We start from the raw sequence: 72,089 nt of genomic DNA, 5'->3' as shown, positions 1-72,089 counted from the left end.
CTCCTTTGTCTCCTCTTTATTTTCTTTCCAATACTCAAAGCGTTGTGTCGATGGGAGATTTGGTCATGCATTAATTTCAAGATAACATAAAGGGTGTAATTTTTGTATATTAAATATTTTTGTAGAATGTTCTTTATGTTTGCAACCACTGGAAACGGAGCAGAAGGCTTTCTGCCACGATTATTAATAACATTTTTGGTTGCTGGCATTCCAGTGATTGTATTTTCTTTAAAATGCAAGCCCGAAAGTGAGAACCTATTCACAACACAGCAGAGATGTACTACCAATGTGAAGAGTCACATAGACACCAACCACCTTTCTAGATCTTATATTTTTGTTGTGAAAGGGGCATTATGTAATCAACCTTAGCCATGAAGCTCTACAATGCAAAGAGATTATACCATAAAAAAGGGAGGTGTGTCCCTCAGTACAGCCACTTATCAGCAAACAGAGACTGCCAGCCAAAACACACATGACTGGGCCAAAGTCCTGTGAATAATGAATGGGCTTGATCACTTTGTAGGCAGACATGGACAAACTGCGAAATGAATAAGGGCAAGGTTGCAGCCTTTAAAGCCCCACTGCACTACTTGTAGCGACTTGCGCCCTCTATATAGCAAACAATCCTTAAACGGTGCCCATTGGTCCCCCATAGTCATCTTTTTCTTATGTTAATTGAGAGCTGATCTGATGAGATAACCACCTGCCAGTGACCATGAGGTAGGTCCAATCCCTCCTGGCCAAACTACTGCAAATAAGCTTTCTAGACAGGTCCTACAATGCACATTACCTTCTAGAAGGAGTCAATATGGTTGACCACTATAGACAGGTGGCCATAAAAGAGAGGTGGCCACTAAGGCAGGTTCAACTTTGCTTCATTTCACATTTCCCTACTCTCTAAATAAAATTGAGTGATCACAGACATCATTCCTCTGGAGAGTGAAAATGTAGTGAAAATAGAGTGAACATTTACTCTTTCCTTCTAAGAGAGCACTCTAAAGTCAATCAATATTCACTCCTAAACAAGTGATCACTGCTGTCACTCCCAAGAATGTGAAAATAGAGTGAAAATTCACTCTCTTTTTTTGGCGAGTATTGTAATGATCTGTAACTACTAGTACTTCACTATTTTCCCTTCCAGTCAGCCAAAATAAAACCTCCCCTCCTTTTGACTGGCGGATTAAAACCAGTCAATGGTGACATCCACTACCAGACTGAATGAGCTTTTCTTGTATATTGATTGTAGTTTGAGGGGCCAGGGTTTGGGGTTTATTATCAACTCCGGAACAAAAGAAAGAAGGTGGGAATGGTGTACAAGGACAGACAGAAGACATCACTATTGTTCCAAGTAGTCTGGAGGGTTCCAGACTCACTTTTTTTCCTCATTCTCAAGGGTCTAGATTGTGTATGGGTATGTACACAACTGTAATGGCCCTCTGTACAAACGTCTAAATATGTGGAATGAGGCTCAGCCTTTTTGAAGTTATGATATGTGTAGGCTCTAAAACTCCTGCCATACCATTTCTACATGTACCATTACATAGCTTCATAGGCTTACGTTTTTTTTATGTTCATCAAAAAAGACGAGCAATGCTCTAAATAAGATGTTAATTCGCTTTTCTATGGCATTACTCAAGAAAGCAGGGCATCACTCAAGAAAGCAGAGATTCACATCAATTCTTATTATACCTATTCATTCATCTGTCCAATCTTGACAAGCTCGCTGTCCTTCCACGAAACCAGATGACGAATACAGTCAGAACGACAAGTAGGCCTGCGTGTTGATACTGTACATACATGTATTCACGTCAGACTAGCCATTTCAACTCGAAGGACAGTCTTACCCCCATCCCAGTCGAATAACGTTGGCTTTGCTATTGATACAAGGGGGGGGGGGGGTGTTGCATCACAGGGAGAGAGGAATTCCAGCCTTTGGACAAAAGCCTAGACTTCACAGGAGAGTGGGTCTCAGCCCCTCTGTGAGATCAACTTTCTCCCTCAGACCATCATGCTCAGACAATTGGAAGGACAGAATGAGGTGGTAGACCCGCACAAAGGAAAGGATAAGACAGTTACATGTTCGATGTATACACAGACTCACGAGGATTTCACCTTCTGTGCCCCAGGCCACCCAAGCCTCCAGTCACAAAGCAAGTCTTAGGTCTGAATGGCTAATGACCCTACCTTCAGGGTAAATTATTCACAAATTTAACAAAAAAGGCACAGTTCTTTGTTGTTCTTCAAATGCCCTCAAAATTGAAATACGGATGAGAAGTAGCAAAAAAATTCAACAAAAACGTTTACGTAGTCCTGTAAACCCATTTTGGTGTGCAGTGCATTGCAATTTCAACAAGACCGAGTTGAATTCTTATCATTTTGATGATTTCAAAACGACAATATCCAACAATTTTTATATACTACATGTACATATAATCAACCTTGCTTCTAGGCAGTTTCTTTCCCATTCTGATCACACGACCAGAACTACACTTTTAGGAATTTTTAAGTTACATGGTTTGGGATTTTAGGGCAGTTGTTATGAATTGATAGATTGGTAATCAAGAGGATAAGATGTCATGGATGTACAATTTAATTCATTTCTGTTGGCACACTTACTGTGAACTCAAAACTATAAACCACTGCGGCATGCAGGTAGTGTGAGTATCATTGGTGCCGATACCGGTTAATACTACTTAAGCATCTCCTCTTACTACATATTTCTTGTTTCATTATAAGCCACACCTACAGAGCACACCTACACAAAATCATTTCTATTATATATCTCTTATGCCCTATCTGTCATGTATTAGGGTACAGATTTCCGGAATTCTTCTTTCAACAGTACAAAATAATCACATAAAAAACTTCGGGAATCCAATTAGCATTTTAAGAGGTATTTAGAAAAGAAAGGGTTCAATATGTATGGACTTGGCAATATCATGGACTACTCCCTCTTTTATTTTGGAGTGCCAAATGAAGATTATTCCTCACTTTATGAGGGCTCAAAAAATGAAATCATGCAAGTAATCATTAAATTTGGCTGACCACACCCAGTATGATATGATATTAATATGAAGCATGCATAAAGTCAAAGATTTTTTTTTCCCATCTCTTTTTCTTCCCCCATCTCCATCTCTCTCTCTCTCCTCATCTCTCTATCCCTGTCCGATGAACAGACACCGAGAGCTATTTTGATCGTCGCGACAACCGGCGAGACAGGCCACTCGACAAGATCCCCGATGGCACCCGCATGAGGATAATGCGTCTCGCGCCAGCAGAGCTTCATCAACCGCATCAGTCGTAAGGACAAGATGAAAGAGAGAGAGGAAGAGAGAGGGGGAGAGGGTGAGAGAGAGGGGGTGAGAGAGAGAGGGAGAGAGAGAAGGGGAGTGAGAGAGAGAGGAGGGAGGGAAGGAGAGGGATAGGATGAGATAGAATGAGAAAGGGGTAAAGAGCATGAGAGATGGATGCGAAAGGGAGGGAGAGGGATGGAAAGAGGTGGAGCAAAATACGTAAAGCGTAGAGGGAGCAAAAGAGGGAGAGAGAAAAAGAGAGAAAAGGAGAGAGAGAAGATAGGGAGAGAGGTAGAAGGAGGGACAGAGAGGAGGAAGGAGGGACAGAGAGGGAAGGGATATATAGATAGAGAGAGAGAGAGATGGGGAGGATGCCGAAAAAGGATGATTATGAAATATGAAAGGTACAGGAGAGTAGAGGAAGGTAACTCATCCTCCTAGGCCAGTGCACCCTCGACCACAAAACACGTTCCTCCACAACCGCAGCATCGGAGCATCGGGACAGAAATAAAGAGAAGAGGAATCATAATAGACTGGGAAATATGAGTGATATATTACGTTGGGTAGGAGGCCACTGCAGAGGGGTAATCAAGCGCAGAGAAGAGCGCTCTATTAGGAAAGGAAGCGTGCCAGAGAGCAGCGGCATGAGATGAAAAGGAGCCCCCATTAAAAACGACCACAGAAAAAATTGATTAGATGAGGGAGCTGTGCTATGCTCTATCTCTCTCTTTCTCTCTCGCTGTCTGTACCTCTACATCGGTCATTTACTATCCCCTCCCCCTTGCTCTCTTTCTCCCACCCTCCCTCTCTTGTTTATCTGGCTGCATAATTCTTGAATATTAGATAATGATGAATTTGCTAATGTTGCTGAGGGATGGTGAGACATGCATGCCCCAGTAATAATCAGTCTAACATGTACGTGTATGGCACAGAGAGGTGAGCTTTGCCTGTATTCGTCTGTCCTGTAGGAGGGTTTGCTACAGAAAATCAAAATAAACTGATTATACACTCGCCCAGAAATGTGACAAAGTACATTTTTGGGGGGTATTTTTGGCTAGTAAGAAGGCACTTTATTCTCTCAAACATTTGACAATGTCAGGCACGCATGGTGCACTTTCTTTACATTTCTTTACATTTTTTTGAACAAAGTATTCAACCTGCACTTTCCATCATTAACAAAAAAGGAGAGCCACGAAGGGCCTTGCTAAGTACACTTTGGCTAATATTTCGTAGCTGAACTCGTGACCTTACCGAGCTAAGAAATCATCGGATCCTGGTGCGAAACAAACTTTGGGAGAGCGCCTGCATTAATACATCCTATCACGTCACAGGAATCGAGCCCTCGTCGGCATCGGAGCGTTCACGGGTGATCCACTAGTCGATTAGCTCCCCGACAAGCTTATCATAAGGCACAGGTGTGCTTTGGTAGGCTTAAAGGGTTTCCCCCCTCTCCCCTGACTCATCTATAAGATTGATCTTTATATTTCAGCCAAATTTAGACGTGGTGTCGGGGACGCTCGATTTCGGTGTATGTTGGTACGGTCGACAATCAACTAATCTTCGGAGACCTATCAAATCTAAACGTATCTACATGTAGGAGACCTGATAGCCGAGTGCTACAGCAGTGTGTCTATAAACCAGGAGGTCCCAGATCAAAACCTGATAAACTGCACTAGAGCCCTTTAGTGTTTCTCCTTTTAGTAAAGCATTGATCCTAAAGTACTAAGTCCCTTGGACAAGCCTTAAAGCAGTTAGTGTGTTAAATGACCATTCAGAAGCATAAAATGGTTTTGTTCAGTCCCTCAGAAAAAGAAATCACCAAATATATAAAATGGTGATTAAAAAGAGATAGCCTTCTTTAGTGAAGCAAGATGAATATCAATATCAATATCAATTGAATATTCCTAGACACTTGCATGTAATTTGTCTGCCAAGAGACAGAAGAATGTTTATATAGAGGTAAAATAATTCTGACTCTCAACAGATGATATAGGTCTATTGATCAATAAACTATTAGAAAGGGACTTTTTGTGTACGCCAAATCAGGTTATCGTAGCTCAGGGTCTCATTAGATCCCAACTCTTGAATCTATAACAACAACAAAAACCCAAACAAACAAACATGAATGAGGGGCAGACATCATTCATGTCATACTTGAGCCAACAGCGTCTTAAAAAGGGAAAATGGCTGTTGGCTCACGTTAACTTACGTCACCGACCTGCCAATCTGCGCATCCCGTCAATACCTCCCTCTTGAGATGACGGGGAGATTAGTGCCTGTAATCTAGAGACTAAGGAACTCCAGAATTAGACGTTTCCTTGGTCCCAGCGCGCAAACCTTCCAAGACAAATTGCCAAGAAAGGAGAGGTGCGTACCGGCCTTTGGGGAGCCGTTCACTTACGTGCAGTATACAATTTCAAGCTTATGCAAACCGTCTTACAAAATAAGACAAAATTATATGCTTAAAAGACTTGCTTACATTTCTCAACAAGATAACTAATTTGTTGAGTGTCAGAAAAGCATTAACTCTGTGTTTAAGAAGTGTAATATTATAGGAGTTTATGCCTTTCTGGCTACAGTATGAGTAGACAATATTTTTGAGGTATTTCAATGACCATAAATTCTAATAAATAATTTTTTGTAAACTTCTAATACATAACATGTTTTCATATATTATTGTCAAAGTGATACAATTTGAAGAAAAACAACAGCCTTCAACTTTTCAATTCCGCTCCCTGCTTCATTTGAACCTTGCACCTTCTTAATGACTCTCTGTGTCACTCAAAATGTTGATTCATTGACTTTTCCTTTCTCTGTCTCTTCCCATCTATCCTTTCTCTCACAAGCATCGTCTATGATACCATGCATGTATATATATATAACCGATCATATATGGCAAGTTAACACACTCAAATCCACAGGAAGTTCTTCATATTGCTAATTACCAGTGTCTCACGTCTGACAATATTTGACCCCGTGCATCGAAAAAGTGGAAACTGAAACAGAATCCCCCCTTCCCCCTAGACGGTTCTCGAGAGGGCAAGCTAAAAATACTTCTTTGACTAATTTTCGTTGGATTGGACCCTTTCAGCAAGCTATCAAGTTTTTTTTTACGCAGGTTAGGGATTGTAAAATGGATGATCCAAGGAAATAGTGAATAAGTAGAGCCTGCATGCATTCTACATGTAGGCGAAAGGGTAAGCGGGACTTCTTTTGGTAATTGTTTCATAAAAATGGTTAATAGGTATCAGGGTTCTTCATGAAACTCTTTCTAAATTAACCATTTTTTCCCCCTGTTCATCAATTACTGTCTTGTGTGCAAGTGATTTCAATGACACACACACAACAATTTAAAAGTAGGAAGCTGGCATTCTATTTTAGCCACGCATATTCTATCTCCCAGTTTGTTGCAGATCTAGGCAAGCGGTGCACGCCAGGTGCTGCCGCGCTAATACCCAACCATAACACGAGTACTACACACATACACACACAGATACGGCGAGAAGGCGACGATGGAGAAAGACAGATAGACACAGCCTGACCAGAAAAAAAAAAAAGGGAAGGAAAAAAAATAACTGACCTAGATACGTCAGACCCCAGACAAGAGGTTTAGGAAGAAAGACAGCGGGAGAGGACGAAAAACTGGGTTACTCATGGCCGCTCCAGATTAGAATGCATATACGAGCGAGAGAGAGTACAAGCGACAGAGAGGGAGAAAGAAACGGAGCTGGACAGAGAGGGAGAGAGAATGAGGCCAAAACAGAGGGGCGCTTCAGCCTGACCAGTACATGTCATGCGGATATTGGCATTTTGACTGATTGGATTTGCATATTACGCTGTATGCTCTTCCTGATCGTAATATCTCTGTCTGTTTCCCTTGTCTGTTTCCGTCTCTATGTTTTATTGGTCTGGTGTTTCACTTTGCAAAATGGCCCGGTTAGGGAAATCCATTTTGGAGTTGATAAATCTTCATGTAGCCTTCGATTGCTATCGCCTGGCGGCGGCTTTCCTCCACTTCATGCATGTAATGCCGTTGATTTCCCATTTGCTTATTATACATTTATTACACGTTTCATTCAATTTGTCTGCAGACTCCATACAGCAATCACATTGCAGCTTTTGAGGCTTTTTCAAAGTACTGCTTTCTCTATTGCATCACATTCCATCGTTGTGGTTCATCGACCATTCCTGATCTTTTTGTCTCTTAGATCCACTCTCATTTCCCATTCAACCCCTCTCTCGTTGTTGCTATCTCTCACCCCTCGCTTTCCCCTCCATCCCTCCCTTTTCCCTTTACTCTTTTCTTATCCCTGTCTCTTCTTTATTTATCCGTCTGTGTCCCCCCCCCCCCCCCTCTCTCTCTCTCTTTCTTCAACACACCTAACCTCAAGTTTCCAATCCCAATTAAATGGAAAAAAGTTCCTAAAATTGCATATTAGGCCTTAACTAAAAATCAGTTTGCCTGCTTAATTCACCCCAACCCAACCCATCCTCCGGAACCATTCCTGATTCCCAATTCAACTTCCTCCATATCTTACATCATTTTATCCCTGAACTCCATTTTCAACCCTCCCTCTCCTTTCTTTCACAATTTTCTTGTTAACCAGCTTTAATTTAGCCCTCCCTATCCCACCCTTTCCTCCCATTTGCATAACGCCTTTTCATAAAGCATCGCGTGTCGGCGAGCCTGAAAGAGGGGAAAGTGCGCAGACAAGGGAGGCACGTTCTTTTGTGATTTGGAATGGGATTACATTTTCCCTATGCGGTCAACCACCCCTTTTCTCCTTTCCTTTCTCTCCTTCTCCCCCCCCCCCCCCCATTCTTTCCCCCGCTCTCTCTCTCTCTCTCTCCGCAACAATTCATTTCTGTCCTTATCCCCTTTTCTCCTGTCATGTCTGTGCCTCACTCAATTATAAATTTATCTTCATCAAAAGAGCTTCATTCAAAAGAAAGGATGAGAGAGTGAAAAAGAGCAAGATTTTCCTACTCGTTCTTTCAATTTCCTTTCTCTTTTCAGCAAAGTGACCTTACTCTGACTTGCTCCTTTTCAATGAATTCACACTACTTATCCACTCGCTGTCGTTGCCTCCCCGTGTTACACCGATGCTCAAATTCACACTTCTTGTCCATTATTCCTCCACCGACATTCACTGTTGTGAAGACCCTGCTTCCAATCCCTCTTTATACTAATCCTTTCTTCTGTTTCATTCTCTCCCTCTCTTTCTGTCCCTCTCACAGGCCTCTATCCTTCTATTTTACCCTCACACTTCTCATAGTCTGAGCTACTTAAGGTGTAGGTGAAGTCTCCTAAACCTAATCTGACAAAAAGGCCCCTAACTGGTCTGGAAATCCCTTATTAATTTTTTTCTTTTTGTATAACAGTAAATTCTTCATACCACTGCACTTCATCAGCTAAATGATTCAAGTCACTTCTCATTAGTGCACCGAGTGTATGAATTTCTACATCACACAAATCCTTCTGATGTTTCCGATATACCAAGCCACTTCGTTGCTCCTAATGAGACCTTTCATACTTAGACTGTAAACAGTCGGGTCAAAGGTCGTTCATAAGGGAACTGGAGCAGAATCATCGGCGATTCAAAGGATGTGCGTGATAATTACCTCAAAATGTCTGACAAAACTGGGTTACACTAAAAGAGACTGGATAATTGCATATTGTCCGGCTTTTATTTCATCTGCCGACAATTTTCTTCCCCTCTCTCTCTCTCTTTTGCGCTTGGTATTAATCAATATGTAACGTTTGTAATTGTCTGCAAAAAATAATGGGAAATTGGACTACGGGTATATTAGAATGGTTCAAAGTGGGTTAGACAAATAAGATAGAGCGAACAAATGGTCAGCTCATTAATTTTTGAACAAATATGTGTGTTTTCATGGTAAAGAATCGACTCTAAATATAGAATAGCAGGTTTTCAATTCTATATCACCAACAACAAACCCCCCCCCCCTCCCTCCCCGCCATAAAAATACATGTATTCATTCGATATGCATTCACAACTTACTACTAGTTCAATTTGATGGGGGAACGTGTAGAAATCAAAATTCATATAATAAATCCAATTCAATTTTCAGTTTTCAATATCTAAATAATGATATCCTATATAGAGTGCTAACCATTTCTGAATCAAAAGCTTCAATATGCTTTATGCATTTATACCTTTCCATTTTTTATTTAGATTGTATTGTGAAGAACAAATATCCAATTTATGTTCACTACTAGAGTCCTAAATATAATCTTCATATACCCCTCGAATCATTACATTCTAAATTCTTTTCATCCTGCATTCCTCGACTGGAAAAGCTTTGCATCCCTGAACGCAGCCCCTTCCATATATCGATAGCCCGCGGGTTCTTCTATGCAATATCACATTATGTAGCAAGATTGTACTTGCTAGATGGTGCCATTTCATAAGAAGGTCTTATGAGTCACACGCTTTTGGTACACTCTACGACGACATCAAAGAAATTAAATATCCCCCAAACGGCGGGAATCGCAGCTGTATGAACTTCCAAATGGGGATGTATTTCAACTCATTACTATGTGATTATGATATGATAATTTTCTTTTCTTCAATAAAGTGTTTCAAGACCCTTATTTCTTATTTTAACCACAAACATTAATTTCTCAAAAATTGATCAATCACATAATTTCTATCCACTAATCACTATCCAACATGCTCTGCATCTGCAAAAAGCTTTAGAAGTTTATACTGAGAATATTTGTCCCATTCATCAGTTATATCCAGCAAATTTTCACTTGCTATCTATCAATTTTCGTCGTTAATTTCTCCGTCGCAAAAGTACGGCAGAAAAACAAACAAATGCCAGATGCCAAACGCCTCCAGAGAGATTTATTCATATTTTCTAATTCTCACAGATCTTCTCTAAGAGCAGCCTATCCATCAACGTGACAGTCAATTACTGCACGCAAGCAACATGAATGCCACAATGAATTGCCCTCCCCCCCCCCCCCTCCCCTGAAACTGAACATTCTAGAACCGTCTACATGTATCATGTACCATTTTTCTTCAGGGGTATCTCCGGTTAAAGTGACAATTTGGACAAGTTATGAAGATTTTGCAATAAAGGAGAAGATTTTCAGCCAGATGGCAGAATATTATTCAGTTATTGCATTTCCTTACTTTGGAGGTTCCATAAGGAGCAGCAAAATCCTCTGGATTTGAATTAGTCAAGTTTGTCCAATTTGCAGATTTTCATAAAGCTGAAACTGCAGGACATTTTGTGTGTTTGAACTTTGGAGTCAGTTGGGCGTTGTCTCGTAAACTTTCAAACAGACTTAACATCATTCTGGCTTTATCATTTCTCTTTTCTCTTTTCTCTTTTCTCTTTCTTAAATTTTTGTAGTAGTATTTCTTTCATGAATCTTTAATTTGCTTCATCATATATTTTTCAGCAAACCCATTAAATTCACCTACCCACACCCTTCAAATGAAGTTAAACCTTCCCCAGCAACATCCACCCTCATTCATACATCATTCATGGGCCAAGCACACTTGGGTCATTCCATCCTTACATAGGGGTTAACATTTTGCACTTACCTGTGAGGGTGAAGAAAATGAATGATTGACAGCCAGGGAGGAGGGATGATTGGAGACGAGCCAGGAGACAACATCATCAAGGTGACGAGATAAAAGGAAGAAAGAGAAGAAAAAAAGAGAAAACATATTAGTCAATTATCAAGAAGTATTGGAGGGGGGAAATTTGATCAGAAGCAGTAATCATTGTGTTGTGCAGACTCTTTTCCTGCAAGGACATTTTTCTTAAATCGACACTATACAAGAAAGTGAGAGTTGTTTTTCACACCTGAATTTGCTTTTTCCAAGTTCCATGTCTTAGATTTGTTGACCTTCTTCAATAATTTTTTGTTGTTTTGCCTTTTGTTTTGGCAAACCACTACAGAACCTCGTGAATTCTTCCTCAATCTTCTTTCTTCAATACGTTCTCTCACTCTCGTTCTATCTATCCCTTTTCTAGTGATGCCTTTGATGCAAGCCTATTTAATTTATCATTAAATGGCCCATCTTCTGTGAACTAGAGGCTTTTTATGGTAGCATCATTTTTTATCTCTCCCTTTCACACTTTCTCACTTTCTCACTCATGCTTGTGTGCATGCTCTCTCTCTCTCTCTCTCTCTCTCTCTCTCTCTCTCTCTTTCTCCTCTTCTCTCTCTTTCTCTCTCTTTCTCTCGCCATCCATCTCCACTCTCCTAAAATCGCTCCTTAACATTACATACGGTTTAATAAGAATCCGCTGCTGTGCGCTACCCATCATAACTCGATTACCCCAAGAGCCCACATGCTGTAGATTCCTGCATCCTACATGTTAAATCACTAAGTGAACCTAAAATTGAAAATTTGAAATCATAAATTGCATTAGACTTCATTAAATTCCATTAGGCTGGGGAGTATGTCTGCTATATCGTCTGTTACATCATCTACTTGGAGCCAGAAGGGCATTATCTCATATCATTTCACGCATATTAAATGCCCTTCTAGCTCCAACAGATATTCCAACTACATGTTTTTCAATGTTTCACCAAGTCACAATTCTTTCTGTATCCTATAGCAGATAATACAGTCAAACCTGCTTTATCGTGACCACCTGTATATAAAGACTATCTATCTATAAAGGGCTACATTTTCATTTTCCTTGAATATGGTTTTTCATTGAAACCTGTACTAAAGGAGCCTGTACATACATGTAAAGACCACCTGCCAATAAAGACCACTTTTCATGTTTCACTTGAGCAGTCTTTACAAACAGGTTTCACTGTATTTAGATATCATCTGCTGAGAGCAAAAAGGTTGTTATATACTGTAACTTAAGTTAACACCTTTCTGGCTCTTACTACATAATATGACCTCCCAGTCAATAACCCCTAATGCAAGATAAATGTAAACAGATAAATTGACTTATTGACTTGATATACCATAACTTCCTTCTTTCAACTGACAGGCAATAAACTACACTTAATATCTGGCCAATGACGGCACAGATCGAGTTATAAAGTCAAACAAAACTTGTAATTAAGGAAGGAAATGTTCATAGGAAGCACGACACGTGCCAGGAACAGTTGATACACCTATCCCCGTTTCACGTTTAGTTCCTCAACATTTAATGAATCTCATCCCCAAACCTTCTTCAGGTAATTAATGGCTTGTCAACACCTTATCCCCGTCCACTGTCCCAGCTCATTGTCTGAGCATCGGTACGAGATTAACACCGCAAGGACTAATTAATAACTGCTCATCCGTAGTGTCACATCGATCTAATAACATTACAAGCCATACCATCATTTCGAAAGTAGAAGGGCGTTTGTGCGTGTTTTTATAAAGAGTTAATGCCCTTCTCGCTCTTAGCGAAAGTTACGTAGAAGATTGCTGCATACTTATTACTTGATTTCTGAGGTTTTATTTGGCGAGAAATATTGAAGTAGTTCTTCAGACCGCAGCGTCAGCTCACTGTATTCTCAAGCTTCTAAGCCTTCCACAGCAATTGTTTGATAGGCCTACTACTCTGGCAACTGAAATATTTACTAGGCTTGAATGTATTCTATCTATCAAGTTTATCTCATTTTACCCACCTACCCCAAACACCCACCCCCCCCCCCCCCCCCCCCCACTAGCAGCAGACACATGTTTCTGTTTTTAGAGGTCTATTTTGCACACCTCGACTAATTGGTACATTTGATATTTCCTCCAGGCTTTGAACAGATTCAGCGCAGCCCAAGCGCTAATTAAGAAGCGACACCTACCTGCAAATTTGATTGTAGCATCTGTTCATGATACATGTATTTTTCATTTCCTATCTCCAAAGAGCTAATTGCATTTACTTCTTGTTCCAAGGTATTGTCATATTTGGTTGAAAAGTAAAATAAATTGATCAAAAAAGAAAAAAATAGAGAAATGAAAAAAAAATTACCAGCAGAGAAGTTACATGGTAATTAAGGTGAAGGTGCTCCATATGTTTTCAAGTATTGCAATTAATTGGCTTTTCATGATGTGGCTAACCAGTAAATAAAATTAAAAATATATATATTCGTGGATGTATGTTTTTTCGCAAGTACCTTTATTTCTCTACCCAGCTTGTGAGGACAAGTACCACAAAGATAAATGATCAGTTTGGACAAAAACAAAGCCGATCAAATTGTCCGGTCAGAGCCAGAAGGTCATTATTAACTCTGTGTTAACGAATATGAATTAATGACCTTCTTGCTTCAAACAGAAATTCATGTTCAATTCAAGAAGGTCTTGCAATGAATGAACCACGATGTAAAAATGGCAGGGCTGTTGTGTCATCAAACAGTAGCTCATCATTAAGCGTTAGCAAGCAGGCTGTCAAATTTTACGTTTGATGCAGGTCATATATTATCATCCGCAGAACCCAACAACGCTGCATTAATTTCCTAGTCTCCATGCTTCTCGCACGATATGTGGACAAAGAAAATCAATAAATAGACACATCTCCTACTCTCTCTCTCTCTCTTCCCCCTCTCTTCTTTCTTAGCTTGATGTCCCGAAACTTCGGAAATTATGCATTTTCCTCCTTCCGTTGGAGAAGGGATGGAGGGTCGTCGTGGCAACCGACATGTTGATAAACAACAGATATTGAATGTCTACCGAGGGTGTCTTGATTAAAATGAAATTAACGCAAATGGGAGCAGACTATGTGATTCCTGCCTAGACGAGGCAGCGGCCTCGCGGGACTGCGCCCTCCGCATGAAGGGGAAAAAACGAAAGCCGCTTTAATCATCCCTTCATTCCCTTTGCAGAAATGCTTTCTTGAATGATTTTTTGTTGTTAATGGAGAGGAACCTGAGGGAAACAGCTCCCAGACATTGATGTTGTCTTTTGGTTGTGTCCTATTATCAGATTTCACCCCATTCTTCTTCGTCTTTTGTCTCGCTGTCTGGAACGCTAATTGGACAATAAAATACAGCTGTTAAAACGAAAGAGATGCATCAGATTTAGTCGATTCTTTCTGTCCATCAAACGACAAAACAATGTTCCCCTCTGCAGAACTGGCACAACAAACTTCTGTAACATATTCACAAGGGGGCTTGGATTTAAACAGTAAATGCTATTATTACTACTCTCTTTAGTCGGTGCAAGCATATGGACCTTATATTGGATTTTGGATAAGCTCTCTAAAATGTCAAATGTACAATGTGCCATATTTGTTGATAGGGAATAGATTAGACATTGCATCATCCAGCCTAGCATGCATTATAAAAGATTGTTTCATAAGCCATGACACTTTATCACGCGAGTTGCCAATTTGACAGCGATTCATGATCAACGACGTCAAGATAATCTCTTACGATGGGAAAACAGAACATAACAAATGCATTTAAATCCATCCAAATGACAACTGTCCGTCATGCCTGACATTTATGTGTTTATGTCGAACTGTAAAACTGTTACAAAGGCAACAGCATATGAGACGTATAGCTCAAATGCATCAGAATAATAGAATCTGTGAAGAAATGAAGGAGGTTCCGTAGTCGCAAATAGTAATACTATCTATCTATCTATCTATCAGGCTATAGTTCATCCAGACGTTGGACAAAGCCCTCCTCATAACATTTCCATTCTCTTCTGTCTCTAGCTATCCTAGTCCAAGCTATCCTAGCCCAAACATGCAAATCCTACATTCTGATAACAGCATGGCATTGCCCCTGCCAACAAGAATATATACCCAGCCAGCACCCAAAAGGTCTTCTAGCATGTAAACCAAGGCAGAGGGTCAAATAAAAACAAACACAAAAATATTAGCGGAAGCCCTAATAAACATCACCATGACAACACCATGGTAGCGGCAGCCTCTAACCACCTACCCCCTTCGTCTGCCCATATTTGGCGAGGAGGGCTGGAGAGAGATGGCAAGAAAGTTTGATTTCGTGACTGAATGTAAATTAGTTGATATATTGATTTCTGCCCTTCCTTGTTTTTTTACATACTGTATGCCTACGCGGGATCCTTTTATGACAGAGTTAGTGTATTGAGAATGACGAAGATATTAAACATTTTCAAGATATTTTTGTATAGTTAAATGTGTACTTTAGGATATCATGATCATGTACTGGTGATGAAACTGGTAAAATGTAAAGTATCTCTCAATTTGATCAAAACAGCTTCATAAATTAAAAGAAAAAAATGCTCTGGAGAAAATATGCTTAGTAGACTACATGTACTGTACTTTGTACCATTATATGAATTATCAACTGACTGAACAGATACTGTTAATGCTTTTATCATCAATGACCTTCTTTTCAGCTTATCGGTATATATTTTTAGTTTTTTTCCATAATTGAATTTTAATCAGCGATTTAAATCAATTTTCAATCAGTGAACTATCAGCATTGATTTTTTTTTCTTTCATCCAAAGCCTGTTGCATTTGTTTGAGTATGGGATCAAGACTACTGTAGAGCCCTAAGGACAGTGGACCGACCGACCGACTGGCCGGGGCTGTTGCGTGTGACGGTTTGGCCAGGGGGCTTTCCTGTAGGAACTCCTGTGTAAATTGACGACTGCGTCCCAGCGGGTGGGAAAGCCTGTATGAATCAGTAACTTCCACAGCCAAATTAACTAGGCAGTTCATATCGGCCTCCATTCGCAATACATTTAAGGTGTCCGTCCGAAAGGGGTCAAAAAAGGCAATCAGTATCTATATCTATTTTTTTATAATGGTTTTCTGCAAGTCATTTAATATCAACATATTTTCCTGAGAATTTCTTATCCTCAAAATAATGAATCAGATTGTATATTGTCCATTTTGGACCAAAAGGATGTTGACTCCTATACTTCAATACAGTGAAGACCTTTATGGCTCAAAAGAGATTTTATATATATATATATATATATATATATATATATATATTGGATCGAAATGAGTACTCTGTGTTATAATTGTGTGTAAATTTAGATACCAGTGCCACACTATTCTTTGATATACACCTACATTTGTACATGCATGTAGCTTCTTATATGATAATCAATACTATGTAATGTGAGCAAGGGGGATGAAGTTCCAACCACGTGAATATAACTAAGCGCTACAGTTACAAACTGAATATGGTCAAGCACATATTTCCTTGTTTTCCACTAAACATAGCCCTAAATGATAATCATTGCATCACATTTCATAGAAAAATAGGTGAGAGTTGAACAACCAGTGACGTCAAGGCATTCGAAGGCAGTCACTTCAATACTCTTCTACGCCAATGCGTTTTTATCTTTCCCATGAAAAGATTTCCTTGAAAAGACCCTTTCCTTTCTGGCTCAATGGAAAATTATTTCCAGCTCGCCAGATAGCCTGGCAGGGGGCCTTGAGATTTACATGGACAAGGAGTAAAACAGAAGCATGTTCATATAAGTTGGAATCAATATGAATCTCGTATATTTAGAAACATCATTATCCAGTGTAAAATTAGAAAAAATATTTTTCCGTTTTGCAGGAGCTCCTTTAGGATTAGGTGTTGTATAATTGCAATATTCTCAAAGTGATATTTAAGTATTTGTTAATTTTTTACCACAGCTCTCAGTACTAGAGCTCTTTATGAACTTTCCAGAGTTAATTTGCTCACTGCTCTCATGTATTTTTTTCCCTGGAACCATTGTATAGTGAAAGGATCATATAGACTAGAAACCAACATCATTCATATAATGAAACGTCATACATGTATATTAATATACCACTTTTGAAGAGCAGGGTAAATTAGACAAGGACGAGAAAAAGAAAAAAAAAATTATTTTTATTAATGTAATGAGGAAAATGCAGAGGGTTAGCGAGAAGCAGGACATGACGAAATCGCTGAAAGGGGTGAATGAGCAGAGAATCCACACTTTTACCCATTTGCATTTCAGAGACTTTTGGCATTTTGCCAATAAGATGTATAAATATGTAAATGAGTATGCAAAAGGATTAAGGGTGATATATCACATTTTTGTAGCTCGAGATAAGCCTACAGCAGCATAACAAATCCGTTAAAAAACTATGAAATATTAGCTTTCCACCCACTTTTACCTGATGAATTTCATACTATGACAAAATATAATATAATGAGTAAATTTCGCAACAACATGATGATTTTTTTTCTTTCCTCAAGTCTTGCCATGCAATCGCCTCATTAAAACCTGATTGCATTGGGTTACTACCGCGATATACTGTACATAACATAGAGGCTGTTCACACCGGCAGAGATAGCGCGCGCTAGACCGCGCTTTCTCTGCGTTTGGAAGGTACAACGTCGTTTCGGTCCGCCCTACAGCGAGCCACGGCGAGCCAAAACGGCGTGCCACTGGAGCACCTCTTGGGGGTGGTCCACGAGAGAGAGCGCGGTCTAGCGCGGGCTAGAAAAAAGGGGGTGCTACGATAGACCGCGCTATCTCATTGCGGTGTGAACAGCCTCATACTCGTCAGTCCACGGCTACATGTAAAATCTCAATCAAGCTAATGAGAGTCGATTGGAGTAGGAGTTCGGACGGCTATGGGGATGTCGTTAAATATTCATTGTAATGCATTTGGAATGATGCATGGTGCCATCAGGGAGGTGAGACTTTATTACAAGCCCTGGTGCCATAGCCAGCTGCCCTCAAAGAATGCAGACACTATGAAGCAGACCGTAAAGCATGAGGGAGAAAAGGCTTTGATCAAAACCACAATTGAAAAATCGTTCCCGGTTCTTCCCAACAAACAGATTCCAACCCATAACAACTGGCATGAATGGAAACAGAAAGGGAGGGGAAAAAAGCGGAAGGAAAAAAATGGGGAGATACTGACAAAGTGGGTAATGCGTCTGGTGTCTAGTCGGAACCAATTTCAATTTCAACGTTCCCATTCACGCAGACTGCGGGACGATCGGTTTGCGTTGGTTTGCGGTCCGGTGGAGCGTGAAACCAAGGGTATTTGTGATGAAGCGAGAAACATAATCCCACGTAAACCTGTACCCAATGTTTCTGTGATGACTGATCATTGAAAAGCCAAGGCATGCGCGGAGGGCAGGATTCTATGGCGTCAAGTTTCAGGGATTTTCTACCTCGTCGTTATATCATGGACCTACTGCGGTAATATCATGTTCTAATATTTCGAGACCAGATCAAACCAGATTTCCAGCCAAATAACTACATTTATGATTGGTTTCATGTTGGGCTTTTGTCATAACAAGAAAAAGAGAGATTTTGCTCGTACAATGTGTACATCACAAAGTCAGAGATTAAAGAAAACATTCTTGAATGCAAGAAGAAACCTCCCGAAAATAAAAACGAAATGAAGAGAATTAATATATTCAGAAAGCTTAAGTTAATATGTAATCTGAAATATTTTTTCAAAGAGTAATAAAAACTAATAATTTAATCCAAAGAGGATAGTAGAAATCAAATCAAAGAGTAATTTGCAATTATCATTTAACACAAAAATCTATGCCTCTCCTCATACTGCATGATCTGCTCACTGGGATTCATTCATCAGTGAGACTACGCTAACTATTTGTACAACAAGGACACCCTGAATTTGTAATATTGTCGGCGCAACACGCCATCACCGAATTAAGCGCAGAGCGACGTGACAGATTACAAACCAACTGGATAAGCCATTTCAATGAATTCCAATCAACATCTAATCCTTTTCAACCCTCACTTATAATCCCCGCCTGGAATTAAAAACCACTGTACGCCTGTCCTCATCAGACCAAAGTTGCAAAATAACCCACTATTTACAGACTCAGGATATTTTCCCAAAATTTGAAATTGCGCCTTCACCGGATTGATACGCTCATCAGAAGCTAGATGAAGAGGCTATTTTGGAAACGAGACCAAGATTTTCTTGGGATATTTTCTCGACTAAATAACCCGCTGATTAGCTGGTTAATTTGCTATCGGGTTAGTTAAAATAGCGAGTTATTCTGCAACTTTGGTCTGATTGAGACAGGCCTACTGTGAAGTTATTCTCTCCTCCCTGGATTAGCATGGTTGTGGCTGAGCCCAAAACCATGCACACCATTACCTAATCCATCCTCATGCTCGGAAATATAATCATCCACTCATCCATCATCCCCGGAAAATCATCCATTTTTATTTCCCCCTCATCTTTTGAGGACTCTGTAATATTAATAATGCTTCGCCAGAGGGTCCCGCGCATAATCTCCTATCACTGCACTGCAGTGTATAGTGATCAGTGGGATATGATATAATTTATATGCATAAACATGCAAAGCTCGATCCAGTGATAGTTATTTTCCTATGCTATAACCCTGCTAGCAATGTAGTGCAGTAAATCCAATCCAAGTACAGTACTTCGCCCAATAAAAGTTAAGTGTAACAAAGAAAACAAAACAATACTTCTTTGAGGGGGGTATTTTTTAAACTAATGTTCTCTTGGTTTGGAATGATCAATTTTCACTTGTTTTGTATTCATCAATAACAAGAGAGATTGAGATTTTAATAATAGATACTTTTATAATAGATCTTTGCTGAGATTTAAAACAATATGTTTGGGGAATGATTCCATCTTTTTTAGTATGTTGGCAATAGATGACAGGCTCCATGTCGTTGCTGGATTAAAAAAACGTCTCAATATATCTGGATGTTTACATGGATCAGACTAATCAGCACCTTGACGTTTCGAGACACATGTTGCGGTGATGGTGAAACAGAGGACCGAAGCAGAGAAAGATGTCACAAGATCTCAGTGGAGAAGACAAATTCGCTTGGACAGGGAGGCGGGAGAGTGCGGGAGAGTGGGGGAGAGTGGGGATGTTCGTCTAATCCAAGCCAGAAATCTACACACAAGGAGTTTCATAGTCACTGAAACCTGATCGGAAGAAGAGGAACTGTCAACGTCGATTAGCTTGCTGACACTCACGAGAAGCTCATTGCTATAATTTCTTGATGGTCGACGACGAGGAGGTTTGGGCCGGGCGGAATGAGAAGGGGTGCCTCTTCCATATGTCTAGTCGACTGTCTCGAGGTCTTAATTGTTTCTAACACGAAACACAAGTGCTATTGTCCAAGGGAAAGTGAGTCAGCTCAAAGCATAACCCACATACCCAAAATACTCTCACTGTTACTGTTCTGACGTGCTGAATTTTACATGTAAGAAGATGAAACAGAATGCAGAATCCTATATTTTGAAACTTATCTTTCTATGAAAGCTCATTATGGATGGACAGATAGTTAGATGTGACATAACAGATAGATATAATGTACAAGCCTGTTAACCTTTAGAAGGCCATCAGTGATGGCAAAAGAGCCAGATGGTTATCTCAATCACATGAACGTATTGAAAGAATAATAGCAGAAATGTGCACAGCGCGGATTGGAAGGTGTGATGAGAAACAGCATTGGATCCCGGGAAAACATCAGAGGAAACAGAAGGAATTCATGGGCAGGTCACCTTGGAGGACGGACTGACGGACGGAGGAAACAAAGTGCAGCATTCAGACCCTGTTGCCAGGACAACGGCAGGAAGGCGATGCTTTCTCAGTGATGAAGTCACCCTTGGTGACGCACCTGGCCTGGTTTCGCGGGGAGACGAGATTCTATCTGTCTAATGAGCGGCGCTCGCTGGACGTACAGGAAGATGGGAATGGCCAGAGAAAACACGGGGTCCTTGAGAATGAGACAAGATAAATGCACTCAACACACCTCAGAGATACCAGTCTTGTTCTCACTGCATTATCGTTCGAGATAAAGACCACGATCCAAGCTGATGTTTCCTCGCGATGGTGTCTAGAGTGGACACTCCTTTTATCACAATATTCATCTCCATCTCTGGTAACCATCGATATCTAATCACTTAAAAGGGAAAAGATAAAAGACAGAAATTAATATTATTGTACACGACAAGCTGGAGAGCTATCCGCAACTTTATCACAATCCACTGACAAAACTGTCAATTTGAGATTCTCATAGGCTTAATGATCTCGTATTTCCAACATTCATAACTTTCTTATTATTTGTCAGATTTATTTCAAACTTTGGCCATTCCATTTTTCCATGGATCTCCCTTTAACCATATGTAATAGGAGCATTCACACTGCACTTACTCTGGAACTATGTGAGTGTGAACAGACTTTTGAATGTCAAAACAGGAAGACTTGAATAACGCGGCTGAGAGCTCGTCCGAGGGATTTACTGAGAAATGGTTAAAATCATGGTTGTCATCTGTCATAACATGACATGCCAGCAGACATTAGGAACCAGTTAACCTATATAATACCGACAGAAGAAAGGCATTAAATTGCAGGCAATTACACATTATTTTCATCAACAGTTTTAATGAAGATCAGCGTGTAATCCTATCTGTCGGTGCATTGATGTGTGAGGATAAAGTGTCCAGAAAATAACATATTCATGAAACTGAACAAACATATTTCAAATATTACAGAAGTTATGAATATCATAAGCGACAATAAATTTTGTCAACAACTGCACTGTGTCATTATTTGAGGCTTAAAATTCTGATGTGCTGACATTAGCAGTGTGTGAGTTAACGAAATGCAGACAACAAAGAGCAAACTCCATGTTAGTCCCATCTGAAAAAATATAAACCGCAACGGAAAACACATGTAACCTACTTTGGGATTACAACAGAATGTTCTTTGGTGAACTTTCTTCATCTCCTATATAAAAATCGCAGCAATCATGGTCGAAATAGATTGCAATTTCATGAGTTTTCGCGATGCATACATGGACATTTCTACACACACTACAAAAAAAGTTTCTTGTTGAGAATATGTATGTTATAATGAAGATTTAAAGCTTCCTACTTCACCCACTGCTCAAATTAATCTGTGGACATCCGAGTACCTCGACTCAAAGGTTACACTGACTCTGCCACAGTCCCACGCCTTCCCTTCTACGTCAAAACAAGCCTCCTGTGCACAACTAAACCATTCTGAGCTTTAGCAACGCCCACATTCCCAGGAATGTTTTTCGCACTGTATGTTTTCCGCATCGCCTTGGAAACCGTGAACTTTCTGGTTTTATTACAGAAAAATGTGGAGTTTTACGCAATGGTTGCCATAGAGATGCATGTGTGAGATGTTTGGGTTCGAATTATTTCCCTGTCAAGGTGGATCATGGGAAAGATGGTGGAAAGGTCGCGGGTCAAATCTTTTGACCTTGAACTTTCCACTGAGACAGGAGGACTCCTGGAAGGAAGTTTCCGCAGGGAACAGTCAACAACCTGGGTCTCCATTATAGTTGGGAATGTTCAAAGAGCGGTAACACATCTCATGATCAATTTCAAGCAAAATTTGCAAAGTGTCAGCATGGGTATGTCTGCAATCTTCAATGTTGTTTGCAATCTCCAATGTTGTTTACAATCTTCAATGTTGTTTACAACTGATCCAGGGCATGAATTGTTCCACAACCAAGGATGTGTCATGACTTCAAATAAGAAACAGAAGGAATGAAACCTCTAGATCTATTTGTAGCATGGTATTTGTAATGTATTTGATTTTCTAGAAATCCACTGGAAATTAGGGATTTATTTGTAATCCTTCAAAGCATACATTACTTTATACATGATGACAAAACGTGAGACATTGTGGTAGTATCGCAATTTAATGAAATTCGATCGTTTCCATTGTTTCACATACATGTACACACATACATGTAGTCTGTGATCAACTACAGTATACATGTTGGATGTACATTGTTTTGCATATCTCTCTCCCATGTTTAAGGATTTTCTAATCTTGGGACTAACTGGAGATATTACCAGCATCTTCATATTTCAATTGTTTTTTGTTTTTCCACATCCCGACAGGAAACGAAATAAATTGAAAGGAAAATCTCAAGTTACTATGGAAATACAGTCTTCATCACATGATCACCAATATTAAACAATGGAAGATTTTTGTCCTTACTGTTGCCATACGGCACAAGGAAAAAAATGGCTGGCAGAATGTAATATTTCATGGATGTTATGGCATGTTAGAGACAAATATTTGTTCAATATTGTGACCTCGCCATAAAGGGAATCTTGATTTGCTTTGAAGGGTTCCACGCAAGCACGTAACGAGGAAGATAAAGAGGAAGATCGATGGTACCTGCACAAGTAACAGACCTCATTGTACCTAAAGCAAAATGCAAAATTTTAGTCAGATTGCATAATGTAGAAACTGCCTACTGTACATACTACACTGTACATGTACATTCTTTTCAGCATAATTCCAGTCTCATTCCAAAAACACGGCGAGGGCCGACGGCGGCGGTTTTGTGTTCCCTCGCTTTGATTGATGTGTTGCCTTTCCCTGTACTTAATGGAATAATCACTCTTATCCGTCATGTCTTGTCTGCGCAATTAGGCTATTGCCCAACTCCCCAAGTCCCACTGCGTTTCACATGAATTATGAAACACAGCGGCTGACTATTTAGAATTATTTTGCTCCTTCCAATATTGTTATAGGCCGACAAATGAAGCGTTTTCAACTAATAGCACGCAAGAGATCTGAAAATATTGACAGTGGATTGTAATCATTCTTGTTTGTACTGTTTATTAATATGCTATATCATTTTGAATCCCAAACATATACCTTTTCATGAAGCTTCAATTGGGGATGCGGGTTGAAAATCGAACCTTTCATAAATTCTTATCCAGATTTAAAATAAAAAGAACCAACACATGACACATGTAGTACCTAGTAATAAACTTGGTGCTATTTCAAGATGTGCAGAGCGCATAATTTATGGACACAACACAATATGTAGTCTTGTGCTTACAAGTCTATGTGGTGTACAAAGATTCCATTATTTTTCCTCTTCTAGTTCTATGCAAGATGTATTCCATCCAGCAGACAGGAAACGGACTATCCCGGGAGAAATTCAAAGAAAGTATTGATCTTGGTAGCCGTGGCAGGAGACAGCAGGATTGCTGCAGAGTCAAGGGATGAATTTTATATTTTCTCTGCCCATCACTGACTAACAATGCCCATGTCTTAGATTCAACCTTGAAGTTGAGGGATGTGGTGTAGTCTTGAGTGCGCATACTCTTTTTGGTTTGGGTATTTATGGAACTGAGAAAGGGACAGAACCAGAACTGGGGTTTGTCGATATGAAATGAAGTGAAGTGAATATGGGCCAAACTGCATACTTGTACAAAACATGAAATGTGCAGAAAGAAAAAGACCTGTAACATCTAGTTGTCTATAAGTTGTAGGCCTCCTTTTCTCAGAATGCACAAGTTTCAAGACTACATGTACACATGTATATGTTCCTACATTTACATGTACTTACATTTACATAAACCCCTTGATGATTTAAAGTGGGTCTTATCCTGTGCCCACCCCCCCCCCCCGCCTCTTTCCTACAAAGCAGCACTAGTATATTATCGAAATCTTTTTTTTTATCAGATGTAATCGAAAAACAGTTTTATCGATTTGAAAGGGAATGAAAATAAATGCTTCCTGGCTGCAGAAACCTTGACTCTTGAAATAATATAATACATACTAAATATCAATCGGGGGATCACCATTAACAATGGTTGCTCTATTAATTCTATTTATGCTCCATTACCAAGAAAAGAGCAAGGACAGGAGTCATAATTACAGATTTTGAAATAGTGATTACCGATTGCACAATAAAAACAAGTGCATACAGTATGCATACATGGTCCGTCCAGCTAGGGAAATGCAATTTGTTTTTCTTTTTCTTTCTTCTTCTTTTTTTATCATTGGCGACTCAGAAGATATATAGGAAAGCAGAGTGAAAACAGAGAGGCACCTAGAATTGAGAGAAAAAGAAATGACATGCAAAAGAGCGAAAGAGAAGAGAGAAAGAATATGGTGAAAAGAAAGAGAATGAAAAGAAGAGAGGTAGAGTCATTAGGGTAAAAATTACACGAGCAGACAGGCAGAAAAGTAGATGGAGGAAAAATTGAAAGAAAATGACATGTAAAAGAGCGAAAGAGAAGAGAGAGAGACGAGAGGGAATGGATACAAGAAAGAGAGAGAGAGAGAGAGAGAGAGAGAGAGTCAGTCAGTAGACTTAACGATACAAGAGGAGACAGGAAGAAAAGTAGATGAGAGGAAAGATTGAAAGAGATAACAAAGAACAATCAATTTGGAGAGGTAGTAAAAAGGCAAGTGATCAAAAAACTGGTCATTAATATATATCTATAGCAAGCAACTGACCTTGGTGAATTATTAAACATTCACATCATACTCATGAAAAGATTGCCATAGAGGCGACGATGAATAATAGAGCCTGTACACTTTGGCTACAGGTAAACAGGTCAGACTATCATACATGCATGTAGGCCTATTGTAGCACGACGTGTGTAGTATATACATGTAGGCCTATACATCACTGCGATTTCATTAGATATGACTGTATAGACCATGTACTCTACATGGAGTAGGCCTATATACACTGCATTGTACATTCAACATTACATGTACATCCGCACTGCATTATAACATAATGAGTACCAATTTATCAAAACATTTACGATTAATTGGTACTCAGTATTATGAGTGTACACAAGGGTTAGTTGTGTTTGCTTTTTTGGCCGAGAGGGAGGGAGGGAGGGGGGGGGGGGTCTAAGTAGAGGGGAAAATGTGTATGGACATGTAACTTTCCTATATGCACTAGAATTTGTAATAATATATGAACTCTCCACAGCCTATAATATGGCTACATGTATATTCTTTTGGCGGTTATATCTTTTCCATCAAATATGATGCATACTGAAAAACCTTGCCCAAAATAGTCTCGAGGAGGCAAGATAGAGGAAAAACAGGCCTGATATGTTTCACAGAGCCCCATCTTCCTTACCGCCGTCGTAATAAAAAAACGCATCCGCCACCGACAGCCTGCCTGCGCAAGGACGAAATTGTACGATACCGTAATGAAATCAACTTGGCATTTTCCCTCGTCTGCGGCGGTGGCATGCCTCCGAGCTAGGAGACAAACAGAGGCAATATTCGACCGACATGCCACGCACAGCAGCCAGGATAGCTATTACTATTAGCCGAAGACGAGGCTATCTATGCAGGCTAGCTACTTCCAATGCACGCACACATGTGGTGGGTTGTAGTATGGAATGAGCATTGCATAGGGAGGCCTCACCTTATTGGAAAAGGGGGAAGGCATGTTATGTCTCTCATTTGCAATGCATTACTGTGCATAGCCAGGCCTACATGAACGTTACATCGTCAAGTCAATTGCAAATGTATGATCATTAATTGTTTCCTCGGTCAATGACTACGCATGATATAGGGGAGTTGAAATTCTTTGCGATGACCTCTACAGGGATATAAATTTTAGATACATGTAGATCTAAATGAAATCAAAACATTAAAGATGTCTTCTGTAATCCTATGTATGTACATATTATTGTATGAATTATAAACATACTCCACATGTTTTATAACTGTGGTATATTAAAGGCCAAACACAATAAATTTTCAAGTATACATGCTTTAATTCTGCCATTAAATCATGTGTATTCATTTTTTTACTTATACACTAGGAAGTAGCCTTCCAAGTACATGTAATCTTTTGTTGTTTTTGTTTTTCAATGAAACAACATAAACCTTCAATATGTTTGCTATCTCTTTGAAGATCATTATCATTTAAAATAACGAATTATATATTTTTTAAATCATTAGCTATATAATTTTGTCCATATAATTGCATGCATGATACATACACTGTACATGCAGGCCTAATTGAAAATCTCTTTGATGATAATCTATACAGGAAGAGTAGTATATAATTGAAGTGCATATAGACACATCCTGATATATGAATAGGCCTTTCGCTATTAAATACATCTGCCAACTGTACGGAAATGGGCGCAAGAAGATTATCAATTTTCTCATCCTATTAAGCCGGGATACGATGAAGGGGCCCCAGTCGTCTGTACAGAGGACATAGAAGGCCTGTCTTCATCAGCTCGAGATTGACAAATAATTTTAACTATATCGATCCCAAACTATCCAGCTAATTTACGTCTTTAGCAGCCAGCAGTTACAATTAGTGGGATATTTGGTTGAGAAAATATCCCGAGAAATATTGGTCTTGTTTCCAAAATAGCGGGCTAATTTGCGCCCGTCCGAGCTAGATTGTGATGAGCGTATCAGTCTGGTGAAGACGCAATTTCGGGCTTCGGGATAATATCCCGAGTCTAAAAATAGCAGGTTATTTGGCAATCTCGAGCTGATGAAGGCAGGCCTACATGTATATAGAGAGCGCAAGGGCAAGATCGACCATGACACATTTCTGTAGACTCTATCCTAAACGACTAGAGTCTGCGGACTAGGCGATAGTACAATGTAGCGAAAGATACCCAGGAATAATAATAAATTACTGCATGATTGAACGGTTTGTGAATCACGCGACCCAGTTTTCGATCGCTTGCAATCATTGCGTCTTAGGAAAACGAGCAATTTTTAGATGTGTAATCACAGACAGGAAATGATAAGGTAGCGAATCGAGATGAAAAAAATCTCACTTTAATATCGCCTTACTTTAATACTCCGCCGCCGTTCATACTCATACACAACTTCCCATATTGACTACATTGACTAGAGAAATATTTTCATAGACTCAAATTATTACGTCCATATTTGTGCAGAAGTGATTCGGAGTGAGAAATGGGGCCCTCCAATATATTTCAGGGTTAGAATCGAGGAGGATTAAAATTTGATATCGACAAAGAGTATTTAAACAGGACTAGGTCTGCATTTATTATTTGGATATATACTGTATCTATGATCACACAGAAAAAAGATATCAATGCCAGACTTAAATTTGGTATAAGCCTGCCTTCCTCCTTTTCATCACGGGGAAGGGCATTTCTTTTTAAATGTTAATATTCAAATATTAACAAAACATGTAGGTAACTACAATATTTTTCTCAGTCAGGTAGATTGCAGAAATGGCAAGCAATTCTGTTGGTCAGTGGCAAGCATGGCAAAAGTACTAGAGGGAGGGTGACTCCATATTTTACACATTTTATTGACTCTTCCAATTCCGCACCCCTTCTCAGTTGATTTAATTGCATAAAGCAAGCGATGTTATTGGTCACTGATGAGGAGGGAAAAAGTGATGGTGGGGAGAGAGGTGGGGAGGGGTCCTGCAGTTTACTGACCCTTCTATCTCTATCCTATTTCCCTTGTCACTTGAATAAATTGCAAAAGACACATAGCTATTGGTCACTAATGAGCAGGGCAAAAGCTGAGAGGGCAGGGGGGGTTCTGTCACACCCATTTTCCTGCTCTACTTTATGTCATATTCTTCCTATCTTTGAAATCTGTTGGGTTGGTAAGGCGAGTGTCACCTGCAGTATTCACCTCTCCTGTCACCTCTACGTACTTAGTAGGTCAAGTAGGCAAGGAACAGTCAGAGACACCGGATGATTCATCCATGGGCAAGGGGTATCACCCAGACGGCCGGCCAGGAGAAGGGAGAGACAGACAGATAGACAGACAGACGGACAGAGAAAAGGGGAGAGAAAGATAAGGAGAATCTATATAACTGAGAGGGGGAGAGGGAGAAAGTGAGAGGGAGAGAGGGGATGAGGAAGAGACATACCCAGATGCAGAAGGGAGAGACAGACATATAGACAGACAGACGGACAGAGAAAGGGGAGAGAAAGATAAGGAGAGAATCTATATAACGGAGAGGGAGGGAGAGAGAGAGGGAGGGAGAGAGAGAGGGAGAGGGGGAGAGAGAGAGGGAGAGGGGAGGAAGAGACACACCCAGATGCAGAAGGGAGAAACACAGACAACAGATTGAGAGGGAGATAGAGAAGAAGAAAAACAACTTTAAAAATTGAGAGAAAAAGAGACAAAGATATAGAGAGGGGAAAAACAAGTACTAGACATACACGAAGGAATAAAACACAAGTAGGAATAAAAACAAGTAGGAATAAAAACAAGTAAGAAAAATAGGAGCACACAATGCCAAGGAAAGCAAACTCAAGTCGAGACAGGAAATGATGAACGAACAAAATGGGCGGAAAGGTGAAGTAAAGTGAAGGTGAGGAAAACATAGGAAAGGAAAATAGGAAATACACATCGTCAAGAGAGAGACTGATCTACTTCTTTCCAGTTTCACAAATGTAAGTCACCTCATCTACGAATGTTAAAGGGGAAAAGTTGAAGGATTAAGAGTTTACTTTTGCCTTACAGAAGGTAATTATTCAAATTTTGTTAAAACTGACAATTTTAGTTAATGCTGTGCATAAGTGATGAGAATAATTCTACCAAATATCTAAGACGAATCCATTGAAAATGCTCAAATAAAAAATGATTCAAACTGGCTGAAAATTGTTCTATTAACACTGCATGAACTATGGAGGAGAAAAAAAATGGTGGGGGAGGGGGGGGGGGCTTGGTATGGTTTGAAGGGATGAGTAACAAGCCAAAAAAGAAGATGGAAGCACAAGCTAGATGAGGGATGAGTAAGAGGCTAAGGAGGAGAGAGACAAACAGAGAACGGCAGGTAGATGCAAATGACATGTGCGTATAAAGCAAGGTGCATATTAAAGTATGAGGGCATATGAGTGTTCAACTAGCCATGGACGGGGGATGTGCATAATGTGGGGTCATGGAAAGGCCAATCACAAATTTGTACGAACGAGCGCACGCATGGGTACATGGTCATGTGCATTGCCGGTTCGCTCACCACCGGCCTGGCTACCTGTGGAGAATTCTGGTGAAAATCTCAGGGACACGCCTCATTCTTCGAAGGATGTCTTCTCCTCCAATAATGATTTGATCAGAGGTATATTGGCCCCCAGGTTTTATTGAATTACTGGCGAGACAAAAGAATACTTTGTAATAACAAGCCTGCCGTGATTCGTTTTTTTGTCTTCATACAATTATAAGGATGAACCAAATCACATGATTCATATGCAGTTCTTTCTTTTATCAATATTGTACAAAACATAAGGCAAGGGATAATTTACTAAAGTTTAAGACTTAGTCATGAATTTGGCAAACAAAATCTACTTTAATTTTGGGGGGAAAACATGCCATTTTCATTTGAAGAAAATAACAAAAAATGTTACTGATAAAATTCAATGATAAATCATTACACTATAAAATGCATGTGTAAGGCCCTACATTACATACTCCAATTAACCAGTTTTTTGTTTGTTGTTAGTCTAAATGCCCTTCATGAAACGTATCATATACATGTATGTAGGCCTACATGTATATCTTCTTCCTGCCTCTTACTAGTGTAAGGAAGAGTTGAGTGCAATCTTGAAAAGGTTGCATGTAGGTTCATCTTTGCGACGAGTAATGTGACGATGAATGAGAATAATTGCTGATAATACTATTTTCATTCTTGCTAGACTTATTAACAGGTGCACAGGTGACTGCATTGTGTGTCATACAGCACCTACAAATCCTACTTGTCAAGTTCATCATGCAGTGCGCAACCCCTCTAATTTGTCCGTACACAGAGTCTCCAGAACAGATTATAAATGCAAAGGTCATGTCACTCGGTGCTAACAAAGTTTGGGTAGAACAAGAGGTGTTCACATTGCTGATGATCAATCACGATGACCTACACGAGTGAGAACAGGCCTGCCTTCACAGACACTCTTGAATGATATGATAAAGGTCAATTCCAAGATTTAATCCTGAAGATGATTCTGATACTTGCTTCTCAAACCACACTAGGTAATCAATTGTAGTCAACAATACAGGGACTAAGTAATAAATCAGAGCTTAAAAAATTCTCAACATGAATGGACCCTTTGCATTAATCTTGCCCCCCCCCCCCCCCATTTAAAATAAATAAATAAATCTCTATGTCATGGGTACATAAATTTATTTTTTCAAAGTTTGTGATGTAACCCTAAATTATTTGTTTACATTTTAAAAATAATTTACATTCCACCATTTAAAAGATATGTTTTTACTGTATTCCAGTTTTATCTAGCTAATCCCAAGATTCATGTTACTTTTATGTACATGTACGTGTAGGTCTGTTATTATCATGATTAAGATCCACCCTATCTGCAGGAAATTTGATAAGAGCATTGAAATGAAATTCCACACATTCGCAGTAAAACCTAGTCAGGCAATAAATGGTTCTCTCTCTCTCTCTCTCTCTCTCTCTAAAAAAAATGGTCTAGAGTCTAGACTACTAATCAGCAAACACCACCTTGGTCGCTCAGAATTCGCACCGCAGACAGACAGACACAATATCATCTGCCTACGTCACACACAAACGCACCAAGGGTGTTACTAGAGCGCACAGACATATCTAGCCGATCCCAGGAGGCCATTCAATATTCAGAGAAATATATTAACAAAACAGAAAGCAGGGGGCTGCATGATAAACACACAGAAATAGATGGGAGAGGGGTGACAGAAGAAAAAAAATCCTTTTCTTTGGTTGCAGTCTGACCTTCAGTGGTGTTAGGCGGAGTGTGAAGATAATGCTTGGGAGCTCAGAAATGCTGTGGCTAAACCGGGAGAGACTCTCTTTTCACAGAATCGGTCAACAAAATGAACAAGGGAAAGGGGAAAGGAAAGGTAATGCAGAGTAGAGAAGCAAGATAAACGAGGGTATTACAAGAGACAGATTGTGTGACATTTGTAGCTGTGTAATGAGAAAGCTCAAACATGGCCCTTACCATAAGGATGTACATGTACAATTAGGTCTGTAATGTACAAGTAAAATGTACAATGTACATTACAAGGGTCATTTGTTACTTATGATTGACAAGGACCACAACAAGATCTCAAAAAGGCTAATGGATGTTCAAGTACCTGTACTTGGTTCAAATGAATCATCGAGATAGTTTCACAGTATCAGATATCCATTTACACAAACCAAATACATGGGCCTACATGTACATGCATCAGAGGCGGTATACAACTCGATGAAACCGATTATATCTAGACAACAAAAGGGGTGAAGCCGTGACACAAAAACATTCCAACAGTCACGTACAGACATGTACATTGTTGCCATAGACGGCATTATGCATTCACGTTTTTATGCAAGTCAACCGATGCATGTAAATGTATGGAACAAGGCTTTAACGGTCTGAATACTTCATTGACTGAATGCTGCATCGCTGTGTTAGGAATAAAAGAGCAACAAAAAGAAGGTGAATGTAGCTAAAGAAATGGAACCATGACGACACAAAGAATTATCCACTATGCATGATGCAATACGTCATACAGTACACACAACTCTTAACAGTCCTAAGTTCATCTTGTTGTTTTGTTGTACTATGGACTAACTCTGTAAATACCATGATTTTTTCCTGATATGGCATTAAGATACAGGACGAATAATTAACCTCGTCTATATCAATATTTGTACCAAAAGTTGGCATGTAAAGATGTAAACAAACATGTTTCTGATCAACAGTATTCCACAACTTAAGGGGGACTGTCCATGACGATTCTGGTTCAGTTATGAAATATAACATTCATAACATTGAATAAGGTGTACAATGTACTATATATTATGTAAATGTAGCTATTCATACATGTTTAATGTACCTGTATGCAGCAATGTATGTATAAAGCCTATGGTTTGTAATTCATGTACATTGTTACTGTCATGGAGCAATTAGCAAAGCTCATATTTCATGGTATTGAACAAAACACAATGTTGAGGTTCTCTGGAATAGCTGTACACGTACATGTACATGTAAGTGCAACTGCCCAAGTAACATGTGAAACAGCTAATCAAAAGGACAAGTTTACAACAATACCTCTCTTTATTTACAATGTCCATTTTCCCCGTAGGTCAACGCTCTGACCCGCAAAGGACAAGCAACCCTCCATCCTCTGGACGGTTACCATGGGTACGGCCATGGCGAGACTCCTCCGTCATTCACTCCCTGCCTGCCCAGAGGGGCATGGTCACGTGACCCAGGGAGAGGGAGAGGCGAGACGACGGGGAATGCGGCAGACAATTGACGATGGACGACGGGCAAAATGCAGAATGAGATTCCATGAGCTGCCGCCGGATGGATTTGCAGTCACACACGCCATGATGCATAGTGCTACTTTTTGCATGCATGTCTGCTGCGGATTCTACTCTACAATACATGTCCCTCCATGTACATAACATGAGGTGCATGATTAGCATACAGTGAAATCTCCCAATATTACAAGTACACCCTGTACATCATGTACATGCACCATTGTGAACCTTCATTGGTCGTGCATTCAAGACTGGATATGCCCTAGACATCAGGGTCTTCTAACAAATCAAAATGCTCTTATGAGAAACAACCCAAATACATGTAGGTGCTCTTATCTTATTTTATAACAACTATATGACTCATTACATTTTAATGTGTTTACATATTTGTAAAAGAATGATTTCAATTTCTGATGAGTGATGATGGGACAATACATGTATCTGCTTCCCATGGTTTGGTTTAGAAATCAATTTTGGAGATGAACTATATATAAGTATGCCTACAAAGTACAGAAAGAAAACATTTGTGTCATTGTATCATTGAAACATTACTGTTACTTGTACTCATACTGACAATAGGATCACCTTACTTTTCAATTGATAATCATGTAGGCCTATTTGAAACAAGTACCACCACCCCCCCCCCCCCCAAAAAAAATAAATAAATAAATAAAAATGTATATGCCCGGCAACAGTGAATGGGTTACTCTATGCAAATACTCCCAGCCGGCCGTCCACCATAATTTGCTCCCTTCCAGCAACCTTCCTCATTAAACTTGGGCGAGGTCTGGCCAACAGACGGATGGACGGACGGACCCTTGGTTGGCTAGCTGCAGGTCACCTGACACCACAGGCGAGGCACTCAAGACTGTTAATCTGAAGAGCTGACCAGTCTAGACCTGCCGTCACTGTTGATTTAACGCCCAATATTTCAACAAATCCCTTTTATGCTGGATGGACTTTGACCTCGGCCTTGTTCACTATCAGCAAATTACGGGTCGCACTTAGCCTCAATCAAGCCCAAGACAATTTAATTATTCATATTCCAATGTCCCTTAAATGTTTACAAGTAGACTCTACATGTTGTAGTTGTTGTTCATGTTGTTTTGGTTTATAGGCATGTATCAATCAGTAGTGTACATGTAGGCTTACCTACATTAAATGTGTGTGATTCGAACTGAAACTTCCAGGCGCACAATGCTGAATTCATGCGTTTCTTTTTTTATCTCTTCGCTTATGAGAAGATTAGTCACATCACAATTGTAATGGATTACGATAGTGTGGCGTTTTTTCCCATTGTATAGTCTTCTGACTTTTTATTTGGTATATTTTTAATAAAACCGAAATTAAATTGTATTGAATTTTATGAAAAAGAAAATTACCAATCTATTTCTCATCACACATGTACATGTCAATGTTCTTCTGAGAGGAAAATATCAAAAACATCATGAATGATTGAATGAAGACTATATGTTACCTAAGAAACATATCTTTTCCAATATGATCTCTGGGAGAAGACTATTTTTCTAGTCCAAGGTTGTAATATTTACACTATACCTTTCATGACACGGGGCCCTTGTCTGCAAAATATATTTGGACAATATGCATAAGCACACGGAGAGGAAGAAAGGGTGGAACGGAATCTTGGCCTTGCATGTTACAGAAGGCTCGCAGTTGCTTTGACAAACACATGTACATGTACATGTACTGTACATGTATGCTTATGAATGGATGACACGCACTAATGGTTGAACTTCAACATGCTTTTGCATAAAAAAATGCCTTATAGTGGCCTTGAGAACTACATGTACATTATTTTGTGTACAAATGAAAATGTATGTACATGTAAGACTAGGGCCTAGATGTAGGCCAAGATGTACAGTATACTGTACATGTACGTGCAATATGAAACATTAAACTCGTTATTTTTAAATTTATACACATTTCGCTGATGAAAAAACATTTTCCCCTACTCCCTATTTTTATTGTGTTATCTGAGCAAGAGGACCTTAAATAGATACATGTACGCACATGTACAGTAGATAAATTAGATGCACATTTATTTTTTGTTTTTTCTTCGCCAAAATTCTACATACAAGTATATGAATTTTAAAAAATACAAGGCACATTCCTTAATTACATAGATTATCCCGAATATAAACTAAAACCATGGCTAAATGCAGACATCCTTTGCATGATAAATATATATTTCTGTTTTAGACACTGTCCGAGAATATCTTCTACTTCCTAAGCAGAAATCATTGCTTCTTTCCATCTTAATCCCATCATAAGAAGACAAAATTGAATTTTTCATATTTCCCTCATTACGGAGACCCAACGAAGCCTCGAGGCCACCGAGGATCTTATCAAATCTTGTTTCCCTTCAGCCACTAGGCATGTTCAGTCTAAGATCTGACCAGATTAATCAACTTTACAAGATGGAGGGGAAAAAAGACAGGATTTCTTTATATTTTGATATCTCATGACAAATCTCATTCACATGTAGCATCACCGCTTGGAAGTATATCAGTCGCATCCCTAATGAGACGGGATTAGCGCGACTTCTCACGTCCACTGAGCCCAATGGGGTGAATGCTAGTCTGCAAAAACAGACTCTAGTTTGACACACGAACACGACTCCATTTAGTCTTGAGCACAACCTAAGTTCGTCAGTCGCTGGCTGTGTCAGGGGCGGCTATAGTACAGAGCCTATGGGGCGCAGTAGACAGTGCAGTCGGCATAGTCTCTTTGCACAGACACTGTTACGCGCTACGACAGAAAAAGGTTTGAGCCTCTAAACTAGCTGAAGAGCTATGCCACTCCCTGAAACGAGCGTCGTGTGTGATTTGAAACGCTATACGGAATTAATTAAACAGCCCCGACTATTGAATCTGTCTGCCTGCATTATGAACATTCTGGTGCAATCAATTTTGCTCGAGTCACGCGAACGGGGGGGGGGATACGCTAGGTCCAATGACAGCTTGGCTTCAGTTACACTGGACTGCATTTTATTGTAAGCAAATGTGACCATTCACAAAATGCACAGAAAGTAGGCCTCACAGAAAGAAAGCCTTCTTTGTTGCAGTACTTGGAAACAATAAATGCACAGTATGTATTGTAAGCCTACTCATCCTTTGCAGAAAGATAGCATTCCAACAATCATATTCATACTGTACATAAAGTGTATTTCACAGGGGTACTGTGTAAATACTACAAAACAGATGTACTTTGTCTGTAATTTGTCTGTAATTTATGACGACCCTACAAAGAGGCCTACCGGTATACAAACAATTTTGCTGTATGTACATGTATACCACAGTGTATGAACTAAGGTTTAAAGGGAAAGTCCACTCCGATACGATGTTTGAAAATTAAAGGAACATGCCAGTGAAAGTTTGATTATAACCCGATTAAAAATAAGAAAGTTACACATTTTTTAAGTTGTGATCAATTAAAAAACAAACTGGTAACTTTGTGATATATCTTGTGAGGTTGCCTTGCCACCCATTTGCCCTACATTAAAATGACAAATTCAAGAATTCTAAACTTTCAGAAGATTTTGCTCAAAATTTCACCCATTTTTTAATATCGTTTTTCTGCTTCTATTAAAATGAACTAAATATCAGACTGGCCTTGCCCTTTAACTGTCATTTATAGCCTACTTGTTCAGGCCTGAAATTATCATTATAGTGCCACAAATGAACCGTTACTTATAATTATAATTTATAATTTATTATTAGGAGGCCTTGCATAACACTATGCGATGATACATGTTAAATATAAAAGGATCAACCATATGACACATCACGCTACAGCAGAGACCTACATGTACTGTACAATATACATGTACATGTAGGCTAAGAATAAATATGTAGAGGCCTATACATATTGAATAGGGTATAGTGCACAGGCCTACTGTACATATAATGTACACAGATATGTGCATGGAGTTGTATTGTCAGGCACACAGTAGTCAGCCAGGAGACCTTGGCGTACATTGTACATTGAAATTTATCGGTGGAACATTATAAAGAAGGATTGCCTTGCCTTCGGGCGCAGAAGCCTAGGAGCTTATCGCACACATGGCAAGGTCATTCCACTCACGTTCTCTGCTCGGTGTTGCCAATTTGCATGCAGTGTCAATATCTCACTGCTAGACCAGACAATTTGGGCAAGATTTATCTCTTTAATTGCTCCCATTAGCCAGAAGGGAAGAGCATGATATGGGCACCCAAAAGGGTGTTTGAATTTTGTGCTCAAAATAGTTCATCATTAACATTTGGCAAGGACAGTTATCAAACTTTTTAAATATACATGTACATTTGTATGGCCTACACTTAGGCCTATCAATTATATTTTAAGGCATTATTTCTTCTTGTTATCTTTATTTCTTCCTTTCTTTCTTTCCTTCTTTCATTATGCAGAACTGCCTTCTTGACCAATGCGTCAATGTTCAGACATTTCAAAGATCTTTCTAAAACTCTGTTTTTAAAACTCAGTGAGTAAGCAAATTCTTATAAAAACATTAAAAAACTGACAAACAGGATTTGTCTGGGTCATGGAACTTTTAATAACCTCATTATAAAACCACTATTCTCTACTGTGAGAAAATTTACAAACGAAACGAAAGCTTGTCTGATAGACTGTTCCCATAGGTTCCACATGATGGCAACTTCTCTCAAAAATGTTCTGGTTCTCGTACAGTTACAGGCGAAATTTAAAAATTGCTTAAATCTATTAAAAATACAGGTGGTCCAAGGACTTGGCTCCTAGCCTTTCCTTCCCTTCAGTTTCCCCTGTGTTAACCTGCTATATCACTATTTTAACTTCCTATTGGAAGGGGGAGGCCTTTCTCACTGCCTCCCATGTGTGTTTGGGAAGACACTTGGATCACACACTAATGTTTTCAGCAACAGTCATTCTAGACATGATCAGTAGTGGCAGTGGGGGCTTAATTGAACAATTTGTAACACATTGCTAAGATCATGACAGACCAACAACCTCTGAGTGGTGGAGACTGGTCCCACTGCCACACATACATATAGTGGTAGGTCGTTATGAAGAGAGGAAGAAATCTGACCACACCCAGCCATGGGAACGAACCCGCAGGCAACCAAGCATAGTTTGTGACTTGTTCACGTGTACATGAAGTACATGGCAATGACCCAGGCAAACAAATTAGCCTCTTTTTATGCAACACATGAGTCAAACAAATAAGCTAAAGCTAAATAAAAGGAAAGCCAGATTCCCTTGTCACGCAACTCAACTGACAAATAGATGTAAGGCTACCTTTAATATTAATGTGCCGCTATGTCCATGGGAGCAATTTGTACCACATTTTAGTCAGAATTAGCCCAAATAATTCAATTCATCGCAGCCGAAGACAGATTGGAACGCTTGTTGGAAATTGCATTTCCATCTTGGCACAGCAACCAGGAAAAGGGAGATAAGAGAAATCCAATTGGGGTCGATTTAACTCGCCAGACCCCCATGGCAGCAGAACTGACGCAGAATGCTCTTAATTTGGTAGGGATTTTTCTGAGAAAAAAACATTTATAGGAAAGGTGGGGTCGCTTACCACCTTGAACCAAAAAAGAGAAGCACACCGTCATGAGCAAAATAAAGGTCTAAATTTTGTCTCCATTTTGCATGCTTTATCATTTTGGTGTAATGAACTTTTAAGTTCACATCAATTCATTCTTTGTTTTAGCCTTGAAACGGGTCTAGAAGAAGGCCTACGTTGAAGCAGGTTTCAGTTTCCAAAAGACACACGTTGTGATTTTTATCACAAAATACAATGACATACTGTACTTGTATACTTGAAAATTGGAATAAAAAACTACTTAAACTAATGATGCATATAACAGTAAAATGATGTTAATGATCTTATGCATCATTAATACAAAGGACATTAGTTCAGGCTGCAAGCTCTCTGTATCGGTTAGCATGAGTTGGCAATTTCATTCAAGACTGTCTCCAGACAGAACAATTTGTTTTAGATTTGGCAGTCGGCGGAATCATATCAAAATTCATTAACTTCAGGAGACACTTGCTCTCCGAGGAATTCACATGAATCTCTCCCAAGATGGCGACTCTCTTTCTATCCGCTCCATCATGAATGTTTCTCCTCCACCCCTCTCTCCCTTTCTCTTCCTCTCCCTCTCTCTCTTCCTCCCCCTCTCTCTTTCTCTCTCTCTCTTTCTGTCATCACTCATCAGTCTACACCACTGCCCACATTTCTGCAACTCTAATGCTTTCCTAATTATACTCCTAATGAAGACAATTACCAATTACCATCCCAAACCTCATCCCTATCCCTTAATTTTATCTACAGTGTAAACTGCAGGTTAAATTGCAGGTTTAAAAAGGGAGTGGGGAGAGTGTCTGGATTTTTGAAGATTAATCTATGAATCATTAATTTTCTCCTTGTTACACTCAACTCTAAACAATATCTTTGTTATTGTGTGTTCATAAGTCATAACTTCATAACTTGTCCCCAAATCTGACAAAATCAACTACATGTACAGGTGTATATCATCCACCTTTTCTATCTCTCTTTCCATCAACCATCCCCTCTTTTTTCTATCCATTTACATGTATACCCTTTTTTATTTTCCATTGACTACTAGTATGGTGAGAGAAACAAGAATCAACCAGACACTTTTCTGTTTCCATAAACCTCGTACACTGTAGATTGTAGGTAGATTGTACACTATGAAACAACTACCCTGTACAGTATGAACCCTTCCCCCCATTCCCCCAACCCATTCCCCCTTTTTATTCCCATATTACCCCTCTGCCCTTCCCCATTTCCATTGAGTATGCAGAGAAAGAAGGGAGTATCATTGGGTCCTCAACGTTCCTCCCGGGGTCCCTTACCAGGATGTGATTCACAATGCAAGGCTGCACAATTGTGCGACAAATTTCTGCAAATCATTTCGACTCTCAAGCAATATCCAGTGTAGCTCGAGATATGGCGTCTCAAGCAAAAACCCAATTTGCATCTCAGTTTCAGATTGTGCATATACCGCATGCTCGTTGGTATACATCTACTTTGCTGTGGACTGGATAAAGACTGCATACTTTATATGAGTGCTGTCTCCAATATACACTGTAGGCGTAAACGCAATGATCCTACAACTTTAAACCAGTCAGATTTGGAGGATTTACAAATTACAATATATCAAGGAAATGTTACAAAAAATAACAACTGCCATTTTCCCCAAGAAATTAGACATACATGTACAGTACATGTACAACAATGAACATACACAAAATGTATCTCAAACTATGAAGCTACATGTACATACAGTATGTGCATGCCTGCATGGTATTGTAGGCCTGGATGTGATATTTCTCTGATTTTCCATTTTACAATACAATTGACAAAAATATACAGAATGGGAATACAAGAAATGTACAAAAATCTCAAATCAGGCTAACAGTAAATGACAACGAAGTAGACAATATGCTGAATTATGGCAGTTGCGATCTAGACAAGGAAGGAAGAAACGTCCAAACTGGAGTCTTTTATTGAACAAGCACCCAGCAAAGCGATTCTCCTCTGCACTGTTACAGTATGAAGGGGGGAGCGCTACTCAATTCACAGACAGGAAATAGGGTCTGATATCATCTTCCCGTTCCGGACCCACAAATCAGAGACTAGCACGCGACTAGAACTAGCATCCAGCAGAGTCTACTGTCGACTGGCAGTGGCAGCTATTCATGTACTATTACACAGGAAGCTTAGGAAAGGATAATGAACTGAATTAAAAAATGTATGTACTGGTTAGTTAAATCTAATTTTCTCACTGTTTACTTCTCCACTGAAAGGAAGGAGAGGCTATCGTCGGTCTATTCCCAATATTCATAGCACGATTTTAATCCTAAAAACTAAGGAAACATTGAACGACAAGCATGAATAACATGGAAGCATCAATATAGGCTTGGCAGCTAAGCAACTTTTGACCATGCACTGACCATAATGAGCTATCAGCTTGCCAGTGCTGTACTATTTCAACCGCACATGCACATCCTGGAATCCCTAATTGCTTGTCCACGGAATCCACAGAATTATAGACCGTGAACAGCAATGATTTCACCTTGAATCTGGGGTGTATTGATAATATGCATAAAAGGAAGATACTATCATAGATCATATCTAAAGTGCTGTTGTATAGTTCCTGTTAATTGATTTTTGTTTGTTTGTTGTTATTATTTTAATGTATCTTTTTATCTACAGTGTACAAATGAACATCTGTCTGTGTAAATGACCCCGTTGAAAACCAATTTTTACTATTATGGGCCATCCTTTCGGAACATACTTAAATATAAAAAAACAGTGTATTATGCAGGTACAGGTACACCATTTAATGAATCAACTTCACAGCATCAGAGTCATGATTTTTTTATTTGAATAATTAAGTATGCCTAGAGTTGCCTTTTGAGTCTGACTGTAGTATGTACCAGTACATCGATATTGGTGCCATGGTTTACCTCGTTAATTCTTATTATGTCTCATTGTTTAAAGGGAAATCCAACGATAGCAAACTACTCTGAAGGAAAGCTGAATAATCAGAGAAGTATACTGGTGAAAGTATGAATGGAATCGGACATAGAAATGAGAAAGTTGTTATTTTGCTAGAGTTGTAATCACTATAGGCATGGCTCTTTAAGTTAGCTGAATCAATAATGTTGTATTGATAGACACAACTTTCTCATCTGTTCCAACACAAAATGACTATGAAAAAAAAAGATCTAAAACAATGTATGACTTACATGTAAAAGTGTCTTTTCTCTTTAGTTGCCTGAGAGTCTGAGACTATGTCACAAACAACTGACAAAATTGCCAATTTGCAAAGACTTACCCGATAGCGATTTCATATTTTAAACATACCGGTACATGTACAGTGGCTTTCTTATTATCGGCCACATTCCTTTCACCATTTTGTTTCCCCTTTTTTCTGCTTTCATGCAAATGAACTTACTACAAGGGTTGAATTGCCCTTTAAGTATGATACTACCAGTAACAAAAGATTCAAATTTATGGTCAGGTTGTAATAAATACTGCAATACTGTACATCAGAAAAATATAGACTACATATCCGGGTATTTTGGTTCATAAACTGATTTTTGTTATTCTTTTATCCATAAAAAGTTAAATATCAAGTACCATCAATTTCATGAAATAAAAGAGAGGTAAGAAACTAAAGAGCTGAACCAGCAGAGAAAAAAAAGGCACATGCAAATTCCTATTTTTGTGGCAGAAACTAAAACTTGCTCCCCTTTAACATGACACTGGCAATGGCATTGTATTCAAAAACAGTATGTTGACCTTTGATCTCTAGGACTCTACTCTACTCTACACGGAGTACATTGAGTACTCCCCACAAGTGCCTGTAAACATATCATGTAAAGATCCATTACTTCTGCCGCACGCACGCATGGGTGTATTTTGTGGCTTTTGCTTTTTATTTAATAGTGCCGTTTTGCTTGCCAGATTTCCATTTTGATAATTGAAGACAAATTAGCACCAGTGTATGGAATGGGCACTGTACAGTACTGTAATAAGTTTCACAATTCGTATCATTATTACATGCTTTCATGCATAGCTTCTAGCTCCTGGTAAATTCACACAAATTTATTTTCATGATAATTGAGCCTCTTGAAATGGTATTTAAGCGCAGTTTGTTCAACAGCATATTGAATATACTCTACCAACAGACTGACAATACTTATCCCTTTCATCTTTAAGACTAGTACACTGTACATACATGTATATTTGCAACCCCATAAGAGCCTTCATGTAAATGACAATGCCAATTGGTGGTTAAATTTGCAGCAACGTAGTGTATGCTATTTTAAGAAGTAGCCATATATATTTTTCTTTTAATTTACTTCAAATGTCATCTAACTTTAAAGCTCACAATTTGGCAATACATAGGCTTATTCTCATGAAAAGTTATTTTAAGGCAAACACAAAGTCTGGGATTCACATCGCCCGATTATCTTACAGAATTTCGGAACTGGAACACTTAGATTACCGACCCCATCCCTCAACAGAACCTTCTGCGCACAATCAGGGTACAATGATATCATTTCCTCCCCTTCGACGGAGAACATAAGCCACTATTTCAACACTCTGACAGCCCCCTCTTCTTCCCCCGTGACTTCTTTTTAATCTCTGCTCTTTTCCAAGTTGACATATTTGGCCCCTAAAACTGGGAATAGCCTTAGACAATTAGGGAAGCTAGCCTGCGATAGTTAGCTTCTGTCTTTGTTTATCTTCAAGTCTGTGACAGGGAAGAGGGCAGCAGATTGCGGTTAAAGGCTGGCCTTAGGAAAGCAGGAAGATGAACGCTTCCGCCAAATGGCTGACTAAATCCAATGTTGCTCAATCATACCCTCTTGGTACAGGAAGCATGTTGTACACCATCTCCATAGTGTGATTAAATATTCATCAAGGTCTACTATCTCGCTCATGTTTCATCAAAATACCCCAAGGAGTACGAAGACATAGTAAAAGATCTCAAACATGGAGCACTTGGGAAGTCAAGGGTACAGACATTTTGGTGTCACCATTTACAAAAAGAAATCGCCATTCGTTCATACAAGTCAGGCCTACAAAACATGAACATGTTCATAATGATGATGATATACAGAACATCTTACAAAGCCTCCCACCCCCTTCCGAGTTGCTTGTATTGTAGCGCATGTACTCTCCTATCCTAGCCATCAGTCTACAACTGTTTCCAACATGCCATGTGAGCAAGGCTTCTGACAGATCCGTCTAAATTTGTGACATACATTTAATTTGCAGGATCGTGAGGATTTGGGAAGGGAGGGTTATTTTTGGCACATGGTGAATGCGCAAGACTGTCAGCGGCACACTCTCTCTTCCATAATCAGAGGCACAATTGGAGGGGTGGGTTCAACAGGGAGGATATGGTTTCAAATTCAATCGACTGCATATAAATTGTTTGCATTTTGTTAATAATTTGATAAATCCTGCATTATTTATAGTACCGGGTAATTCAACAATGTGGATCAGGTATGGACAACAAGTAATAGTATCATCCTAAAAAGCAATTTCCTAACCAATGAGCGCTCTCTATCATGTACATGTAAGCTTGCTCATTTACATGTATAATAAAACACTACACTGTGGAAAGCAAAATGGTGCCTGAAATGCATGCAGAGCACAACACATGTGATACAAGTCAATTTATGTCATTTCAAGCATCAATTGGCAAGTTAAACATGATGGTGACCAACTATTTCACAATAGGGTAATGTCTATGTACAGTATTGCCTGAAATAAAGTAGACACTCTCACACTGTGTCACGCGTGAATGCATGTATTGTTCCATAGACTTTGGTGTGACTACGTGGTAATGTGTCTATTTTATTTCAAGCAACACAGTAATCCTAGTAATGCAATGAATTCTTCAATAGTACTTCTACATCTTCCTGTGATGGGGCATGCACACACACACACCCTTTCCTCTCTCTCTTTCATCAGGGTGAACAGGGTCATCCTTCTTCTACTATGACAAACACAATCTCTCATTTTCTCTTCTACTGTTATATGCCAAATTGCTTTGATTGAAAACCATAGCTATCTTTTAGGTTTAGATCTACAAGGTCCTGTATTGACTTGTAATGTGAGTTCAAGTTGTAATTCCCACCACTAAATTTGTTAACAAAGAAATAGAAATACAGATAACTTTGTGTAAAATAATGTTCCTTCACTGCCCTTGCAATTTTAGTAACTCAATTTATATATTTGACATGTTTGATTAATTTAATTGTTTTAACAATTGTTTTTTTCTTCTTAATCTTAGGTCTAAACTTTGTTTTATACCTGTTTCCTCTTGTATTTGCAGGTGGGGTCGAATTTGGCCTTCACGTTGTCTAATGCCTCCTTGTATTTTTCCTCGGGATTCTGGTCACTGGCCAAGAGAAGGTAATTCCTCCAGTTGTCAGAGTCGAAACCCCAATGACAAGTGCGTGTTTCTCTGCGCTTATGTCCATGGACGATGAATTTCTGAGGTGTAAGCATGACGCTGCATTCCAGGCATTCAATGCATGAGCTGTTGGCAGTTTCATAGAGTTCTGGCGTGAGAAGACCCTTGCACTTCCCGAAGCATTCGTGGTAGACTTTCATGCTTTTTTCGGTCGGGTGTTTGGGCTTTTCATCCTGGGCCATCAGCCCCATGGACTTTGGAGAGCGGGTGTCCATGATCATGATCCCGTGCAGAAGTGCGTTGCACAGGCGCTCAGCATCGGTCTTGGTAATCAGTCCACAAGAAGGAGCACTGAAGGGCAAGATTCCTGTAACTTTGAGGATTTCAAGCTGTTCGGGGCTACATCGGGAACAGTAGATGTGCAATTCATCGCAAACAGCATTGATCTGCTGCAGGCTAAAATCTCGGAGAACACTGTTCAGAATCTGCGGCAGGCAGAGGCGCTTCTCGCCCCCGACAGCAAAGCATGAGATGGCCTCATCTTCCAAAATTGTGGCTCCTTTCTCGCTTTTCGTCTGATCATTTGGAGTGAAGACTGGCATTTGCTGTATTGGAAATGGCGGTGGATGAAGCAAGGGGTCATATTCCATCTTGACTGTAGTGGCACTGGCCAAGCTTCGCTGCTGTGCATGTGCTTGTTGTCCTAAGGCGGCCGCCTTGCTCGCAGACACGCGAACCACGGTTTCCTTCATGATCGGATCAACGAGTTGTTTACCAGCCATACTTACGGCCGCCTCTGCCCAACTTGGGCGATAGCTGCTCGGTCCTCCCAAACTTGACATTGCGACAGTCTGATAACTTTTCAGTACCTTCTCAAGACTTGAATTGTAACCTTGTACTTGAGGATCCTCCATCCTCTGATGAAAAAGGGCAAGAATTTGCCTTTCTTGTCTTCAGGTTTTCTCTACTCAGACTCTCAAAGCTAGAAGTTTAGAGTAGTAGAATCGCGGTAAAAGATTCAGTGTTGTTTTGTTGCCTCGTGAAGATTATCTGCCGAGAGTTGTAAAACGTGCGGCGGGTTCGGCTATGCATATGGGTATGGTACGGTAATAATACACACACACTCACGTCTCATGCATGCACACACTCACTATTTCCTCAGCCTATGGACTGAACGTATATAGCAATATGTGTGTGTGTCTCGCTCGTAGACAACACATACACAGACAAGACTTGTGTATACAAAATCGTTCGCAGCCGTCTCGCCGACAGCTCGGCTCAGCTACAGGCGCTTATCAACTTTGCCATTACATTCACAAGCTACTCCCCCCTGGAAAATTCAGTTCAACGCATGAACAAATCGATCATGTTTACATGCGAACATTCTTTCGTGAGCGAAATACGAATGTTGATATGTCTACGTAATAGTCCCTTCACATTAAAACCAATCATGTACAAGGAATATGAGGATAGTGCTTCATTTTAAATGGAAAGTGTTCTTCATTTGGGGCATTCTAAACGCTGCATAACACAGTCGAATACGTCACAGCTTCGCACAGTAGATTGTCTAGCCAGACCAGACGACATGCGTCATAACTAATTTTTTCTAACCTCTAAAGGTTCTATGTGTTTATATCGTTCCTTTTCGTCGGATACGGTGGTTAAGTTCTTATTTTGACATAATGTCCAGTAATTCATACAATTTATTCACGAAACCGAAAAACGTGCCCTCTCCTCATCAGTCAGATTTTTTTCTCCGAAACGACCATTCATTATTTACATCACGATCACGTGCCTGTGTATACGCTCTGCTCAGAAGCATTATAGGGGGCAACTCGACTTCTGAGAAGAGCCGTCGTAATATGTCGGGATTACGTAAGAGATAATCTCGTTGGCCTGATCATGGAGCAAGCTTAGAGCAATTATAGTACCCGAAGGATGAATGCTTCACAAAACTATCTTTGCTCAAGGTCCAATCTTGGCTCCTGCTCTCACACCTCTCTTTCCGACTGGATCAACCCCTCACTTTTCACAATCTCTCTCTGACTCTCTCAGTTTTGTACTTGATCTCCACGTTACCAACATAATTATGCACCAACTGCAGTTCTCCATACTGGAGAAAGCGAAGCAAAGAAGAAGAAGAAGGTATCATTCAGATAGAGATCCTCTCTAGGCCTACTGCTATTATGATACAGTTACCGGCACAACTATAAATTGAAACCGCTGTGATGAACGAATATTGACGGGTTACGTAACAGGGTGGCTGATACTCCTATGAACGGGGCAAAGAAGTCGTGTTTATTCCGGGCACATAATAATAGTTCTAGTGGGCTCCCCCCACCCCCCCCCCCCCCGCACAAGGGGGCTCCGCATAACTCATAACGAAGTTTCCTTGTAGTTGTAGCCTCTCAAGTTTGGCGGGTTTAGTCTTTATTTTGCTTCCGTATAGTTTGTTTACTTCTGTTAATTTGCTTCCGTATAATATAACTGGGCAAAGAATTTTTTTTTTAAATCCCCATTCCAACCCCCGCCGTTTGCAAAGGGTTTACGCATGAAAGAATGACTAGCTATCAGCAGACTTTCAAGCACATTTTCCACAAAATATATGACTCTATGCTTAAAAACAAGTACAAAATGGCTTTAAATTAAAAAAACACTCGTTCTAGCATATTATTCAAATGACCCTTTTTCGTGAAATGTATTTCACTTGAGACAAAAATATACTTTTTTATTCAAATCCGCGAACATTTCCGAAAGTACCACTTTTTCCCGACATGATTGTGTACCCGTCAATTCTCCTTTCCTCCTCAATAGAGCGAGGCAGTGAGCCGAGCAAGAATATAGAAAGGGGAAGGAAATAAAAAGCAATCGCAGTATTGGACCTGCATAATTATCAAAAGTTAATTTACCATAGACTGCCATACAAAGTAGCCAAGTAGGACAAGGACACAATACTCCATGTGACCCCAATTGGGAAAATTGGTGCAGTCTATAATATTCCAAGGGAACATAATAACCAAACGGAAGGACACGCTCTCAAAATAAAGACGGTCATTAATTAGATACATTGGAAGCTTTTCGCTTATTTGTATAGACTGTGTATTTCTGTATTAATGAAATAAATATATTTTGTAAAGACTCTTATTCTCAGTCGTACTATAGTACCAGTCGTGAGACTGAGTGTGGCGTAATCTGCCCTGGCATAATCATTTGGATCAAAGAAGGACACATTTGCTCAAAATAGAGGAACGTCCTTCAGATACCGTTGTGCATTGTGTCTCAGTATGTATTGATTAATGTATTGGCCTACTTACATGCTGCAATAATAACCTGTGAAGCGTAGCAAAAAAAATATATCCTTTATTATCAAAGTAATCTTCATGTATTTGCTTGGAAGTGGACTGTTGAATAACTTCCTATCTCAGCCTTGAATTCTCGGAGATTTGTCCCAAAACCGTATGGCCCCTTTTCTGTAAATTCTACCGGTAAACCATCAGGAGAGTCACTACACTCCACTGACATTGTAAAACTATATTGGTTGCAATAATAATTATGTAGGCCCTGAAAAAAAACATTTGCCTTGTGGTGTAGTGCATAAGTGATCGTGGCAACAGTATATTTCTATGCGAACAGTATTTTGTAGGCCTACGTCGTGGACATGAGAGTCTGTTAAATAGGGAAAAAAAGAATGCCACTAGAGGGCGATACATTCATTCGCATTATTATGTCACAATTTGTTTTAATGAAATTATTCAGTACAGACGTTTAGTGTTACTAGGGTCGGGGAGATCATCACGTACCATTTTTTTATTTCATGAACAGTATTATTTTATAGGCCTATAATAAATAAGCCTAAAGAGATACAAGAAAGACAAATATTAAACAACTACACTCATGACACTCACATAAAATTGCGTATCCCAAGTCCCTTGAGAGAGAAAAATATGAATTTTGTTTGGTCATGCCCAAATGTCCAAAGAATGGAGGGGGTGGTCAGCTATTAGTAGAATGTCCGAGTGCGAAAACGAAGTCTAGCCGACTGACCCCCAAGGCTTGCGCGACATTGACCCCGACCCTGAAGATATTTCATGGGCTTTTAGTCTGTGAGCGGGGTCTTATATAGAGGAGGTGATAAATGGAATGTGGCTGTATTTAAAGCCATATACACGTATCTCCATGCAAGTATAGCTCCATTATAGCTGCATGGAGTCCATTTATAGAGCTGAGATTGATCATGATTGTTATTATTATTATTATTATTATTATTTATTCAGCAAAAACAAAGAAAATCCTTGAATACAAAACAAGAGTAAATTTTGATAACTGTAACCCGAAGGTCTTCTTTTCCAATCCATGTGACTTTACAGAAATGGTAACAAAAAAATGGTGAGGTATAACAATTTATGAATCACTGTGTAATCAACAATGATAATCATCGAAAAGATGAAATTAAAAAAACAAAGAACAAAAAAAAAACGACCCCCCCCCCCCCGATAAAAAAAGAGGGAAAACGCCGTTTTGAGTACATTATAGCACCAGGAAGAATGACAAACTAAGAAGAAAAAAGAAGGTGAATACAAAGTCATGCACTCAAATTCGACATTGACCTGGAGTTTTACCTGAAGATTGTTACTGGTAGTTGTAATGTAATTAATTTTCTAATTTCGACTTTCTGTTCATTCTTGCGATTTACTTCTGATGAGTGCAAGACGAAAAGCTTCAGTGTCTTCATTTGTCGTTTATTCTTCAATATTATTCTCTCAAGTTTCATAAACATTCCTGTCGGTGTCAGATGGGCCTACTTTTATTAGTCGTATTCATTATGAATTTAAAAAATTCTGAAATTTTGTATTTCATTTTTAAGACTCACTCTTAAATAAGTTATGAGATAGCCAGAGACGTCCATGGGTATCTAATCGCTCACGCATCACACATTTTCTATTAAATATAAATGGCGTTTCTCATCTATATCTGCATGACTTGTATAGATTATAGCTCAGATCATGGCTGACATAATTATTATTACCAATAGAAAGCACGATCGCCACTAATTTCGAAAAATCAAACTAAGGCCTTTTCAATGACCCTGTAACTTGTATTTCAAAAAGTGACATACTATGTTTATGTCACCTTTGGAAATGTGTGAACGTTACAATGACATTACGTAATCCAAATCTGATTTTGTTTTTGTTTTTTGTTTGTTGTTGTTTTAAATGGGAAATGCAATTATGTACAATGGGGTGTTGAACTTGCCCAAAACTTTTTCGAAAGTAGTCCAATAGAGGGGAGAGTGGGAGAGAGGGGAAGCATGATAGAGAGAGAGAGAGAGAGAGAGAGGTGAGAAAGGGGGAAGAGAGAGGGAGAAGGGGTGGGAGAGAAAGGAGAGAGGGGGAGAAAGAGAGGAGAGAAAGGGGAGAAAGAGAGAGGGGAGAGAGAAAGGGAGGAGAGATGTGATAGAGAATGGGAGGAGAGAGAGAGAGATTATATAGGGAGACAGACAGACAGATAAACAGAGACAGATAGGAACGGTCGGGAGGGGGGGGGGGGGGGAGGGAGATAGATGAAAGAAATACAGAGATAGAGACCATTAATAGAACCGGAACAACACTCATCTTTCTTAGTTTAGATGTTGCTGTCAGAAACATGGTTTTGCACCACTTCCGTCAGGCGACAGAGGAATAAAAACAGAGCGTGTCTAGGAAAATACCGCTACATCCATTGTTCTCCTCCTTCTCCAGTTATTCCACAAGAACCAAATTATTTGCATTTCCAATCAAAATATCTGTCCATGGTATTATAGAAGGCGATGGTTGGGGAGAAAAACATCATTATGTTTAGATTTAGGGATTTGTACGAACCACATCAGCCGGAAAAATTCAAGGTAAAAAGGATTTTTCTCACACACAAGAAAGAAATTACAGCGGAGACTGAAAATACATCTAGAGAAAAATTATATCTTGGTTCAATGATTCATGGCCATTATCATTTTTAATGTTAGGGGGAGCTCAGAACGGGGAAATATCGATAAGGAACTTTGTTGTTGACGAATATACATTCTTAGGAAAATGCAAATAATAAAAAATAAATCTTGAAATTATGGTCGCAAAAGTCAAGGTAAAAAAGGATTTTTCTCACACACAAAAAAGAAATTGCAGCAGAGACTAAAATACATGTAGAGATAAATTATATCTTGGTTCAAGAATTCATGGCCATTTTCATTTTTACTGTTTAGGGGGGGGGGGGGAGTTCAGATCGGGGAAATAGAGAAAAGGAACTCATAGTTTTGTTGACGAATATACATTCTTTGGAATCTGCAAAAGATACAAGCAAATTTTGAAATTATGGAAAGAAAAATATCTGCCCCCCCCCCCCTCCTCTTCTCCCTCAACCCCTCCTCTCCCCTTCCCCGATCGTCGCCCAGTCATAATTATATAACGTGCACTATATGGAAACACACAAAATGGATTGTTATATAAGGAATTAAAGTGACTCGGTAACATTGTTGAAGGTTGATGAAAAAAATTGCTTAATATTTGTATAAAATGTTACTTACTATATTCCTTCTGCTATACTAACCCTCTGACATGCAAAAAAATCCTGAACAAATTCTCAAACCACAAAGATATCTATGGTTTTCTTTGAAGGCGTCGATGTGAGGCACCCTCTAACAGTGATTAACAGTAAATTCTCCCAACCATTTTTGAATTTTCCCAACCGTTTTTCCATGACAAAAATACATTAAAAAAGGCTATAAAAATCTGTCAACACTTAACTGTCTGGAATGGAATGTAGAGCCATTTTATTGCTTTGTGACGATTTACATACACCTAAAATGTAATTAAATTGTCCTTGTCTTGATGCTGAAGAGGCTTTGACAAGTAGCAGAATAGAAGTAGAATAATATAGTTGGGAGAATTAAGGAATCGATCCGATCAGTTTTTCCCAATTTGTACCATGAATAATAATCCGTTATCACTCAAATTTTCAGATTATCTTGTACATCTAGCATTGAAGTCACTACCTTAGCACCACTATCTCTCATCTGAACAATGTTACAAAGTCCCTTTAAGAGACACTACAAGGACGTGTAAAAGGAAATTGTGTTTCATTCCTTAAAAATATAATAAACGAAATGCGTCACAAACATTTTCACCACCAGATTTTTCATCTTTTAATATGATTGACTGCTTTTTTTTCCTTCAAGAAAGTAATATACACTGCTCAAGAATGCAACAATTTCTTCACATCAGAAATTGCGCATTCTTCGTACTAATTGGGTGCGGTCAGCACATTTCCGATTAAAATGCTGACAAAAGCTCAATAATGTCTTCTTTATTCAGTTTTAGTTTCATTTCGCTATTTCCAATTACCCCCAAACAAACATACAATTCGCGGTATGATGATGTTTACGTTTTACAAAATAGTTCAAATGAGGTATGAAATCATGTAAATATAGAAGGAAAACCATCCATGAAAATTAAGGGGGAGAAGTAGAGAGCAATAACCAAAGTGCTGTTGTGGTAAAGTTTCTAAAACCACATTCTTTTTGGGAAAACACGATTGTTCTTCGGTAGGAATAGCGTGATAACAAAAGTATTATAATGTTTTTGAAAAATATTATTGTACTGATGCCTGAGACTATACAGGTTTTGTCTTGTGAACAGTTGTGATTGACTTAAAACCAATCCGAACTTGAAATCAATCGCAACTTGGCATATAGAAGTCTGCCAGTTTACGATTGATTTGAGAATTTGTGGTCAATTTGGAACAACCGCAACTTTAAAAAACAAACATGTAGGGCCCACAGGGTTCGATTTCGTAGACCATTGGAGGGGGGAGGGGGGTGGGGGACAGGTTGTCCATCCCTTCTAATTAGGGGTCTTGCTATAACCTGTCTGCGTTGTATCTTTCTATATGCCATTTTAATTTTACCCCGCTCTTAATGGTACTCTTCGACTGGTTTAGGCCAGAACAGAATATTAACCTAATATTTTTTCCGTTGAAATATAGGGGGAAAATAAATTAGTAAGGATCCCACTAAGACTAGTGATCACTTTCGGAGTTCACTCTCAATACACGATACTACTTTTTACTGGAATTTTCCGGTTTTGTCCTGTTCAACCACAATCACCCCCCCCCCCCCCCCCCCCCGCCCCCCTCGAAATCAGTTAAATAATAAATTTGATAACGATGATGTCATAATCTAGACAACAACATTATACGTAACTCCGTGATGTTGCGCACGTCGGCACATTTTTTCTTATGATTGTGTGCAACATAATATTTGCTCGTCTAATTGTAATAAATACCTCACTTAATCTTTTAATTAGTCTTGCTTATAATTATGAAGTTAAAGTTCCCTTGAGGTATTATTGCGTGTAAGGGTATTTCCTCATGTAAACACTGCCTCCTTTGTGTGTAATGTTTATATTTTCATGTGACGATGACGTGTTATTTTGACAAAATAATTAATTTAACCACAAAAACGTTCAAGATGTGCTCTTATTAATTCGTCCCGAGGGGGGGGGGGGGGGGGGCAGCATTAGAATTTCGATTGTTATATAAAACATGTAAAATGACACGTAATTATTATGCGTTGATATGCACGTAATGCAAAACATATAAATAAGAATTAAAGAAGGGTTAAGATGATTGCATCTCTTTCAACCAATCACTACCTTACTATAAATGGTTACACACGATGCATTTTCTGTTTAACAGACATGATGATAATTCATTTAAGCATGATTAGTGGTATGATATATAGTTAAAGATAGATTTTACGATTTATTGTTAGTCAATTTGTGTTGTTTGTTACAGGGACCTGGGCCATATAATATATTATAATGTATCAGCGTAAATGATATGTTATTCAGTTTTCAAATATTTGCTTTTAGGCCAATTTGATATTCATTTACTGTTGTACACATTTTAGGGAAAAATTGAGCCTGATCCAAACTTAAATTTAAGCACCAATACAAAAACTCATTTCCATACAGTGAGAGCTGACTTTTCAAATTTCCATTCTTTGCTTTCATCTGTGCAATAGATCACGATTTTAAAGTCAGATTCAATACTTTGCAGGGTTCCTGATGCACTGAAAATACATTTCAGGTAGAAGAGGAGTAGACAAGCAAGATGAAAGCTGTCCTTAATTCACTTTACTTCTTTTCCCCCTTCTTTTGTGTGTGAAATTGTCGACTCATCCATTTATGGTAACATTATGAGTCTCTCCTTGGTCAAAATAGATAATAAGCATGTGGCGTGTGGTATAGCTCACCTTGTATTCAACTCTTGGACTCGAAATTTATTCAACTGACCCTTCTCTCTCTCTCTCTCTCTCTCTCTCTCTCTCTCTCTCTCTCTCCTCCTCTCCCTCCCTCCCTATCTCTCTCTCTCTCTCTCTCTCTCTCTCTCTCTATCTCTCTTTCCCTCCCCCTCTCTCTCTCTCTAACGATGAGTAATCGGTCAAGTCGGCGGATTGGCGGTGCTACCTGTCCCTTCTCCGCGCCGTCCCTGTCCAGTTTTATCAGTGCAAGGTTTCTTTTTATTGACACGAGCATGAGACCTGACCTATCAAGAATGGCGGATCGAGGGGGTGAGGGTGAGGAAGGGGGTAAGCCAAGCGCCCCTCCCAATTTTGTGGTCATTAGGCGCGATTATTTCTGTGATTATCAGTTCAATTCAAAAGCCCGCACCCTCCACAAGTGTTGTTTTTTTTTAGATTCTAAAGTTTGCTTATTGACCACCCCCGCCATTACCCCTACCCATTAATACAAAGAGAATGGTTCTTGAAAATAAAATCCTTATTATACACATTTGCCAACAGCACTCGTGGATTTTTTTACATGAAGTCGCGAGAGTTCTCAGATTTAAGACTTTGCCTCTTGATTCCCCACTAAAAAATATGAATGAATACATGAATAGTTCAATATAAATGATAAATAATTAAGTATGAATCAATAGATAAATAAGTATAAATTATTAATGAATAAGTAAACTAATCAATTCAAGAAAATTAAATAAAGAGTCTGCGATATTTGCCGATGTGGTAAAAGAACACCTTAAAGATAAAGTTGAGTGCTGGTCACTGAGTGATTGCATTGTAAAAGAAACGGTGTGGAATCGATCAGAAAAAGTTGATCATGGAGCATGTAAGTATTGATGTGTACTGTAATATTCTGGAGTCATCAAAATGCAAGCACTACACAGGAAGATGTATATGGGACTACACAAACATGTGACATAAAAATTGGGCCTCCTTTTAAAGCTGTTACTTGTCATGTTTAGAATAATTATGAAGGCATTTGAATAGCCATGCTTTTCAGAGAACATTTTATCTCTGATGTTCTTCCACACTTGCATAATAATAATGATGACGCTCAAGATTATTTTTCACCTCTCCCTAGAACTCAACGTTCTCTTTAAATACCTGCTCGTTTAACCGCAAAACTCATGGGGTTATTAAAAAGACATATTTAGGGGGAATTCCCATTCCCCCCTCGGTCGACGCCGCAGTCTATTATACTCTATGTCTCTCAACCCCAGTGAATACATAGGCCTGTCCATATACGTCACTCCACTCCTTTGAATAATGTTTCACATCCTCTCTCACCTTCCTTTCCCAATAAAGGAGGCACGAGGGAGGAAGATCAATATTTATTTTCTCGATAAATTCGAAGGCTTCGGTTCTTTTTTTATTGATTTTACAGAGTCACATCAGGAACTGATATAGGCCTAGTTTTTCCACCTGGTGCCAACCGTAATAAATCATACGTTAGACAGAAACGCTAGTCGTATTTTTCACATCTAGGGGCGCAGCTGTCTATGAATGTTTAGTGTTCAAATACAGAATTCAGGGAGATTGTTTTCTCCTGTTTGGAAGGGGTGATGCGTTTTTGGTAAGAAGAGTTTTTTTTTAAGGGGGAGCTTGTCGATAAACTGGAAAATGAGGGGCTTTTATCGCCTTGGTTTGCTTTGCTTTTCGGAAATAACCTGTCATGAAATTTGGGCCTTAGATCCCGTTATTTGTTACATAATAGAACAAAAATTCACCCAAACCTCTGAATAATATCTATATTCTGCTTCAGCTCGTTGTTACAGCTCCCAAATCTGTTAATCTCTACCCTATATATCTAGCTGCAAGTGCTTGGGTTTGGTACGAAATCCCCTTTTACGGTTCATTATTTTTATATACACACCTATTCCTCCCCCCTCTCCCCTGAGATAACTTCGTACCTTGCCACAGCACTCCCTCCGTGAAACCCCTCTTCCTTTTACCTAAGCTATATATTTTTACACGCACCGTCCTCCTACCCCAACACACCCACTGTCCTGTTCAGGCAGTACTTTCTTACTTTTACTTTATAAAGGCATTGTTTAACAATGTTTCCAGTTTTACAAATTAATCTACGTGTTATCAGTGTCTGTGATATGGAGTAATAGTGAAGCCCTACAAAAAGTGCGCTTCAAAATGATCATGAAGTACTTAAAAATGGTAAAATTCTTTGAGTGACCGGTTTTACCATACTCATTTTCCCAATAGACTGTACTGTTATAAAAACGGGGGGGGGGGGGGGGGGGGCGGGAAAACGGTTTTTTGATATTTCGCATTCCAATCATAAATATCTTGATAATCAAACATGCGGTTGGCTTGTAAAAGTCAAGGGATTCATTTCAGACATAAGGGTTTATAGTTCTGATTGCAGCATGAGCTAAATCCAGGATTGTGTTTAGAATCAGAGGCAAAGTTACGTAATACCTTCAAACCGATTCTTTCTGGTACATGGTTTCTCGTGATATTCAGAGAGTGTTATAAATGATGATCCTATTATACCTCATATGCATGCCCAGCACCCCTGCTCTTTAAGTTTCACCCCCCCCCCCACCCACACACACACACACGTTCAGCTATGAGAACGATGCACCTTTTATCCTTCACATTTCGCATTTGACCCCCCCCCCCCCCACCCCCCCCTTTTATCAACCAACCCCCCCCCCCTTTCCCTCGCTCTAGATAATGTTTTTAGTGCAGTCCTTATGGGCTAGATACATTAAACTCCTCCCCCTCCCCCCCCCCCCCCTTCTCTCACCGCTTTCCCCAGTCACCCCCTATCTCCCCTCCCCCACCCCAGACGTGGGATATTCTACCTACCGTACAGGTAAGATCGGAGGATGACTAATCGGTCAAGACATCTCCAGTTCAAGTCCACTTATACATCTACTCATTACGTATGCATGCTATTTCCATATACCTGGTGCACTACACGCCGTCTCATAAAAATGAAAACCCATATATTTCACTCCCGCCCGTCCAGACGTGGATCTTCTAATACCTACCGTACAGGTATGACCATAGTATGACTAATAGGTCAAGACGTCTCCAGTTCAAGTCCTCTTACACCTCTCCTCAAAACGTATGCATGCCATTTCCATATACCTGGCGCACTACACACCGTCTCATAAAAAGGATACAACAGGGAACAACAGGGAACATAGTATTTCATTGTGACACATGCATTGGTTGAAATGAAGTTTTTTTTTAATCCTTTTAATGAATACAATGTCTCTCTACCTGTATACATAACGTTATTTATTTCATTCCCATATACCCGGTTTAGTACGCACTCTCTCATAAAAGGGAAAGCGACATTTATGAATACAGTTTAAACATAAATGCATTTCAAACGTAATTATTTTCCTTTTAAATTGCTGCTATGATTCTCTTCCGCTTGAGATTTTTGAAAATCTGAAAGTGTCACAATCACCTCTACCAGTATCCTCCTCAATGCAGCAATTTCAAAGTGTTATAATGGAAAAATTCGGGTGGAAAGCGCCATCACAGACACATTTGTTGAGACACCTTGTACCGGTGATGAGTCTCGCACCTGCATGATAGCGAATACGTGACGCCTCGTGTCAGGCTGGGCACTCATCAATCCCGTATTATAACCCAGCCAGCCTCATTGAATTTCATCAGAATCATTCCCTGTGCTGCATTCATATACTATATGCTTCTCCAGACTTGTTGCTTATTATAGCTCACCTGGTGAAGAGCCCGAGGACAGAGGGGGAGGGGGGGGGGGGAGAGAGAGAGAGAGAGAGAGAGAGAGAAAGAGTGATACTGATTTAACGATGAGGTAATATGAAATAATAGTTGTAAAAAAAAAAATGGAAACTAAAATATCATAAGAAAGAGAAACATTTACAATCAGCTTTTACATCAGTATCTTTGTAATAAAAGTGCTCTTTATAACTTGACAATCATGAAAAGGTGAAGCTGTAGAAAAGGTCCAATATCAAATGCTTACCTAATTTTTTCAAGCAGGGATATTCTCAATGACCATTTAAAAGTATTTTAAAATTTCAGGCCCAGGGCTACATGTTCTAAAGTGATAACGATATCACTTTAGGCATATTTTTCTTCTTCTTCTTTTTTCATTTCATTTAATTTATTTTCATTTTCATTGCAATTTGATCGGAAAAGGATTAGTGTGACCCCTTAACCATGAATTGGATCATATTTGAATTTAGCAACACAAATAATTATCTTGAGCTCTGGGAAATGGAAATACACCCTAGTGACCACTAGTTTAAAATAATTACTATTCTGAAAATATTGTGCGCAGACGAACAAAAAATAAACAAAATAATTGAACATTTGCCAGAAACCATGTTCACCAGGCGCGTACACAGGGGGGGGGGGGGGGAAGGGGGGTTAAACCCCCCCTTGGTATTTTTGTGTGTGTAAACCCCCCCCCCCCCATAACCCCCGTAAACCCCCCCCCCCCTTTCGATTTTTTTTCTTCCCAGACTGACCTAAAAAAGCTGACCTTACCCCCCCCCCCCCCCAACGGAGCAAAATGTCAAATTCTGAAGAAAAAAAAAGTGACCTCTTACCCCCCCCCCCCCCCCCCCCCCCCCCCCCCCCACCCCCCCCCCCCCCCCCCCCCCCCCCCCCCCCCCCCCCCCCCCCCCCCCCCCCCCCCCCCCTCAACCATAATTATGGACACCGTGGTCTTCAAAATAACACAAGTTTCGTTTGATTTTGAGTTTAGCTTCCGTCATAATACCCGTCTCATAAAGAAATTAAATATTGCATTTTTTGCCATTAACTCGATTGATTCCTCTAGTACATTACCCCTCCCCCTTCCTCTCCCCTCCCTCCCCCCCCCCCCCCCCCCCCCCTCCCCTCTCCCCTCCCCTCCCTTGTTAGAACTACTTCTACATCCACTAATGATTTTAGCGAGACGACGCTCTCCATTAACCACGCTACATGCTTACCATAATAAGAAGCGACTGGCCACCACGTGCACGCTTCCCCGAGTGACCGGCGTAATATTCCATCCCTTCCTTTATTTATATCCTAAAATACATTGTAGCGGTCAATGTCCGAGTCTGGTCACGGGGCAGACATTCTCCTTGGGGCCGCCGCGATGACCGTGAACGTGTACTGGTTTCGAGTGCGGAAACCAGCAGGGCCTCTCCATATCCGAGAAGTTCCGAGACGGTTCCGAGTACACCAAGGGATATTGGCTGGCGGCAAGATTACGAAGGCCCGAAGGTACTTCAACATCCGAGAAGGGAAGTGTGACCATTTCCCCCTGATCCGAGATGGAGAGAGGGATTATGATATAATGTATAGGCCTCAGGTATATCCAGCATAGAAAAAGGGCGTAGCCCCCCCCCCCAAAAAAAAAAAAAAGGAGGGAAGGGGGGCATAATGTCCGGAGACGAATGTTTTCATATTTACAGAAATAAGGTCATAAAATGTACATTGACATAATAATAGTTCAATAGTATCTAAAATTTAGAACGTGACTTTTATGCATTGAAAAGATGATGTAAACAGCAATTATTATATTAAATAGAATTGGATGGAATGTTAACCAGTTAATGGTATACAGTGCATGCCGGTAACAGAATACATGTTCGTATAGAAATGTGAAAAATGTATCATGACAGTGAAACAGGTCCATTTATAACAAATAAAACACGCACACACAAGCAACAACACCGAGACTAGATTCTAGAAAATGCTGTGACGTATAATGTAGATGCTGAAAATGAAATATAAGTCTTAAAGTGACTACAATGACAATGTTGCCTATAAAGTTGGATTAGATTTTCCTTACCTCTTTTCATGACAATGGTTTATTTTTGACAGATAAAGTTTATACATTCTCAGGACGTTATTGATCAATCTGAACAGTCATGGAGATTGATTAAGATTCTGAGAAGGTATAAACTTTTTTTTCTATGAAGAATGAATCATATTGTCACAATCATTTTCATGAAAAGAGATAAGAAAATTCTATTCCAAATTGATGGCCAACAGTGTACATAATACCTGGAGTAGATACAAGAAGATGCAAAATAATATTTCTCACTGACCTTTTTTTCTTTTCTTTTTCTCCATAGTTTTTTTTTAATTGATTCCGGAACAATACAAATCATTTTTAGTTGGTTTTCATTTTGACCTAATTCAATCCATTTTCGATCCATGATGGCGGGCAATGCCATACAAGTTTTCAATATAATTTTTGGAGCTTCGATGTACCAGCAATAAAGCGATTTAATATACTTTCTCATATCATTTTACATAATCCATTCTCATTTCATTTTATCTACGTTCCTTTCATACTCAAACCAGGGACTTGGGATACAAGTCCCTGCTCAAACCATTCTTCTCACGCTATTATTTGTCTCTATATTTCACCGATCGTAGCTTAAACATTTTATGACAGGAGTACAAAGTACATGCAAGAGAAATGCATTAAAAAGGCACCTTGTACCGGTACAACGATTTTTCTTTTCATTTATAAGGAGAAACTTATATTATACATACACACACTTACAACAACCAAAAAGTCACCCACGGATTTTTTTTAAATTTTTTTAAATTTTTTTAAGTTTTTTAAGTTTTATTTTTGAGTTGCATGTTCTTATAATATATTCTTAGATATCTAAAGATTACAGAGGAATTTACGCTTTTGAAGAATAAAGACAACTCCAGAAGTAAGGCGTACCATGAATAATACATTTGGAAAAAGGATGAAATTATGGAGAAATATCAGTTTCTGAAGATTTCCGGCCCTTGCGTAATCCTCGGTGAAGCCTTGCTTTATGAAATATTTATCATAAAATGTGGTGTATCTGCATCGATTTGTTTTTCTTAATTGAGAGAGGGGGAGATAGGAAGGAAAGAGAGGAGGGAAGAGAGGGAGGTGAGAGAAAGAGAAGAGAACGAGAGGGAAAGATAGAGGGGAGAGGAGGGATGGAGGGAGAGATCGGAGAGAAAGAGAGAGAGAGAGAGAGAGGGGAGAGAGAGAGGGGGGAGAGAGAGATAGGGGGAGACGGAGAGAAAGTGGGAGAGAGAGAGAGAGAGAGAGAGAGAGAGAGAGGAAGAAAAAAAAGATGGCGAGTGGTAGAAATGTGTTGGAAGGGAATTATGTACCACGTCCCACATTTTCCTGCTCGGTAGCTTTACCGTCTCGACCCCCCCCCCCTCCTCCAAAAAAAATATTTAAAAAATACCCATCCTATCCCATAGCATCTTCTTTTATATCAACATCGTAATCACTACACTGCCAATATCGTCAGTGGAAAACAAAATGTTGACGAATCCATCATCGGAACGGAGAGATAAGAGAAACCGAGACCTGTCTTGTACTAATTTCTTCGAACTTCTTAGTTCGGCAATTAAAATGATTTATGATGCCATGAAAAATTACCATTCCACCCACGTAACATCCTTAAGATTTGATACAGCTCATCCAAATATATATTCAAATCCTTGCGAAAATAATGATTATCATACTAAAACAAAAAACTGCTTACGTCTTTGAGAACATTTCTGTTTGGAATGAAATTAATATGATTGACAGTTTGGAGAATGTTGACATTTGAACACAATCCAATGTCAAGACGATAAAAGTGCAACGAGGTTAACGATATTTTCTTCACTTTCTTCATCGACCGTTTAGATTTTTTGGAAGGAGAAGTGTCGAGTTGTTGAAGAAACTAAATATGTGATACAGTCATGTATTTTATTGTATTGTATTTATAAAACTTCATTGATGTACATCAATAAGCATATAAATCAATTTACAATGCAATGTAACAAATCAATATTCTGTTTGGAAACATATATATATATATATCGTATAAATCAATTTACAATGTAATGTAACAAATCAATATTCTGTTTGTAAACATAATAACATACATCAATTTACAATGCAGTGTATATAGCAAAAGAAAAGGAAAATTATATCCAGCAGAAACACTCTTTTTTCTTTTCGCTAAACTTGCTGCTATTAAACAACAGAGGGGGAGGGAGAGAAGAGGGAGGGTGAGAAAAGGACAGTGTATATTATGATTTCTTTAGCAATTTTTCACGGTTGTTTGTATACATGTTATTAATTTGTTTGTTTGTGTATTTTTAAGTGAGAGTTTTTGGTTTCTGTTGTCCACCTTGTTCCAATTCTCTCAGATAGAATAGGACCCTGTCTGATGTTTTGTTTGTTTTATTTATTCACCATGTAAAATAATTGTTTACAGACAAATTCAGTGGATAACATCGAAATATAATACATATTATATTAGGGACAGTGCATTACAAAAATGTGATGGGGGACTTTATCTTTATTTTGCTGCTGTTGTTGTTCTTGTTGATGATGTTTTTATTTATGGGTATAATGCCATTTTTTCTGTGACCTATAATAAGGTGAAGACCATTTTAACCTTTAAGGCACGCACTATCTATGTATCGTGATCTGATTATGAAGATCGCGTGTCAAGTCGACACGTAGAAAATATAGAGACGGAAATTACTGATGAAAAATGGTGACATGTTTTGGAGCCTTGCCTATGCTAGATTGATGGACAGCTATGCTTTATTTTGAGCATCATTAACATGATTAAAGGATTATCACCTTAGTCGGGGAAGAGTGGATGTTCAGAGGGGTGGTAGGTGGGGGGGGGGGGGTAGGGGTGGTACTTCACAACCACGCACTCCGAAGATCACATCACATCCTCCTCAAGCGATGTGACTGAAATAAGGCTGATGTCGGCAGGGGCGGAGTCAAGACTTTGTTAAGGGGGAGGGGTGGGAGATGGGGGCTCAATGCCGGAAATTCTTCCAAGAAGAGGTGGGGGGAGGGGTCACACCCACATATTTCTTCTCTAGCAGATGTGATTGAAACAAGGCTGCTATCGGTAAGGGTGGAGCCATGCAGGGTTTTGTTAAGAGGGTTTCGGGGGTGGGGGGGGGGGGGAGAGGGGAGAGTCTCAATGCAGAGAAGGCTGTTCCAAGAAGAAAAAAAAATTACAAAAACCGGCAGTCATTGTACCATAGCAACACCAAACTTACGGGTGATTCTATATCCAAAAGAAAAATATTGAAGAAATAGAATTGAAGGAAATTGCACTGTTCAGTTATCAAATAGAAAGAAATAAACTATCTAAAATGTGATAAATCAGTGACACATTTGTATCTCTTTTCTTTTCGATCCCAGTCATTTATATGAGTCTATTTTGGCACATTCATCTCCTCGCAAACGTTACTCGGTTAATGCCAAATGCCTATTCAAATTTATTTCTAAAATAGTACACTACATGCAGGATTTCCGGCTTGCAGACACCTCACAGTTGTTACCAATTTTCTCTTCTCTTTCATCCCTACTTCCTATGATAAAAATGGGAAGCATAAGTCAGTTTTAACAATGCATTTGTTGTCTCTGTCCTAAGCCAGTCATAATAGGGCCACGGTGAAGTTAGACGAGAGTATGACAGCTGCCGATTTGATAAAGATGGGAAATAAGGGTTTTGACCTATATTAAAACAGAGTGGGATGTACCTCTCTGATTATTCTGCGCTGGTTCGGAACAGGCTTGTTGAAAAAACGTCAGCTTGAATTTGACCGAATTTGATTTAGTAATTGGGGAAAGTATAGGATTTAGATAAGATTACATGGCTTAAGGAATAAAGGCAGCGACCCGGTAGTCGGGCGTTGGTATGCTGCAAACGTCTGAAATGATTAAATGATGTGACAGACTTCGACGGAGACTAGACAGCCACTTCCGATCAGACATGTCAGCCTATTTAATTAGTTGAAAATTGTTAAAACATTGTCTGACGTTCAGAAATATCAACCATGCCTGCGTACATAATCTAAAACTAGTAAATGAATACATAATTATAAGGATAGATATATTAACAAATCAATCAATAAAATAGAGAAATAAATTGATAAATGGATATCAATTATGCAGTTAATTATTGTTGGGTCTTTTAACGAATTTATTATTCTAAAATATTCATTATTCTATAATTGTTGATATGTTGCATGGTTCAGGTTTGTGTTATAAGGTATACATTCGATGTGTTCTAATAGCATTCGTGAAACAAGCAAGGACAAGACTGCCTTGTATTTTATACAAATTTACATTATCTTTAGTCATTTATTAATTTTAAACGTAGTTTGCTCAGCTTTTTTTTCTTCTTCTCTGTCCTGCTTGCATTTCGTGCTATATCCCCTTGAAACTTAATTACGTCATCGTCATCAAGAGAAACTGTCTACACTAGATCTCATTTCAATACCCCCCCCCCCCCCGCCCCATTTTCACATGCCACATAGAAATCGTCTTATTTTCAATTTAATATGTTTAAACTGTCAAATTTGTTCAATTGTCAATATCGTAACTTAACTATTGCAATTTTCAAGATGTAACATTCTTCTTTTTGTAAGATTGTTTGTTTTCGGCATGTGAAATAAATAGATTCAACTCAATTACATTCAATTTAAGAAATCATCTATCTTGTTAGATTTGCATATAGTATGCGTAAATAGTGTATCCCAATAGTGAAATTCCCTAAATATTAAATATTAAAGGTAAAGACCAGTATTGGAAACGCCCCAATTTCAAAAAATGAAATGGAAGCTCTCAATACCAATCATGTGAAAGAATATGTTTTGACTAATACATGATGATACAAAAATTTGCCGGGAAACCGCCTACTAATTCATATATTTGGTAAATTTGTTTCTCTCATGGTCTGTGAGAGATATAGGGTAGTCCCATATACATCTTTCTGTGTATAGTGCTTGTAACTTTACGAAGAATGGGCCAAATTTCTTATCATTTTGATGATTCCAGAACCTTGCAGATGCTAGATGCTAGATAATCAACCTTTTCTGATCGATTCCACAACGTTTCTTTCACAATGCAATCGCATGACCATAACTGGTCTTTACCTTTAAAGCTCCTCTAAAGTGTTGGGAGCCCCAAAAAATTGATGGCAAAATTTCACTTAAATTGTATCATAATGTGAAAGAGGATTGTAATTAATTAAAGACACATTTCTGCAAGGATTTGCACAAAAAAATGTGTTTGAAGTCGAATATTGATGAAAGAAAACAACATTTAATTTTTCTATGTAAAACATAAAACCCAGATTATGTGTCCATTTATCAATATTTGTCGTCTATTTCATTTATTTATTTTTATTTTTTTTTTTTTTTTTTTTTTTGGGGGGGGGTGGATCTTTGAAGAATTGTGTTTTAAATGTCATCCTCTTTCACATGAAATGTTACCATCAATGTATTTGGCAAATTTGGGGCTCCCAACACTTTAGATGGGCCTTAATATCGACAGACCTAATCTACTTCCCCTATCTAATACTGCGATAAAATCTTCATGATTACATGATGAGATTGTCAATTAATGTAATTTCTGTAAATATTTCCGCGCTGTTACTTGGTATAGGGGAAGGGGCAACGGTTATGCAAACTGGGAGGGGTGCCACTGTCAAGTGTTATTTTTTAAGGGGCGGTCGCCTGCAAAGGGCGGACTGAAATGCACGATAAACGATCGCGAAATCAATAGACTCCGAACTATCCTGATAAATGAATAATGATTAAAGGTCTATTATTAGAAATGCTTAATTATTTTATTTCTAAGATGAAAAGACGTACGTACTTGCCCTTGGGACAAATGACTAAAGGAGGTGGGGATGTCTAGCATCCGAGGTCACATACACTTTGTCCTCGTCCTAATTATAACCGATCACAGCACAGTTTTTGTGATTGATGGCGGTTAGGTCATTAGTAAAGAAGCCCTTCTCTCTGGCATTGTATAAATATATATAATGAATTTGTTCATTCAATCGAATACCAGTCATTGTTTTTCCTCCTCCTCTCGCCTCCTCTCCTCCCCTCCTCCTCCTCCTCCTCTTTCTGCTTCGTCTTCTTCTTCTTCTTCTATCTTTTCTCCTACACATATTTTTTGTCAACTTCTTATGGATTCACTCTAAAGTTGATGTCAGTCAGTTGAGCCTTCAATTCAGAGGATTCTGCCAAAATATCTGACAAAGGAGGGTCAAATTTTCAGTGCCTTGGGGGGGGGGGGCTACTTTGGATCTGCCATATTATCCGTGTTCTTCACCATGCAGATTATATTTCAAATGGGGGCACAGGTCGGTTGCGCACGCCCCCTCCCTGTTAAATCCCTCTGAAAACTGCCCCCAACATGCCCAATGTGCCGTTAATGTCTGCTCTATTCCTGTCCTGACATTGCCCGTCCATCGTCTGTTTGTCCGCCTACGCAAAGCCATAGATTCCACAGACTTGCCCATCTTCTTCGATTAGCGGCCACCCGAACTGACGGAGATGTCATCAAAAATGTCGTCCGCCGCATTAACCGTCCGCCCTGTCACATCCAAGTTCCGAAATAGGCCCATGGGGAGTGGGGCACATCAGACTCCAGGGGAGTCGCTAGGTCATTTCGAAAGGGGTGTGTCGGACCAAACACACCGAAAACTAGTTTAATATATTCAAGCATGTCAGCACAAAAAGAGAAAATGGCCATGCTATTCAAATATTCTACTGCAACAGGAAAACATTTTAATTTTTTTTTGCGTCAACCTAAGCCGAAAGGAAAGCTTACGGACGCTTCTCAATCCCCTCCCCCCCCAAAAAAAAAAAAAAAATATATAATAATAATGATAAATATAAATTATATATATATATATATATATATATATATATATATATATATAAATGGCGGACTTGCTTGTATTCGTGTGTGGGACAATTATTTGTAACCAATGGCATAAAAGGACGTGACATGGCCAGAGAGGATTGCAGACCAGCTATGCTCACACTCTGTATTTGCCTTTGTCTGCATTTAAGCCTCCTTTGGTTTGGACCGACATGAAAGACAAGCCGTGGGTCCAATGTCATTACTGCAGAGCTCTTCAGCACGGTCTGGCACGCGATGGGTGTTTGGGGGAAACGACGAAAATAAATAAGAGGGCAGGAAAGGAGGAGGTGGTGGAAGATTAGGAGGGGAGGAAGGTGGAAGAGGAGGAGGGGAGGAGGAGTAGGGGAAGGAGGAGGAGAAGGAGGAATGATGAGAAGGAGGAAGAGGAGGGGGAAGAGGAGTAGGAGTATGAGGAGGAGGAGGAAGAGGCGGAGGAGAAGGAGGAAGGGGTTAGAAGGAGTAGGATGAGGAGGAGGAGGAGGAGGAGGGAGGGAGGAGGAGGAGGAGGAGGAGGAGGAGGAGGATGAAGGGGAGAAGGAGGAGTAGGGGAGGAGGAGTATGAGGAGGAGGAGTAGGGGAGGAGGAGGATGAAGGGGAGAAGGAGGAGTAGGGGAGGAGGAGTATGAGGAGGAGGAGTAGGGGAGGAGGTGGAGGAAGGGGAGAAGGAGTATGGGGAGGAGGAGGAGTAGGAGGAGGATGGGAGGAGGAGTAGGGGAGGGTGGAGGAAGGGGAGGAGGAGTAGGGGAGGAGGAGTATGAGGAGGAGGAGTAGGGGAGGAGGTGGAGGAAGGGGAGAAGGAGAAGTAGGGGAGGAGGAGTATGAGGAGGAGGAGTAGGGGAGGAGGAGGATGAAGGGGAGAAGGAGGAGTAGGGGAGGAGGAGTATGAGGAGGAGGAGTAGGGGAGGAGGTGGAGGAAGGGGAGAAGGAGTATGGGGAGGAGGAGGAGTAGGAGGAGGATGGGAGGAGGAGTAGGGGAGGAGGTGGAGGAAGGGGAGAAGGAGGAGTAGGGGAGGAGGAGTATGAGGAGGAGGAGTAGGGGAGGAGGTGGAGGAAGGGGAGAAGAAGGAGGAGTAGGGGAGGAGGAGTATGAGGAGGAGGAGTAGGGGAGGAGGAGGATGAAGGGGAGAAGGAGGGTAGGGGAGGAGGAGTATGAGGAGGAGGAGTAGGGGAGGAGGTGGAGGAAGGGGAGAAGGAGTAGGGGAGGAGGTGGAGGAAGGGGGAGAAGGAGTATGGGGAGGAGGAGGAGTAGGAGGAGGATGGGGTCGGAGGGGGGGGCTGAGTAGGGGAGGAGGTTTATGGGGAGGAGGAGTATTAGGATTATGAGGAGTAGGGGAGGAGGAGTATGGGGAGGAGGAGGAGGAGGATGGGAGGAGGAGTAGGGGAGGGGGAGGAGAGGAGGAGGAGGAGGAGGAGGAGGAGTAGCAATAGCAGCAGCAAGTAATTGTGTCGTTTCTGTATGATAAGTGGGTTAGACATGGAGACAAGAAAATAATACTCTAGAAGATAGCGGGGAAAGGGGGGGGGGGGGGGGAGGTAACAGAAATGAAAAGATCTATTCGAAAAAAGTGGCACCCAGGATTAAAATCCAAGATTAATTGATCTATATATTTTAATCGTTCTTCTCGAGAATTCGCTTCAAAGTTATATTTTTGTTTTTAATTTTATGGAAATATAGCTTGCTTCGGTCTAAGCCTTTTCAATTTACCTAACGGACCTTCAAGGCCCATTGTTGTTTTCCCTAGTTTTTTCTTAAAAAAGGAAGAAAATTTGAAGCATATTGCCCATTCTTCATCATCAATACACAAGGCTTAATCAGCTGAACAGAGAAACTTGTTTTTGAAATAGGCTGACAGAAATAGGGGAAAAATACTCATTCGAGTAGAAATTTTCTCCATTTTCCTAAAAACATTCTTAGGAAGAAAACCCGTAGGGAGTTCTGACGATCGTACAATTACAAAAGAAAGGTTCCCTGCACTTTTTCAAAGAAAGGACGTGATATTCAGGCAGAATATATAGGTTTATTCCCCGCATGAGAGAGAAATTACGAGCAAAATAAAAAAATAAAAATACCAAGGCACTCTGCAGAACCAGCATAAAGGTAAATTGACGCTTAGGCGATCTGCATGCATTCGTAATGTCTGATTCATATTCTTGGCTTGTATTTTAACGTCATTTGGAAAGTTCATAACTAAGCTCGTAGCTCGGTGTATAGGGTCGGAGCCCTTTTTTAAACCCGCTTATTGTGCATGCATGTAGGTCCCTTTAAGAGCATAGTCTGAAAATGCAACAAAATATAGTAAAACAAAATATAAGGTCGATTAACCCTCTTCAAATCAATATTGAGGGGAACATTATTTGTTTGATTCTCCACAATTGTCTCGCATTTTACTGAAAATTCGTTCAATACAAATAATGAAAAGCACTGTAGAATACTGTAGATACTGTAGAAGAGGATGTAGAATTTTGGTCTTTATCAAAGCAAGCAGCTTGTGATGGATGGGTCTTTGCCCGAACTACATGTTTGTTTTTGTTTGTTTGTTTGTTTTCCATGTCAAGTCGTGTTTTTCAGTAATTATAGTATGTTCGGAGTTACTCTGCCATATCTTCTTTTTCCTTTTGAGTTCAGACCTCTTTACAGAGTATTATCGTACTATACTGAGGGACGGAGTGTTTTCCACTTAACATAACCTGCGTCTATGAACAAGGGAAGGGGCACGTTAACACACAACGCAAGCTTCAGTCATCCGCCTCGGTGGGAGTCGAACCTGGGATCTATGGTTCTAGAAAACTAGAAACTTGAATCAAGGGGGCTAGTATCTCGAAACGCTTATTGGTCTATAAATTCTAAGGCCATCCCATTGAAATACGCGCGTTGCAATGGGATGGCCAAACACGTCGACTTAAAGGTAAAGACCAGTATTGGAAACGCCCCAATTTCAAAAAATGAAATGGAAGCTCTTATTACCAATCATGTCAAAGAATATGTTTTGAATATTACATGACGATAACAATTTTGAAGGGAAACCGCCTACTAATTGATATATTTGGTAAATTAGTATATATCTGACCTGTTGAGAGATACAAATGCACGTGTCGCGCACGTGTGTCTAGTCCCATATACATCTTTCTGTGTACAGTGCTTCGAACTTTATGAAGACTTGGCTTAATTTCTTATACTTTTGATGATTCCAGAACCTTGCAGTACATCTATGCTAGATGATCAACCTTTTCTGATCGATTTCACAACGTTTCTTTCACTATGCAATTGCATGACCATAACTGGTCTTTAGCTTTAACATTACGGTTTCAAGAAATTGGTCCAGGTCATGGAACTCTCTAACGTAATATTGATCAATCCTCCTTGGGTCCAAGCCAATTTTCCTTTCTTTCTCTCAAGCATTTAGGCCGATTAGAATGAGGGTAAAAGGGAGACGAACTATACGAAAATCGATCATAATTTATTTTCGGGACAAAGTGATTGATTGTCGGACGGAAATCGAATTCCGTCTGCCGACTTGGTCAATGATCGTGGAACAAAACCCGTCAAGTCACGGTCAATGTATAGCAGATCGATACGTCTCCTACGCTGTCTTTAAACACGCATTAGACCCTCCTGCGATACGGCTCCAATACCACCAAAACCAAAACGTACAGCGTCTAACGCCATGTTGTACACGAGGTGTCATTTTCCTGACGTACGACTGCGTCTGGACGTACGATCGTCGACGCTTCTGACGATAGGTCTCCTTCATTGCTTTTAACATAGTGTATTAGATCCTTCGCCAATACTGCTTTAAAACCACGAAAGTAGACAACGTGAATTAAGTTCATTGGTCTTCATGTTGCATATAGTATTACGAGGCGTCATTTTCCTGACGTACGACTGCGTTTGGACGTACGGTCTTTGACGCTGCTGACGATAGGTCTCCCGTTGCTTTTAACACAGTGCATTAGATCCTTCGCCAATACTGCTTTAAAACCACGAAAAGTAGACAACGTGAATTAAACTTCGTTGGTCTTCCTGTTGCATATACGAGGCGTCATTAATTTTGCCTAACGCACATCTGCGTCTGGACGTACGACCTTTGACGCGCTACGTGAAAAGTGGTCCGGTTACGTGGAATAGGTTAACTTGTGTATTACACTGTAGTATGTCAATTGAAGTATTTAAGAAACATCTCAAAACACACTTATTTACATTGTAATTAACTGCATTACATCTTCTATCATATTTTTGTTGAGTTTTAATTCATTGATGTATTCGTTTTGTAAAGCGCTTTGATCAGTTGTAAATTGGATGTAATTATAGCGCTATAAAAGAAACAATTTATTATTATTATTAAGGGATATTCCTCCCATCTCTCTCCCTGCACCTATTTTTTGATACTAGCAATAACAGTACAAATGTATTTATTAAATTGTAATTTTATATGATTATGTTACCATAAAAAACATAAGATAGCTTTATAGTTTTGTAAATCGCCATCACTGGTCTCGCGTATATATTATGTACCATGTGTACGTTGTAATCCTGTACACACCTTTATAGAGAGATCATAAAGTCCAAGAATAGCATGGCATTGAATATTGGACTACGCTTTCTAAACCCGTACGTACACGCATGCAGTTACCATGGTTACTGCTAAATAAAAGAAACATAGAATATTCATGCAGTTTTCTCCCGCAAATCCAGTTGACCACAGCAAAAGCTGAAGGCCACTACAATGTCATTTAGAAACGATATAGGCCAATGCTTAATGTTAGACATCTGGCTTTACTTAGCAAATTAATAATGAGCAAATATATTGATACGATATGTGCATATAATTTAT

The 72,089-nt window shown here is 39.5% G+C and overlaps 1 protein-coding gene across 1 annotated transcript; it reads right to left on the bottom strand.

The window, feature by feature from the left end:
• Positions 1-44,764: 44,764 nt before the first annotated feature.
• Positions 44,765-46,386, bottom strand: LOC115924530 (ski oncogene-like). The gene has a single exon (XM_030986889.1). The coding sequence runs from the start codon at positions 46,126-46,128 to the stop codon at positions 45,106-45,108; it is 1,023 nt and encodes a 340-aa protein (XP_030842749.1). The 5' UTR covers positions 46,129-46,386; the 3' UTR covers positions 44,765-45,105.
• Between the last annotated feature and the right edge of the window lie 25,703 nt (positions 46,387-72,089).

The sequence above is a fragment of the Strongylocentrotus purpuratus genome, unplaced genomic scaffold (assembly GCF_000002235.5).
Source record: "Strongylocentrotus purpuratus isolate Spur 01 unplaced genomic scaffold, Spur_5.0 spur5_scaffold_16, whole genome shotgun sequence".
NCBI lineage: Eukaryota > Metazoa > Echinodermata > Echinoidea > Camarodonta > Strongylocentrotidae > Strongylocentrotus > Strongylocentrotus purpuratus.
Note: the sequence above shows the minus strand (reverse complement) of the source record. Positions and strands in the feature narration are given on the sequence as shown.

Excerpts from the sequence above, each read along its gene's own strand:
- LOC115924530 (XM_030986889.1), bottom strand. The coding sequence starts at position 46,128 with ATGGAGGATCCTCAAGTACAAGGTTACAATTCAAGTCTTGAGAAGGTA.